The sequence below is a fragment of the Siphateles boraxobius genome, unplaced genomic scaffold (genome assembly GCF_051911475.1).
Source record: "Siphateles boraxobius isolate OS27281-9 unplaced genomic scaffold, OSU_SipBor_1 46, whole genome shotgun sequence".
In the NCBI taxonomy this organism is placed as follows: domain Eukaryota; kingdom Metazoa; phylum Chordata; class Actinopteri; order Cypriniformes; family Leuciscidae; genus Siphateles; species Siphateles boraxobius.
In genome coordinates, this window is record NW_027509097.1 from 9,565,970 (window position 1) to 9,627,500 (window position 61,531).

The 61,531-nt window shown below is 38.5% G+C and overlaps 3 protein-coding genes across 3 annotated transcripts; 1 reads left to right on the plus strand and 2 right to left on the minus strand.

Annotated features, from left to right (window-relative positions):
* Positions 1–517: 517 nt before the first annotated feature.
* mxtx2 (mix-type homeobox gene 2) lies at positions 518–1,831 on the minus strand. The gene is made up of 4 exons (XM_077201284.1): positions 1,826–1,831; positions 1,611–1,677; positions 1,341–1,513; positions 518–1,244 (listed from the first exon to the last, which is right to left on the minus strand). The coding sequence occupies exons 1-4, from the start codon at positions 1,829–1,831 to the stop codon at positions 561–563; spliced, it is 930 nt and encodes a 309-aa protein (XP_077057399.1). The 3' UTR covers positions 518–560.
* A 3,228-nt stretch (positions 1,832–5,059) lies between these two features.
* LOC143709897 (zinc finger protein 518A) lies at positions 5,060–14,831 on the plus strand. The gene is made up of 2 exons (XM_077200681.1): positions 5,060–5,196; positions 7,779–14,831. Exon 2 carries the CDS (start codon positions 7,797–7,799, stop codon positions 12,333–12,335), a length of 4,539 nt encoding a protein of 1,512 aa, XP_077056796.1. The 5' UTR covers positions 5,060–5,196; positions 7,779–7,796; the 3' UTR covers positions 12,336–14,831.
* Positions 14,832–20,760: 5,929 nt separating this feature from the next.
* adgra1a (adhesion G protein-coupled receptor A1a) lies at positions 20,761–37,081 on the minus strand. Its single transcript, XM_077200687.1, has 7 exons — positions 36,754–37,081; positions 36,058–36,228; positions 29,160–29,287; positions 26,668–26,791; positions 25,330–25,481; positions 23,674–23,769; positions 20,761–23,509 (listed from the first exon to the last, which is right to left on the minus strand). Exons 2-7 carry the CDS (start codon positions 36,058–36,060, stop codon positions 22,042–22,044), a joined length of 1,971 nt encoding a protein of 656 aa, XP_077056802.1. The 5' UTR covers positions 36,061–36,228; positions 36,754–37,081; the 3' UTR covers positions 20,761–22,041.
* Positions 37,082–61,531: the final 24,450 nt, after the last annotated feature.

The following is a 61,531-nucleotide window of genomic DNA, read 5'->3' on the forward strand; positions in this document are numbered from 1 at the left end:
TCACCCTGTATGCTGTCAATGTGATATGTGCGGACATGTCCAGAAGGCCCTTCCACTCATGGGAATCAACTCTAAACTTTTAAAGTTGACTTTCGATTCCCATGGCCTCGGAATCAAAGAATTCAACAACAAAAAAATCATACATTTTAACATTTTATTTCAAATAAGTTATTTTACAAAGTGACAGTATAGGTTGTGTGAGCTTCATTAAATGTAAATAAATATCCCAACTGCACTGTAATACCTTAAAAAGAGCATAATAAATAAATAAGTTAATTTTTGGTGCAACCATAGGCTACGGTTTACAATAAGTTACTTTTTGGTGCAACCGTGGGCTACTCTACTCCTTGGTAGAACATTTTAATAAATAAAGTCCATTAAATAACCAATGTAATTAAATGTCCAATGTGGATATATGATATTGCTCTGTAACCGGCACTTGCACAATACCATGCTTTCCAAAAATAGTAATACAGTTCAAAAAGAAGAGTCCTATCCCTCAAGTTAAACCCCATGTTAAAACAGTGTTTGTCTCCTTTAGGTTATGGATGTTTGCTAGATTATTTTAGATCCATCTGGCCATTGAAGTTCCACCAGGCTGGCTCCATTTTCCCAAGGACATCCTCCAGATACTGAGAGGACAGATCTGGAAGTGGGGCTACAGGCTGCTCTTCAGCGACGCAGTTCCATGGGCTTCCACAGTCGGAGTCTGGCACAGATGGAGAGCGATTTTCCAGTCCCATGTCCCAAAATGCAGAATCAGAAAAGGCAGGAGAAGTTGGAAGTGACTCGAGGCCAACTCTGGCACTTCCATGAGGATAAGGAGGTGGTGGGTAGAGGAAGAAATGACTCTCGTCCTCATAGGAATTCCCAAAACTCTGTACTGGGAGACTCCATGTAGACTCAGGCGAGCTCTGTGTGCTTCCTCCAGAGCTCCAGCTGTCTACCATGGCTTGCAGATCAGTGGGAGAACAAGAGCTGGTTCCCATCAACCTGTTCTGTCGAGGCTTAATGGCAGGTGTGCTGTAGTCACTTGGAGGAAAATTAAAGTGCTGAGGAGAGGTTTGAGACATCTGAATGTTGAAGGACGACTCTTGATGGCCTCTCTGTTGGCCACAGATCCCAACACTAGCCATGTGAGGGGGTAGGAAAGGGCTAGGCAGAGGAGAAGAACTGTCTAGCTGTGGTGAGGTCTGAGTGGTTCTGTTCTTTTGGGTTCTGGCTCTCTTGTTCTGGAACCACACCTGGAAAAAACAATTATTTTAGAATGTTGATATATGATATAAACATTTATATACTTTTTTTAAAACTGTTTGTTATCTGTATTGTTATTTACATACCTGAATCCGGGACTCTGGAAGGCCAGTGGCTTGAGAGAGACTTTCCCTGACACTAATACCAGGGTAGGGGTCCACTCTGAAAGCCATTTTAAGTAGTTCCAAGTGCTCTTTGGTGAAACTTGTTCTCTTCCTGCGGCCTGCAATCTTACTGGCCTGTGAGTTTCCATCTTGAGCTGTAAGAGTAAAAAATATATGTTTATATTAAGGCACAATAGAAATAAGTATTCCAGGAAATCTAAAAAATAAATTGATAAAAACAATAATACTTACCAATGCAGTCCATCCACATGTCTTTCAAGGATCTTTTGATTATCACTCGTAGAATGTAATCCTGTTGCTGGATGTTGTTTTACTGCTCCTTGTGCTGCTGACTAAGAACTGAGAGTAACCACTATTTATACCGGCCCACCTTGGTCCAGAGGGGGCCGTCCTAACACTTGTACACTTTAAAGGTTAAGTGGGCTCTATGATCTCTAGAGTCACACCTTCATACATGTCACACCTTAATTTACACTTCATTCATCCATCATCTTTTGTAGTTCATAACAAATACTTGATGAATTTGCAAGTATCTCAAGACATTTTGTAAGACTGTTGTAAGAAGTATTTAAGTATTACTGCTTACTACCTATTTGTTTACTACTTAAAAAAATATTATATTTGCAGGTACATTACCATATTTTTTATGATATTACAGACATTTAAATTTTCTTTTTTTGTAAATAAATAATGTAATTATACATTTTGCTTGCATTTACATTTTACTTTAAAATGTTAAAAATATGTAGGCCTATATGCTAATTTACATTCAAACAATATGTAAGTACACTCAAAAAAATGTTGAGCCTTTTTTAAGATTTACGAATATCAATTGTATAGTAAAATTCCCTCAAATTGAATTAAATATTCCTTAGATTATTCGCTTTATAGATTAAGAATTGTAAATGATTTAAAAACTAGAGCTTAATAAAACATTTTGTATAAATCTTAATGGAACAAGGGAATGGATCGTTTCAGCTTATGTGACTTTTATTCATAAATTAAAAAAAAATGAAAATATGTTTAAGTTTATGAATACGAATATTAATCACATAAATTAATGGTCAATTCCCTTGTTCCATTAAAATGTATTAAGATGTTTGTAATAGCAGACATTTTACTTTATGTATCCATTTTATTATTTTTATAACATGTACTATTATACATTAAAATACTATACAAGTAAATGCTCCTATGTGTTTCTTATTTTTTATAAGCATTATATAAGATAATATATATAAGATTTTACATTCAAATTGCTGTATATGATCATTAACTATTTTAGGAACTTTTGAAGTTTCATCTATAAACATAGTGATGTTTTTAATAAAACATTTTGAAAATGTAATATTGTAAAACAGCTATGCTTGTTACATTAATTTATCAATTCAATATTATGAACATTTATTCTATTTGATTCTTATTCATAAATAAAAATAATGAAAATACGTTTAAATTTAAGTTTATGAATTATACAAAATGTTTTTAGCAATAGTTTTTTCACTCATTTAAAATTATTTAATAATAATATGAATAATATGTAAAGATTATTTATTTCAATTTGATGGTATTTTACTATTAATTGAAATGCGTAAATCTTGTCTAAAAAGTCTAATCTTGTCTAAAAAAGTTCTCTCAATCATAAAGAAGTTTGTATATCAATCATATATATATATATATATATATATAAGGGTCCTTATAAATACTGTATTTATTTTTAATTAACAAATAAACATAAATAGTGGATTTTTGTATCACAAGAAATAGATTTTAATCTGCTCTCAAATGTCAACATTTTGTGATAATCAGATTTGAAAAGATTATGACCTCTGTCAGGTGTGAATAGGTTTGATGAATGTGTTTACACCTCTTTGATTGATATGTCCCAATCAATCTATACAATGGCTCCTAATTCATACCTTTTAACAGCTGTGAATATGTCTTTATTGATATGAAAAGATCCCAGTCATAGATGCCAATAGGTCTATATGATTCTTTTTCTGACAATAATAAAAGTGTGATTAATTACACTATATATCCCAAGCTACTTGGGCTATAAAATCACTTTAAAAAGCACTGGGATGTTCTTATTGAAACAATTAATACAATAACAAAACGTATGTAGCTCCTATAGTGTTCATTACAGAGTGTTTCAAAACCTTGATTTCAGGACAAAACTCTTCTTTTCCTTCTAGTTCCATCGAACAGCTATTAAATATTGCCCCAGGGCCTGGTAAATTTCTGACCTGGTCATCATAATTTCTCATTCTGGATCTTATAGCTTATGGCCCACAATGACAAACAATGACATGCAGTAATTCCAGAAATCTGAATTTTGAAGTAAGTGGGCTCAATGATCTCTAATGGGCAAGTCACACCTTCATATGCCACACCTTAATTTACACTTCATTCATCATCTTTTGTTTTAAACAACACTTGATCAATTTGCAAACATGTCAAGACAATTTGTAAGGCTGTTTATAGAAATATTACTATGTATTACTGCTTACTACTTTAAAATGACAATATTTGCAGGCACATTGCCATATTATTTCAGTATTACATACATTTTAATGTTCTTTTTAGTAAATGAAACACTGTTATTATACATACAGCTTTCAAATAGTTTATGATCCCTTTATTGAATTTAAAATATAAGTAGACATTTCATTTAATGCATATTTAATATGCCTAGAGCAGGATATTATCAAATATATCTTAAATATGTCAGACTAAGATTTCAAATATTTAGGTCATTTTTGTCCCTTTTGGTGGCCTTTCAGCCCAATGAATTTATGACCCTGCCATGGTTATCATTTACTGATGAATTTTATCCTACCTACATGGCTTCTAATAACAAACAGCATAGCCTACATTACATAGGCCTACAATTCTTCTTCTTTTTGGAGACTCAACTTGCAATATTTTTTCTGAAAAGAACCATGTCTGATTTGTAATTTCAACACAGCGGTAGTCATATATTGTAGAGCAAAATGTAAATGCCTTCTAAATGAAACCGCATTAATAATCATTATAAGTCATTTATTCAGTAAATAAATGTAAATGTATCTAATTCCTCAGATGTGAAGTGTAAAGCCGGAAGTTGCAATATGAGTACATGTTTGCCAGATTTTTCAATCAACATCACTGTTGTTTAAACAACTTGCAATACAATCACAATTTGAAAATTAATTTTTAGTGTAAACATTATATGTGTAAAAGCCTAATCAATTTAATTAAATTAACATTAATTGCAGTAATATGCCGTTTATTCTTTTATTTTTATTTGAAATTATGGTTACCCTAGGATCACTTACATGTTAGTTAACTACCCAGGAAAAGCATCATATCATTATTATCATCGCAGTAGCACAATGTGATTCTTACATCTATTTGCGCATTTCAATGCGCCAGTATTTATAACCTTATAAACACTATTTAACTATCTATCAGAGTAATGGTATTGTAGGTCAAGATGGCGCTCCATGATTTAGAGTGAGTCATGGCGTCCCTAGAGTCTACAAAACAGCAGTATGCACGGCCACTTTAATAGATGGACAGACCGAAAACTACGTGGATTTTAATTAAAACAACACCTTCTATTGATAAATTAACCAAAGGACATTTGTATTCCATTTAGATTATTAGCTTTTAGGTAAAATAAATATATGTTTGTAAAAACGACCTAATGAGTGTTTCAGGTAATCCATATTCATCCGCTCTGAGTTCCTGCCTCACGCGCATTGAATCCAGCGGAACCCGGATGGAACTGTCATGGCTGCCGTCACCGACCTGCCAGTCTAAAGAGAAAAGAGAGGTAAATTTCTCTAAACTGCGCCTATTTGAAACCGCGGTTTTAATTAAGACACAATGACATTCGATTTCAATATAACTGTGACTTTTTTGAGTAGTGCGGTCTTACGTTGAGTTCTTTGTGTTTTTAATCGTATGATTACATCCAGCGTGGGTGGGGGCGAGTTGCTTTATTTTTGTTGATGTGGGTAAATACCTTAGCTTATGAGTGAATGACTTTGACATTTGTAGATTTGTTCGCTAAGAGAGTAGCGGGATAGTCGGTGTGCATCCAGAAATGCACGGCCATAATTGTCGTGTTGAGTCGATTGACATGGCACTTCCTTTAGTTGGCTGTGCATTGTGCGTGTCCGCGTTGCACAAAGTTGGTGAATGTCAACTTAATTTAAATAACTTTATTTCTTCGCAGATGCAGGACTTGCAGGAAGGTGTTGCTGGTTTTGTATCATGTTTTTAAAAAGTTTGCTTGGGCATCTGTAGAAAGATTGTGAAGTAATGAAATTCTGATGAAAAGTTTGGCTAATAGCAATTGTGGAAAATGAGAAAAGATAAATCAACGCTGTCTGTTAAAAAGATTTGCACGGATATGGGTATGAGATACGATTATGCTGGTGAAGTTTACACTCAACAAGAGATTTTACACATGAAATGATGTTCCATGCATCACTTCACATCTTGGTTGTAAATTAGTTTGGAGGTTATCATACAAACATTAATCCATGTAATTCAAGTGTTTACTCAGCTCGTCAGATAGCCCAGTGAAATAAACATTTCCCTGCATTTCTTGCTTTTTCTAAAGTTTTGTACAAGTTAGCAATGTTGGTCACAAACAATTACAGCCATTGTGAGTCTGATTACTCAGTTGATTAATGACCCAATAGATGACACTTTTTTTATTTCTTTTTTTACTATCAAGCAATTGCGTGGAAAAGGGAAAAATCATCAAAGAATAAATACATTTTTACATTTCATTGTATGTAACAATTTAGAAATCTAAAATTCTATAACGTGTATCAATCAGTTGTTTTTAATTATTGAATGTTATTGAATTGTTTTAAAAATGAGTCTGAGGGTTTTCCCACTGTTCACAAATGTGACCACTGGCATGTTTAAATGTATTGCGATCCATGTGCCCGAACAATTTAAAAAAATAATTTAATAATAGATTGTTTAAATATGTGTCTCACATTTATCATGACGTGTTTTACATGCTTGCTTTTATGTTACTGACACAGACTCAGTTTTCAGAGGTATGAACTAGAATTAAACCGTTGTCTTAAAACATTTTCATTTACACCAGCCATGTAAAAAATAATCACATGAAATCAAGAAAGTCTGCATTTTAATATTTGACAACGATGTGTAAAATACATCAACAACTCTTTTTAGACAATTGACTCCAAAGTAAATTTTGACAAGATGTTACCAGTGGGATTAAATTGGTTAATGGCAAAGTTTGATTGCTGTATAATTGTTGAATCACAACATTTAATCTTAAAAAATATTATAGATTTGATTTCATAGTGGTATCAATTTATTATCTTGGAAATAAAAATTGATATTTTGAAAGTATAATGTAAATTTGTGTTCAATATCTTAACATTTGGCAGTTCAATCATAAGTCAAGACGAATGTTAAAATACTGCAGTTTGAATTTCTTATGCCAGCTCATTCTTCACAGGTGAACCACAAATTAATGGGAAGTGCTATATTTTGCACAGTAAACAGATTACTGCTCATTTTGGAAAATGTAGTGGATCATCCATGTATTTTATGCATGCAGAAAAGGGGCATGCATCCCATGCCCCTTATCTGTTTATTTATCAGATATTTTTTGGCATATTTGATGATATTGTGTTGATTATAAACTTCTAAGGGATGTATATCGTTTTTTTCTGGATATTATTCTGCAAAATTGGCACAGAAAATGAAAACTAACTCCATCTGGGCTCCTAATAATTACATTTTTGCAACATTCATGAATAAAAGTTGTTCATACTTCTTTCTCTGCGGTATATAACTTGGCTATAATGTAACAACCAGTTTTTCCAGATGCAAGGAATCACGGTGAATGTCATTGAAATGTTTTCTGTTCTGCTTTCTTGACACAACTAAGACAACAAGCATCAAAGACAATAAGATGTTGTCTGTCATTTTTAAACAAATACTAGTATTGTAGACTGCACTAGAGAGAATATGTGGTCTATAGTAAGTCGTTTTGTGAAGAAGAAAAAAAACCCTTTAGTATAAGTTAAATTAGTACTCAACATTTCGAACTGGATCAAAACATTTCATTAAAGTTTTACATGAATTTTGAACAATACCTGTTCTTGTCCTAGGTCAACTTTGATTAACTTTTTTGATCCACTTTAAATGTTGACTAGTACTGTATTTCTGTAATGCTTTTATACTCAACATATTGCATATATGTTTGATTAAAGTGTAAATTGAAGCATAGTAGCTCTTACAAGATGTATTTAATAGAGGTAATTTTTCTTACATGCTCTAAAACATTAACTGTACAGTAGTATTATTCACTTATTACATTATAATAATGTTTTGTTTTTTGTTTTCCAAATATTGCAGGAGCCTATATTCTAAAGCATGGAGGTTGACCTGACCGCATCAGATGATCCCCCTGAAAGCCATGACCAGAGCCAAGATGATGACACCTTACTGGACCACACTTTGCCACTCGAGTTGGCACATCAGCTTCCAGAGACAGCCTCTTGTAACGAGCAGTGTGACCAAGATGAAACGCACCCTGAGGAGTCAGCCACTGATAATCTTCACATAGATGGCAAAGCTTCTGGAAAGACTGCATGTAAGATGCAGCAGGGCGCAGTCTTCTCTGGAAAAATACTGAGTTTTTGTTGCTCTGAATGCAAAGACGAAACCACTTACAGCCCTAACGACTTGCTGAAGCATTTTCAAGGATCACACAAAGGAACCCTTCCAACTTATCCTTGTGATCTGTGCTCGTTTGTCACCAATGAATTCTCATCTCTTCAGCGACATCGCATTGGACATCGCAACACTTTGGTCACGTGCGAGATTTGCAACGATGGGGTGCAGTATTCACTTCTTTTGCTCACCAGGCACTTTACCAACTGCCACAGCCGTAATGGACAGTTTCGCTGTAAAAAGTGTGAGTTCTCCACCAGAGATGCAGGAACCTTTGTTCAGCACATCCATCGTCACAACGAACGTAATCACAAATGTGTGAAATGTCCGCATGGTAGCCCAACACAAGGAGAGATTCAGAAGCACAACTTGATGCATTCAGGGACTTTTCCTTACTCTTGTCAGATGTGTGGGTATAGTGCAGCTCGTAGAGAGTACCTGAACAAACATCTTACAGTGGCACACGGTGAGGAGATGAACAAGAGAAGAGGAGCAAATGAGGACAATTCTGGAGTTAATTCAACTGGACTAAAACTGTTGCTTAAGAAGTCTCCTCCAGGTGGAGGGTCCAGAGAATCGCAGTGGATGTCAAAACTTAACTCCCTCCCTGGTGTAGGTCTGCTCGATCATAATGGCAGGTTGTTTAATCCTGAAAAAACCTTGGAGGAAACCCAGCAGTTTCTTGAAAGAGCTGTTGGGGTTAAAAAAGAGAATAATAAATGGACAAAGTCTCCCGTACAAAGTGAGCTACAAACTTTGCACCTTATTCCATCAACAATGCCACAACCAAAGTTACAAGAGCATGAGATTAGTCCAGGACTTCTGAATTCAACCAACAACAATGGACTGACTGTTCTTATGGTGAAAAATAAAATATCTATTCCACCAAACTGTACCACTAAAGTCATGGGCTTTAAGATAGTAGATGGTAAAAAGCATTTAGTTCTAAAAGTCATACCGACAAAACCAGAGGACTCCACTGAAAATGAGGTTTCTGATTCACACACCGGTGATGTTGAAGAAAAAACAACCAGCAGCCCCTGCTCTTCATCCTCACCAAGCATCGGATCTCTCCTCAGTTTAGAGTCAGGAGAATCAAATGAGCCGTCTTCAGTAAAAGAAGAGTCACTGGAAGTTGAAAATCACATTGGCAACAATCTCCCCCTGACAGAGGAGCACAAAGTTAGCTTTAAGATTGCAAGTAAGGCATGGCAAGTTAATAATGAAGATACTGAAGTCTCACGTGGTGTTAAAGTACTGTCTGCTGCATCAAAAGATGTTGCACTTTCTCTGTGTCAATGCCGCCAATCAAGTGGGAGTTCATCCCCACATCTTCATGAGGTATCTTTCCTCTGTTCAAGTGAAAAAAGCTACATTGATGATATCCAGACAGCAAATCCAGCCGCAGCACCTCCTGTTTCAAAATCAGAGCTTTCCTCTGCTGGTTCTGAGACTACACTTTCTGATTTGCAAATTGCTCAAGTAAACCCATCTGAATATGAGGCTACAGCATTAGCTTCAGTTATGGATCAACCCTCAGGATCACAGTCACCTGCTGATGAAACCACACCTGTGTCACCTTCCTGTGACTCTTTAAATTCAAAATCTGATCCGGAAATGTCTGTAGATGACAAGTTCACACACATTAATATCCTGCAATCTAAACTTCCAAATATAAAAACAACAGATGCAACATTTTCTGTACTGTCGGAAGAATCCCTTATCCAGGACCCTAGATTGAGTTCAAAAGGTGGTAAACCATGTAAGAACAACATTGAACTGAGCTGCCCTGTTGAACGTTATGTGGAAAAAAACATCATTGATTCAGTGGCTGCAGATGGGCAGGATTCTAATTCTCACAAAGTTGTGACCACATTTTGTGAGATGACTGACATTAAGACTTTTAACGCAAAAGTTGGAGAGACCTCTCAGTTTTACCCAAATGCTCCTTCTGATTCAAGTGAGACCAAAGCTTCAGACAGTGTAGTTGGAAAGTTCTCTGAAGTAACTAAAAACAAAACCACTGAGGCAAACTCTCAAAATGAAACTAGTAAAGGTGCATCACCTGATGCCAAAGATTTTAACACAGAGGTTGAAAATAACTTACTCAATTCCCCAAGTCAAGAGGTCTTTAATTTCCACAATTATTCTAAAGATTCCTTCGGGAGCTCTCCCGATTCATTGCAGCCTGAGGAAGACTTACCGCTGGGGCTAGAGGAAGAAGAGTGCGAGGAGGATTTCGGTGACTGGAGCTTAACTCTGCCGGCATCGCCGCCTCTTCCAGTGGAAGAAGATAGCAAGAGTGTGGCTAATGAGAGTGATCCGCTCTCTGAAAGTGGAGAGAAAGCATTAGAGCGAGTGTCAGATAGTGATATTGAGGTTGATGAGTGCATAGCTACTGTTGATGATTCACTCATTCCTGTGCTTCCAGAAAAAGAAGTAGAAACGGTTTGTTCATCCTCATCAGAGAAGAAACCGGAAGGCATCACATTTGCAAGCGAGAACACGACAGCAAGCTTGACTAGCGCAGCTGTTTTGGGAAAGATACTTGAACAGCACTCGGACGCCATTATCAGCCAGCAACTTGAGAAAGAAAGAATGAGGTCTTCAGGTACAGGTCAAGAAACTGTTAGGCCAACCAAAACAACACTTCGGATTTTGCAAACACCTGAAGGAAAACAGCAGATGTTCCTTCAAACTACAGACACTCCATATGCTGTGCCAGTTCAGCTGAAAAGTGGAGCTGGGTTCAAGCTGATTACTAAGTCCAGTTCTCCCAAAATTAATGTGTCCTATGTGAAACCTGGGATTGAGACAGCCAGCAAGACTAAGGGAATAGCTCTGACTTTAAATGGAGGCAGAATTGGCATGTCTGCACAAAGTTCAAGTCTGGAAACTAAAGGTCAAGCGTCTATCCAAATGACACAGAGCGGCAGTGGAAACCGCTATTTCGTCAATGCTGCAGCTCTTAAAGCATCTCTTCTTTTTTCAGGTGCTGTCAAGTCCTCCTCTGGAGAACAGGCGACCAATGTGCCACAGACTTGTTATTTAGTTCAGAGATCACTCCCTGTTACCCCAGTTAGTAGTGAGTCAAAAGGTCCAAGTTGTAAGACTGTGCTTGCAACTCGTCCTGTATTGGCCATGCCTGTGAATTCAGCGGATAAAACCAGTCCCCTGCAGTCTGGGAGGCAAGCTTACTTAGTTAGATACATTTCTCCAGCTAAATCGGGTATACTTTTGAACAATTCAGATGGGAAAGCTTTGAACCAGGGCAACCAAGTAAATGAGGCGGGCAAAAACAGGGTATTCCTTAAGATAGTTAAAGGTCCCAACGGCACCAGATTTCTCTCCACTGCTCCATACACCTCAGCTAAAAATTCAGTATACCTTGCCACAAGCTCTTTACAGTCCCCTTGCTTGTTAATGTCCTCAAATAAATCTTTAAACAATGTGTCGGCAGGTCTGAAAACCTCTACTAATTCCCAAGGTCTCACTCATAAACTCATCCCAGCATCCCAGCTAAAACATATTTCACCCCAATCCAATGTTCAAAACAAAAGCAGGGCTGATCATGATGTAGCATTACAGAAGTTGCCACTTGGTCCCTGTCCCATCCGTCCACAAAGCCAAAGGAAACGGAGGCGAAGGGCTTTGTTTGAGGAAATGCTTGAGGGCTCCTCCAAAATGAGGAGAATCTCAAGCAAGTCGTCTGAGAAAGATGCTACCTCAATTTGGGAGCCTGTTGCAAAGGATGTCATGAGAATGCTAAGGCTCTGTCCCTTTAGTCCACTTCAAGAAATAAAATGTCCCCGTCGAAACCAGCCTGTGGTTGTTCTGAACCACCCAGATGCAGATATTCCTGAAGTTTCTAGCATCATGAGGTCAGTGAACAAATACAAAGGTGAAGTTCTCAAGGTGGCACTGTCCCAAAGTACAGTTAAGGCCCTCTCTGAGTCTCCAAATACACTTTCAAAGCAGAATGCTTCCAATGGCATTGGGAGTGAAAGATCAAGGCCAGTAGGAGGCACTGTTCAAGAGAGATTCATACTAAAACTAAAGTTAAAAAAGACTAGCAGAAATAAGTATGAGGTGGTGAGGTCCTCATCTGCTGGTTCAGAGCAGCAGTCAACATTTTGTTGCTGGTTTTGTGGCCGAGTTTTCAACAACCAAGAGGACTGGATTGGCCATGGTCAACGGCATCTAATGGAGGCAACAAGAGACTGGAATAAGCTGTTCTAATGCTACTGCAGAGCCCCTGGATTGGGCCAAATGCCATCCTTCGTTGTAGGAAACCGATTTTTTGTAATCATTACTTTTTTTTATAGTACAGTTAACCTGTCCATATTATTTTTCCATAGATTTTTTCTCCAGAAGCTTTTAAAGGGTATAGTGTAATAGAGAAGCGTTTGGTACCTGAAACAAGTTTGTATGTAAATAATTTTCACCCTTGTATATTTAAATCGAAACCCTTGAGTATGTATAGAATGGAACTGTGAAAACTGGACACACTGTAAGTTTATGGTGCAAGCAGGAAGATCACTGGTATAAGATGGTGCTGTCTCTTATATACCTTTTTTAATGCAGACAATTGAACCAATTTCTCAGGTAATTCCATAGTCTTTGAATAAGTGAATGGTCCACTTTATAAAGAAGTAATTATCTTTTATTGTGAAGCTGTGTACAATTGCAGATTTAAACATTATGTACCATTTTAAGTACAGAAGTTGGCTACAAATGTCCTACTTACAACGTCATTGAACCATATTGTTTTCCCATTTTTGTCCTTTGGGGTTTAGATATTGTGAAAGGTTCAAAATGTATCTGCAAATTTTAAAGGGATAGTTCCCCAGAAAATGAAAATTTGTCATTTAGTTCACCCTCATTTCGTTGTTCCAAACCTTTACGGCTTTGTTCTGTGAAACACAAAAGTTTTTTTTTGTTTGTTTGTTTTTTTGTTTGTTCACACAATGAAGTCCCCGTTTGTTTTGGACCCCGTTGATTTTCATTGCACGGGTAAAACCTGGAAAAAAAATTCTTCAGAAAGTTTTGTGTGTGTGTGTGTGTTCCACAGAAGAAAATGTCATACAGCTTTGCAATGATGTGAGAGTGAGTAAATGGTAATTTTCATTTTAGGATGAACTCTTCCATTAAGTATTATTTTAGAATATTGCCTAAAAACAAGCCCAACTGGTTCCTGTGGAAGCCATCCTTTTGAAATGATGTGTCCTGTGAGGTGGTTTGCCATTAATACGCTGTATTAGTTCTCATGTTGTTTCTTAGGGTCAGTTTTGTATCTACCTTCATTACATCAAATCAGACCCGGTGTCCCTTCAGTAGCAATAATGGACTTTATAATAGTTTGAACGTTTTTTCTGAAAATATATTCTGAACCTACATCTGTTAGTTATGGCTTTGGTGCTTTTTGTTGTCCTTTCACTTATTTGAATAGAAGAAATGCACCTGTAAATGTACTATTATGCTTTACTAAAAAAAGAGATAAAACATGATGTACTGAGATGCAAGCCGACAAACCTCAAATAGCCAAACTAAACACTAACTGCATTTTCATTTTCTGTGATACTTGAGTGCCTCATTCTGCCTCAAAGTTTTAATAAGGTCTGTTTCATTTCATGGTAAAGTCCACATTTGTAAGATTTTTGTGTGCTTAGCAGAGTTCAAAGATTAAGATTGACCATTCATTTGTGCTAGACTACATTGATTTTTTGCTTTTAACTGATTTGTTAACTATAAAAGCAGAAGTTAAGACTTCCTTTAAACTATTTTTGAGACACTATTTTCTCATTGATAGCTCCAATATCAAGCCTTTTTTAAATATGGGTTTCTGTCCCATATGAACAGTTGTTTTTGTTATAACATTCAGTATATCCTTTGCATTTAAAGCATGCTTTACTATACATTTGATGAAACTGTTTTATGTCAACCCAGTTAACACTGTCCAGATGTGATACAGTGGACTCAATGGTGCTTTTGAATTGATCTGTCAATCTGCTAATTTTTGAGTTTCTCTTATAGATTTTCTCTTTAAATGTAGATGAACGCCTCACCAGTGCTGTGATCTGCCACATTTAATCCTCACTGAGAGATCTCTGTAATTGTTAGGACATATGTTTTAATTTGTCTGTGTCCATTAATCATTCTTTGTCCTTTGTGCTTGAATGATGCTTTGATGGCAGAGAGGTAATAATCCATGATTTAAGTAGCGAGTGTTCAGTGTATTATAGTTGTCATAAATCAGTGATTTTTTTTAAGCTTTACCTTCCTTTTGTTTGGTCCGTTAACTGTTTCTAACACATGAGAACTATGTTGTTGGCATATAAAGTTTTATTTTCAATATTCACTCAGTATGTGTCACCCTCTTTGTGACATGACAATCACTGTTATACATGTGAAGTAGTGGAATTGTTTATGCAAACCATAAGTCAACTAATATTCAGCTCAAATCGCCCAGCTTGAAACGAGTAATATCGCGCCATGAATGAGCAAAAATATAGTCCTCACTCAGACATCTGTCAACCAAATAATGTTTTTTCTGAGGCAAAAATGTCCTTCCTTCTTGTTGTAATGCCCATGTCACACTGGTTTTTATTAGGATCTGAGAGACAAGTTTATTTTTTTATGCTAAGTGCCTAAAATGTGATGCACCAGGTTGACACTATATTGTACTGTATTTACCTCCTTGCAGTTCCTTCTTTAATAAATGTAAATACCTTTGAAGAATGTTTATTTTTTTTTGTATGACTGTAAAAATGTTGGACACTTTTATTGCCTCAGGGTTTGCCTATTTATGTGATTTAATCTTGAAGATGGAATGTTGCGAGGAAGGAATTACCTCTAGGTGGCAGTATTGTATTAGGTTAGTAATTTAGTACTGTCTTTATAATGTCATTAAGAGGATGTTTTACTAGAACATTGGCACAATATTGACTTCATTGGTATTCAACAGTATGATGCCAACACATGGGCTTCTTTAGGGATAACTTTATTCTTGCAAATACATTCTCCGCATTTTTATATGGAGTCAACAACATTTATTCTTTTGCCTTTACATTCATAATACAGAAAAATGTATGTTTAACAATGCATTATTTGCTATGAAGTCTAATAGTATTAATCTAATTTTATAAATTTTCATGCATTTACAACTTTGTTTAATATTTGAAAAAGAAACTAAGTAACCGCTTCAGAGAACCTTATGCTGATCTGGAAGCTACGGTAATACAATTCAATCAATTCACAGTAAACTTTTGTGTCATTTAGTGTTATAAATTCACTCATCATTTTTATATTCTCTTATCAACTACATATTAGTAACTTATCCCTAAACTAAAAAATTGTGTCAAATTTTGACTTCAATATATAGTTGTCACTTGCCTAAATGTATGCAGGTGTAGTTTTCTGTTCTCTTGAACAAAAAATAAATTGATATTCAAATTAGTTCTAAGATTTTTCTGAAACCAACATAAAACCACATAGAGAAAACATGTTTTTTCATTATTGGGCTTTTTACCAACTAGCCCCAGTCTCTCCTATAGACTTGCCTATTTTGTGCTATCTTTGTGAATCCTGTATATAAAGAGTCATGCTAGTGTATGTTATATATAAAATTAAACAAAAAAATCTATATAGGCTGTGTTCAACAGTACATGACACTCCAAATGAATGTATTATTTAAGTATGAGTAGAGCTGTCCAGTACACGCTCTAATTTACTAGGCCCTGGTTCGCCCTTCATTTTCATGAAGGCTCTGCCATCATAATGAGGGCAAAATCTCTACCCAGGCTACGATTTGCCGTGAGTCATTATCCTATGTCACGATGAGGATATTTGAAATGTATAAATGGGGCGTTGTATCAGGGGTGACTTAAGGCCTCATGAGCAGATCACAGATCTGAGACTGACTGTTTAACCTGGGATCGACTGATTGATTGTGTGTGCTGGTATTCAGTGCTGGGCTTCAGAAAACCTGTGGACCCTCACTGAGCAGGAAAGTGAGAGACATGTCCGCCTGCTTTGACAGGATTAAAATAGGTCAGGCTTGCACCAGAGCTGTCTCAGACTGCCTCTGACTTCCTGCCATTGAAGTGGTTCAGGCCATGGAGTGGCCTGGGGGAAGGAAGGATGGCAGCCCATTCTGTGAGAAATGAAGCATTAACACACAAAGATTAGAAAAGGAATGAAAAAGAGAATAGACTTCACTGATTAAACTATTGTTATACAGTCACCATTTTGTTGCACAGTTCAATAAGCAGATGAAGACAAATTATGCTGTTTTTAAACTACTACTTAAATGAACTAAGATCTTTAGTAACTGCAGAAGTAATACCTAATTTGTAATTTTTCAATGTTTTCAATATATTGCTACATTAATACACAATGTGATAAATAAAGAATGTTTGAAATGTAATTATCAAAAAAAAGCTTATTAAATTTATATCTAATTTGTTTACTAAATGTACATGTGTGTGTGTGTGTGTGTGTGTGTGTGTGTGTGTGTGTGTGTGTGTGTGTGTGTGTGTGTGTGTGTGTGTGTGTGTGTGTGTGTGTGTGTGTGTGTGTGTGTGTGTGTGTGTGTGTGTGTGTGTGTGTGTGTGTGTGTGTGTGTGTCTGTGTGTCTGTGTGTGTGTGTGTGTGTGCATACCATATACTGTATATGTACATATACCATACAAATCTAAATAAATTCACAGATGTTATCCAATAATAATTTGATCATTTAACCTCAAAATATTCAGATGGAAAAAATCCAACAAATATTGCAGTTCAGCTGAAGACAAGATTAATAAGAACCTAATTATTCAATAAATGTTCAGATAATGTTAACAGAAAATAATTACTTCTTTACTTCAGATCTTACCCTACATTTGACATTATATAATCAATAATTCCTAAACGTTTAAAAAAAAGAACCATCCTTACAGTTTAAACAAAGGAGGCTATTTATAAGATACCTGTCCAATTCTCCAGCTTGCCATACTTGTTCTATTCCTATCCTGTGCCATCCCCCGCCTATGGATCTATTTATCCTCCTTCCTCTTCAGTGCATCATTTTCACTGCCCCCCCCCCCCCTCTCTCTCTCTCTCTCTCTCTCTCTCTCTCTCTCTCTCTCTCTCTCTCTCTCTCTCTCATTACCATTCAAACCAAAACCAGAACATCAGAGAGTAACCACATGCCTGCATCTATATAAGGCACAAAATAAATAGGTCACACAGTCCCATGAAAATCTAAATAAGTAATGTCAAAGGGTGAAGTAATTGTCATTTTATTTTTTTAGTGATACTCAAATACTATCTGATTCTGAGGGCTGTGGACTGTCATAACCACTAAGCAGTGTTAAAGTCAGCTTGAGTTGGAAATTCCATTGAACATCCCATTGAGCAGTTTTAAACTGCTTCAACTGATTTGAAAGAATTGTTTTAATAACAGAACTTAATAAATGAGGACTAAAACATTGTTGCAACTGTGTCTTACATTAAAATGCTTATTTTGGACATCAAACAGAACTTACAGAAATATGGGCTGGTGGAGGAGCTTGATTGGTCATTCAGTGTTTCTGTGAAAAAAGACTAACAATAATAAGGTCCGGGATAAGGAATCCACTTAAAGTTACTTGTTAAATGTTTTTATCTATTTAACAACATTGACTTGTAATACTCAAAGACTACTTGCTCACAGATTGCATTATAGTCACCTGCTCAACGTGTGTGTTGCACTAATACTTTGAAACGGTGAATGGAGAGTACAATCCTGTGATTAGCATTTGTGTGTTAAGTTCCGTCTACTGCCAAAGCGAGCAGCCTTTGATTTAGCCTTTGTTCTTCATCAAAAAGTGGGGTTAAGTAATTTCTAAAAGTGAGGGTGCATGCCTACCCCCAATTAATGGTCGCTAGTCGGTATCCCCTGAGTACATTAACATTATAGGGAATTTTTTCATGGTTAAGTTGTTAATTTTCTACATTTTAGTCTGTTGTTATGGAATAATAATATTGTTAATATTAATATTGTATGGTGCATTTGGCAATTAACCTGTTAACAAAGTGGTTCAGTTTGCCGGGTCATTTTTTCTCATCGTCCCTGCTGAAAAAAATAAACAAACAAAAAATAGCTAAAACCAGTCTCTGCTGGTTGGCTGGTCTTAGCTGTTTTAAACTGGTCAAACTGGTCTCCCAGCCTGGTGTTCATCTGCTTTCAAAGCCTGAAAAGCTAAGGCCAGCCGGACCAACTAAAGAAGTCAAAACCCTTCTAAAACCAACCTTCTAAACCAGACATAACCATGCTAGAAGACCATCTTTAAGACCAGCCAACCAGTTTAGGATGGTTTTAACTTTTTTTTTTTCTTCTTCTTCAGTAGATATGTTTGTCAACAGAAGGTTTTAATTCAATTTGTTTAATTATTGTCACGGTACACATTTTTCGCCCTCGCTATCGTTTACAAAATCAAAAAAAAAATTAATAACAAACAATTTGTTAGTCATTTTGTTGAAGATATTAACAGTGCCACAGTCTTGGATGATTTGTCCGAGATTATAATTTGATGAGTCTGTATTTGGTCCTATGACACAAGCCCAAAGAAACTCCCTGACCTGAGCCTGTCAAGTGTGCATTCTGCTGGGCAGTGTTGAAGTCCACCAGCAGATGGAAGTGAGGAGCAGCTCCCCTGCAGTTCTGACGCGATTAGAAGTGAAGGCGCTCGTCTCCACAGAACATTTTTGACAACACCCAATGGGTTACTCAGTGAACTCCACATTGCTTGTTCTCATTTAGCCATGTGAATTAGTTGTGTGGCTTGAATGCATTTTGCTGTTTGTCTTCCACTTCTACAAATGACCTGTTCATCCCTGCATTCTTCTGCTTTTCTTCTTGATTTGGATTCTTACATATAAGGCCTCTTCAATTAAACAAAGGGTTTTTTGTGTCAAGAAGATACTAGTCAGGACCTCAAGAAGCCTTGTGGGCAACTAAGTGTGGGCAAATGTTCAGTATAAAATATTGAAAAGTTCCCAAGCATGTACCAGCGGTAACCTCTCACAGCCGTTGAGTTGAAGGCTAAAATTCCTATAGAGGTTCAGTAAGGACAAGCTGGCAGTTGTTCATCATCTCTTGGTTCCTACAGTTCCGAGCCGATGTCAGAGTCCTTGACAACAGAATGTGTGAGCAGAGATCAGCTGCAGAACGGGGAGGACTGATGAATAAACAATGGTCCAGGCCCTGCAGCTCTGAAGACTGTCAGCAAGAGCGGAGACACAATGATAAGCACGCGTCCGACTCAAGGCGACTGCGACGCCTTTTCTTCCTGCTGAGTTCAGGGATGATTTTGACAAAGCGCACTGGCCTTCACACAACACTGCGAATGGGCGGAATGAGAAATAGATCTAGCTAGGGAAGCACTCAGGCAACTTTGAGCATTATGCATTGCATTTTTGCACAATACTTTGAAGCCTAGAAAGAGAGAGAGAACAGGACCACAAGCATCAGGTGATAAAATACATTTATTGGAAATTGTGGCAAATGTAAAAAAACAAAACAATGGGCTTTGGGTCAGGTCAGAGAACAAATCACATGTACTCACCAAAAAAAAATTGTAATAATTAACTGTAGTTCTTTATGGAGGTGAAGATAAAACCCAACACATGGCAAATCAGGCAGCTAGACAAATTTCATTTCCTCCAGGGATTCAATGGTGGGCTTAATATTATCCATGTGTTACACACCTGCAGAAAGCATGAGTTGGGTGAGGGGCATTTCTTTTTAAAAAATAGCTTTTATTATTATTATTATTATTTGGTGACACTCTGGGGGCCAATAGCCAATATTAATTCCATGTAAATTTATATCTTGTGTGGTTGTACTTGTGAAAAATGCAACATGATCCCTGAGCTCACAAAGAAACAAGAATTTTCCAGATGTTCCACATGACCCTTCTGTTGGCATCAAATATTATTATTTTTATTATGATTAAATAATGGCACACAGTATTAAAAACCAAATGAGACAAATACGATCACATGGTATTGAAAAAAAAGTATATATATATATATATATATATATATATATATATATATATATATATATATATATATACATATATGTATATCTATATATATATATATATATGTATATCTATCTATCTATCTATCTATATATATATATATATATACATATATTACATATACATATATTACTCCTTAAATGTGCACAGAATCAAGTAGCTATTTGCGAATATCTGTGACCATGTGTTTGTCTTAATTTAAATCAAGAAAAAATAGAATATGCTCACAAAATCACATATTAAGTTTAATGAAAAGGCAAAGTTGCATCTGCACCAACTAATATTTTATAAATAAGGTGTGTTGATTCAAAATGAAAAAATCAAGAATAAATACTGTAACATTCAATAACCAAATCACATATCAAGTTCAATGAAACCAATGCCAAAACTAATATCAACAGTTTTACTGAAAAAAAATCTAAATTTACATAGTGACACTCTTTAGTGATTTACTTTTAGTGGCATTATGTAAATTCAAAACATTTCTTGAATCAAAATTCAGTAAAAAAAAAATATTAAATATTGCATGTCTAATGTTTCAATGAACTTACTATATGATTTACCAAATTATTACTTACAATATGAGTTGATGCAGATTTTTTTTTTTGGAAGCTCATTTGTCAAACGATCAGTGGGTACATTGTCAATAAAATCAGACAATTTTTATGAGCAAGGTGAGTTGGCACAGTGATATAAACTATTAATAATTATCCTTTCTTCTAATGTAGAAAGTGAAGCCCTCCATTTTTTGCCTCAGAATAAATACCATGAGTGTTTACAGTAAGCTTAGATGCTTTACTGTCAAACACATGAATGTATGTAGCCCATTAGACATGTAAATGATTGCTTCCTAGATTACAGTGAACATGCTTTAGTGCAAGATAAGACTTTTGATCAACGCAAAACTGATGGGTTCTGTAAGGCCATTGACTTGAACTGATCTGCACCTCATTGCCAGTAACTAAATACTGTATGTGCATACATCGCATGTGCAGTTCAAAATGCATTCTAACTGGGCACCTCTCTTCATGATTTGTCGCCATGGAAACACAGGGAGACTATTTGTTTGCTGTTTTTATGTCTGTAGAAGAAGAAAAAAATGACAGCTTTGTTTTGACAACCACACACACCATTATCAACATATCACAGACTACTTGGTTCTTTGGGCTAGATCTCAGTTTTAAAAATTTGCATTTTCATTATTGTACTATTTGGCACATATAACTCACATAAGTTAATTGAATCATCTTAATTTCCACAGTGATGATTTACAGTTTTCTTTCAAAGTGAACATCTAATTAAATGCTGGTATTTTCACACTTGGCGATCATTTAGAGTTTTGTGTTTTTACTAAAAGCAAAACGGAAATGTGGGAGATTTTGGCTCTAAAAGAGAGGACTCATCTTGCTATCTGGTATATACACACACAAGCATGTTGTCACATGCAAATAGACATATCCACATGCATTCACTTCTTTCTTACCTACTACACACACAACACACACACACACACACACAATTGCACATTATGTTACCATACCCAAAAACACATGTACGAAAATCAGTTTGATTATAAAAGACCATCCAAATTAAAATGTATGGCATGTGATCTTTACTGCCATATCAAAATGTCAAGAGAACAAACCAAATGGAGCTGGGATGAGACATGAAATGCAGTCTGAGAAGAGGTAAGCAGAGGTTCAAACCTCTTTAAAGGGGAAGAGAAGGTATATGGGGCGGGTGAGAGAGGGAAGTCACAGCAGAGGGACTACACAGTAGCTTAGCTCAGAGAAGAAAGGGCCTTTGGGAAACAGCCCTGGGACTACACAGTAGTTTAGCTCAGGCAAGAGAAACAGGTTAGCACGTAATTCACAAGCCTACACGGTTGTCTCGTTTTTCCAAGGTCCAGTCCTAATGTTACCCGTGGAATCCGAGGCAAGTAGGTAGTCCTCCTGTTGACTACTGTTCCGGCTAAGCGTCCCTTGCCGGCTGAGGGTGCCTTTCCTGCCAAGCGTGGCCTGGGAACATGACAGAGATGCCCGCGGAGGTGTTATATCCAAGTGCAGCATGGCGTCGTCCTGTTTATCTGCCATTTTTGCGCAACTGTACATAAGCGGTCTCATGTCAGGATCCTCAGCCTGGCAAGAGCTGACAAACGGTTCAGCTTTAGGGCAGCATATGCTCGAGAACGGGTCTGGTTTGGCACAGCACATGTGTCTGTGGCAGGAGAGCTGACTGTCCAAGTGCCCGCTATGGCAGGAGAGGCTATCGTGAAGGCCGTGTGTAGCCAGACTCTCGAGGTGAGGACTAGGACTGGGGCAGCGTAGCTGGTTGTCCGGATGGGGGCTGTGACAAGAGAGTTGAGTGTCCAAGTGTGACGTGTGGCAGGTTAGAGGGTTGTCCAGGTGCACACTGTGGGGGCTGTCCAAATGGGAGCTGTGCACACTGCTATCCATGCTGGTGGAGGTCATGTGGTAAGAATAGTCCCTGAGGCAGGGCCGAGGTCGGTTGAAGGATCGAGTCTTAGACCTGTCCTTTAGGCAGCTTTGCAGGGGAAGGGTTGGCCGGGGCAGTTCATCAGTGAGGGACTGTGGACGGGTCGCATTCCCGATCGAAGAGGGACTGTGAAGCGTGGCACAGCAGGTGCTCATATGGTTCAGGGTGGAAGGCAGAGTACCCAACTTACAGAGTGGCGATGGGGAGTGGAGGTGAGGGGAGAGTAGAGGTTTACCCAGGCAGGACGAGTCGACCTGGCAGTGGATTTGATTCTGCCCATGGGACGGGGTATGGCTGTGACTTTGGGAGGCGGGGACGGCGTTCCCTGCCGCTTCCCCATTGACCTCCACCTTTGGTTTGTTGGGGCAACAGGCCCACCACCGGTGCCACACGTCGTCACGTTTGGCACAGTGCTGAATCAGCAGAAAAAGCCCCAATGTGACTGAAAATGCTCCGTACAGGCAGCTGAAGATCATGTCTAGAAAATGCCCCTGTGATACAGCCAGTGCGCCAAAAGCCCAGGTGGCCAGGAAGAGGAAGAGCGTAAAGGCGGTGGCCCTCAGCTGAGCTTTGAAAGAGTGCTCGTTGGCCAACATAGACGCTGTGATGGCTGTGCAGCCTGTGTGCTCACCGTGCTCACCCGGCTCTCCACTGACGGCGTGGCAGTGTCCGATTTCAGCCACGGCTAGACGCTGCTGTTCTTCAGTCATGGCCTTGAGCTCGTACTTGCGCTCCGGGTGCCGCTTTAGCTGCACGAATGTGATCAGAAAGTAGATGCACATTACCAAGACCAAGAAGGCAGTGGGTCCGTAGAAGCCGCCAAGACTGGGCGTCCAGGCCATCCAACAGCTGCAGCACACATAGAGACAATAATTCAACTGACAGTGTTGGTACCACTCTACATCTAATTACAGACCTCATGCTAATTTATAGCATTAATTAAGACACATCTCCCAAAATCAGTGAAATTTGGTGACAGCTAATTAGGCACTGCCAGTAAATGTGATACTTACTAAGGGGCGTCATCTCTGCTACCATAGTTATCCAAGCTAACAGCACCCGTAACGCCCACTATGATTAGGGGTACCCCACCACTGACCAGATAAAACCTTACAAAGAGGTTAAAGAGGAGAAAATGGGGTTAAAAAAAAGACAGAAAAACAGATTTTCATTATCTGATCAAAATGATACTTGCCTAGGGATGGCAGTTGTAAAGAATCTATCTATCTATCTATCTATCTATCTATCTATCTATCTATCTATCTATCTATCTATCTATCTATCTATCTATCTATCTATCTATCTATCTATCTATCTATCAGATTCTAAATATGTAAAACTTTCAAACTTCAAGCTTTTAGAACTATACTACTAACTTTCTATTCAGGCTTCCTCAAGTCAACATCAAAGTTTTGTTCACAAAATTACTCTGGTTTAAGATCATTATTATGAAATTATTTTTATTTTTATTTTGACATATATAGTGCATTCAATTCTTAAAAGAAAAAAATATATACACTACTGTTCAAAATATTTGGGTCAGTTAGATTTTTTTTTTAAATAAATTAATACTTTTATGCAGAAAGGAATAAAATCAAAAGTGACAGTAAATACATTTTTAATGTGGCAAAATATTTCTAATTAGTTCAAATAAATGCTGTTCTTTTGAGTCATGAGGAATGAGTCTTTTGAGTTTGTTCGCCATCACAGGAATACATTACATCTTAAAGGGGAACTTGGAAACTCTAGCCCTTTCCTTCGCTGATTTTCACTTTTGTTGTCGCATACTGTCTCAATGAGCTCCCCCTACAGCTGTGGGGCGTATATTTCACAATAATGTCGTAAAAAACCTCACTTGTGGCCCCCTCCTCCCCCTTTCAACCGCTGCTCATGTGCATTTGTTATTATCGGAGCCGGCCAACTTTATCATGTGGAGCCATGTCAGTGTAATATGGCTTGTCCTAATATGTTGTGATCACTGTTACTGTCCTTGCTTCTCTGTATATAGCCTGTGCATAGTGTGTCTGTATGTATTTATGTGTAACATCTACCTGCTTAGGGGTCTGCAGATGGAAATTAGCCTCAGGCTATAATCTGGCATATTTACATTTGTGTAAAATGTTCATTAATATGTATTGTCCCTTTTGTCTTTTTTCTACAAAGAAAATAATATAAATAGATAAATGTCTACCGAGGTGGGTAATACATCATAGACAGTTTCATATGGCGTGTGTGTTAATGTCGAATTGCTGTAAAGCAGTTCGCGTTTCTCGCTCGTTTTCATTAATTCTTGCTTCTCACGAGACTTCCTGTTTCCAACTTACCGGGACGTTAGTCCCCATGTTGCAAGGTTGGTTTTCCACCTGGGAACGCTGGGGGGAGTGGGGAAAGTCACCATTCTCACAAGAACAGGTTATTTAACTACCCAAATGATTTCTAAACAGTTTTATTAAGTTGAAATAGTTGCCAAGTTCCCCTTTAAAATATATTACAATAGAAAACAGTTATTTTAAAGAGTAATAATATATCACAGTTTTTAAACGCACCCTTGGAAAACAAGAGAGATCCTGAAAAATTCTAAGTACTCCTAATTTTTTTTGAAAAATAAACCCAGTTCTGAATTAGAATTCTCAATCTTTAGTGAATTCATGGACATTCATGCTGGGTACCTGAAAATGGTGGCTTTTGGGCGTGCTTGTGTGGGAGGATCCCTGTCCTGAGGTATGGGCGGAGCCTTGGACACCTCCTTGCAAACATTTCTGGCAGTAAAGAGCAGCCATAGCATGCTAGAGAGGGAGGAGTAGTGCAAGATAATGCCAACCTGTCAACGAACAAGATGAAACATTAAACATTGAAAGCTCGCTCATAGAGGGCAGACTGGCACAGAAAACTGAAGCAGAAATGTGTGTGTAGCCGCTTTGGTGTGTGAGGAAGGATGCACTGAGGGGGAGTTTGAGGTAATCCATCTCAGACAGTGAGGTCATGCTGTTGTCCTCTTTGGTCCAATGCACTTACTGCATAAAAGAAATCTTCCTACCCATCCATTCATATATGATCCACATGGTACTGGATGTAAATTATTATGTGCTGTGAGTATCAGTCGTGTTTTTTCAATAAATTGTGTAAATGTATAAAAAAAGTAATGTGATATTCACTTTTTTGTTTACATCCAGGAAAATGTAAATAAATGTTAGAACAAATGTTAGTCACAAATACATGAAATACTATTTAATATTAAACTAAATATTTAGATTATGCAAATGAATCCTAAGCAATGTGAAAGGGATGATCCAGAAATCAGACAGGTGTAGGCCTACTCAATACGCAGAAGAACACTTCTTCCAAACTCTTAAACAGTTGTCTTTTTCATCATACAGCTTGAAATAGCGGGTAAGCAGCTAAACACTTCCCAGCAATTCATTCAATTTCTCTTCCTGTCATTCCAATTCAAATTCAATTCACAACCCTGATATTGTCATGTTTTTATTTGATATATTTTGCAAATTACATGTTTCTTTTAATTCTTGATTAATGTGAAAGAGGAAGAATTTGACAGTCATCCCTGCCGTGCTGTAGATATACTGTGTACGGACTGCATGTCTAATGCATGTTCATTATGTGTCCCGTCAAAAATCTGATGCTTTTAAACCTAGAGCTTTACTGACAGGAATCAACTGCTGTAAAATATGTTAATAAGCATTCAGCTATAAACATAATCAAATTAATCTAACTCACTGATCCAGGCTGGAAAATGTCTCTGATGAAGGAATAAGTGCTACAGTTTGAAAGGCTATGGCAATCCTAGAGCCCCAGTGCATTAGCCTCTCACCACTGAGCAGCCCTGCCAAACAAAGCCCTCTGTGCCTTAGTAAATGGCGACCATTCTAATTCAGGAGTCAAAGAGGCCATATGCTACAGTGACTTTGAGCTGAGAGCCACAGACACAGGGCATGAATAATGTGGTTCGCTCAGGCCAAAGAAACAGGGTAGAGAACTGGGAGACTTACCACTTGACAGATCACAGGGTACTTGATCTGGTTGATGCCTCCTGCAAACACCCCAAACGTCACGGCAGTGTGGAAGAGGAAGTTGAGGAGCATGTGCCATCCTTTCCTGCTGATTCGGATTATGCTGCAGACACACACACTAATGTCAGATGAAGAGGCAGTTGCGCCATGAGTAATACATCAACAGCTTACCACTGAAGGGAAGAAGTAACTGCCTTTAAAGCACAATGCTTTGACTAAAGAATCTTTTTGACCCCGTCTGCAAAGTGTCTCAAAGTAGAGTGGCTCACTAAATTTGGCACCGACCAAGAAGTGGCCCCCTCTCCACAGAGCAAGCATTACTCACTGGAAATAACTGTGACAGTCAAGGGTGATGATACTATAAATATTGGCGGTCTGACTCAGGATCACAGCACTATCGCGGCAGTCTGTCCCAAAAACAATCCCTACTGTGACCTTCCAATGTTAGTACTGGTGCTCCAAATGGCTGCTGTATGTTTTCAGTGGAGGAAAGACAATACAAAAAGGCACCATTTAAAATGTAACATTTGACTAGTGAACATCACTGAATTCTGGCTGCAGAAAGACACTAGACCAAAAAATATATAATTAAAGTATTGGCCTTTGGCTAATACTAGTCATCTTTATTTATCAGTACCAGTAGTCCTGTAGATATTTAATGGCCAGCGTTTATTTAAATGTGGATTCATTTCAAACTGATTTATCAATCAAAATCAATCATTTAATTTATTAATAAAAAATTATATTTCTTTAACATATCAAATGTTTCTCCTAAACAGAACATTAAATGGACATTAAAAACGTTTTGCTTGAGTCTCCTGCTTCTCACAAAAAACTCTAACACTCTCACAATGGTCTCCTTTAAAGTTTTAGAAGAGACCCAAAAAATATCACAAATTGTGCTCGATTTTCTGTTAAGGTAGAGACTCTGGATCTCTCACGTTTGTCTCCTCTAATGTCTCAGAAGAGACTTCTACAACATTACACACTGTGCTCAGAATTTTCTCCTAAAGACTCTGGTGGTCTTACATTTGTCTCCTCTAAAGTTTCAGCAGAGAGCTCAACAACATCACACACTGTGCTAATATTTGCCTTCTTAGCTAGAGACTCTGGAACTCTAAAATTTGACTCCTTTAAAAATGTAATATAGACCTCAAAAACATTCGACATTGTGCTCAGATTTCCCCCTAAACTAAAGACTCCGGTGGTCTCACATTTGTCTACTCCTAAGTTTCGGAAGAGATCTCAAAAACATCACACACTATGCTAAGATTTTTCTACTAAACTACAGACTCTGGAGGTATCACATGTGTCTCCTCTTAAGAAGAGATCTCTACAAAATCACACACTGTGCTCAGATTCTGCTCCTTAACTAGAGACTCGGAAGCCCTCACATTTGTCTCTAAAGTTTAGAAGAGATCTCAATATGAACTCAATATGATTTCTACCATTATGTATTAATAATCATATTAGTTAAGGATTGAGTCATAAGGGATTCAATGTACCTTTCAGCAAAGAAAGCTCCAGGGGGACTGTTCCTGTAAGAAAGACTTCTGAAAATCAGTTCTGATAAAAGCACCGGGTACATTCCTGTTTCCAAGAACAAATTATGTGCCGTATTGCACATAAACTGTACTGGTCTATTGTATGCGATCAATTAAGAGTAATTCTAATCTAAACCATTTTACTCTTAATAAAGGCTCTGCATTTATGATTTTTTTAACTTCATTTAGTGCCTTTGTACTTGTCGTGGTGCACACTTTGGAAAGTTGTTGAGATCTCTCTAAACTTCAGAGGAGACTAAAGTATGAGAGCTACAGAAAATCTGTAAAAAATCTGAGCACAGTGTGTGATGTTGAGATCTCTTCTAAAACTTTAATGGAGACCATTGTGAGAGTGATGAAAAACAATTGTTTCAGGAGACAATTTTGAGAAGCAGGAGAGGAGACTCAATCAAAAGTCGCCATTTGATGTTAATGTAACCAAATTTCTGTCTAGGAGAAACATTTGGGATGTAAGAGATCTCATTTTTGATTTTTTTTTCCTTCTGGGTAGTCTCAAACTTAATCCACACCATTTAAATCAAACACGATATACATGCATTGTCATTGAAGTTAAATTTTAACTAGCAACCCTTGATATTCTGAAATGTATAATGCTATTTAAATTATAGTTTCAGTATTTACAATACTGAAAAAATATATACATTCAACATGTTTCTCCTAAAATAAAATTGAAGACATCTGAAGACAAAGCTGATACCTAAATGAGACATGATAGAATAATCAGCCCTTAGTATTCTGAGCTTAGAGACACCTCTGTCAGAGCCATAGCCTTGTGTCAACACATCGACATAGAGACACAACTGCACATCAGACTCTAATGAACTAACCATTATTTTATTTATTTTTTCAGATCTATGCTGTATTTAATAATTTATGTCACTGGTGCAGTTTAATTATAGCACATACCTGTGGTGTACAATGTATGTCATGATAGAAATCAGCAGGCAGAGCAACATCACAGCAGTGCAGGCGTACACCACTGGGTGCAGATAATCCCCTGGATATGGAGGAAAGGACAGCACCCTCTTTAAATCCTGTCAATAAAATCAGAATAAGAGATGACTTTTTTAAAAGAACATGTCAAATGATAAAAATGCAATAGTCTTGATATTGTACATGCACATTTCCAAAATTTGTTTCTATATATTTATGAATGCATTGTTCATGTCCATCTTTGGTAGCAGACTTTTAACCGAATCTTCATACCACTTTGTTCATGTAGTGCTTGAAAAAGTCAGTCTCTAGGTGATGAATTATGTTTGATGGTACAGATGCACAGCATGAATAAAGTTGTTGGATTTAAGAAACTGACCAGTAAAAGAGTTATATCTATTTTAATGTGAAATAAGAGGAAGAACAAAAAAGGGGTGAGTGGGAGGGGGAGACCAGAAGAAAGAAAAACAATAGGAGAGGAGAGCGTAGTCCCTGTGAGTCAAAGACTACACCCCCATACGCATCAATCTCTTTCAGCATGTCTATTTTATCTCCCAGCCCGAAGATCTCCTTTGTTGTGTGCCTGAAGGGCTCCATCCCCTCTGGAAAGCAGCACCACAGATGTACATGCAATCCTTTACACTCCAACAGACAAAATACACTCTTAAAAATAAAGGTTCTTTATGGTATCAATGGTTTCATGAAGAACCTTTAACATCCATGGAACCTTTCTATTGCACTAAAGGTTTTTAGTGGAAAAAGGTTCTTTGGATTATTAAAATATTATTCACTTTAAGAATAAAAATGGTTATTTTAAGAACAGTTCACTGAAAGGCTCTTTGTGGAACCAAAAAATGGTTATTTTGTAGACATTTAAATCTTTGATTTTTAACGGGAATGAAAGCGAGGCTGTGAGGGATAGACTTACATCTCTTCTGTGGGTTGAACTGTTATTTAATGTTTTTTGGATTGTTCTGAAAAACAGCAAAAATATCTTTCCAAGAAATTTCAGTAGACAAAAAACTCCAGACTGCATGAGCTGTGGAAAATGATAGGTGATCTAGGAGCTTTATACTGCTTTTTACAGTGGATGCCATAGAAAACATGGTAATAATATCCCTCACAGCCTCACTTGCATACCTGTCACGACGCTGCTCTGCATAAGGTCTATTGCATGGATGTGATAACTACATTTGGAACGTTTATTTTTAAGAGTGTATGGCTCCACATTAACACTTTCCTTTAGTCTCCATCTTTAAACGAGAGTATAACATGCAGACGTCTTTCAACACTTCCTTCAATCTTCAGCGAGTTATATTTAGGTAAAAAGAAATAATCAGAATGTTATTAACTACAAGATTGCCCATTTCAAAAATAAAAGACAGCCTTTAAGTAGGACATATAAATTTGGTCAATGAAGGTATTAGCTATGAAAAGAGCAACATGCATATTGAAATCATAATACAAAAAATAAATAAAATCAACCCTAAAATATGTCCTGCATTGTATATGATTTAGCTTAATTGTATTTTTTGCACTTGTGTCCCTGTCTCCCAGAGTGCATGTCTGCTTTAATCCAAGGTGAGATCAGCACAATTGCTGCCCATTAATCAGTTTCCCATAAAGCATCACTCAGCGTCACATTATTGATCCTTTGACCTCAGTTCTTCAGCAAAGATACCGTACCTTTAATGCCCCAAGACATCAAACCACTGTTGCACAGAAAGTTAATGCTGATTAATATCAACTCCTTTAGTGCCCCAAAGCATTTGCGAGAAAGTCATTTCAAACAGTTTGCCCATAAAACGTTTATCAAAGTTTTGGGGTATGCTATAGTCAGAGTTTGCTCTAAATAAAGATCTAATCAGGGTCACCTCACTACAGGAAAATCAAGAATTTCACTGAACACTCATTTTAGGGTATTTATTTGACATCGGTAAAGCCAGCCAAAGTTCTTGTAGGTAAACCAAAGATTTGCTTGTAAGAATCCTCAAATTATCAAGTCAAAATACAATCTGCCAATGGGATTGGGTAAAAATAAACTCCAGCTCATGTCAGTGGTGATTAGACACTAGCATAGGTGACACTGCAGATGCTATGCATAGACACACACTCCATTGCTCATCCACCCTTTTCACTGTCAAAAAACTGTGTTCTAGTAAGTTTCCAAGGCAAAAGTTGCTTCCGAACTATATACATTACCATTCAAAAGGTTCTTTATTGGCATTTATGCTCTCTCTCTCTCTCTCTCTCTCTCTCTCTCTCTCTCTCTCTCTCTCTCTCTCTCTCTCAATTCAACACAAGAGAGATTTTCTTCACAGTGAGTTGCAGTCTTACGCTTTTTTCCGCACCTTTTTGATTGACAGTGTGAAATTGGCCCTGATCATCGTCTGTTTTTAAACAATCCAATGGTATAATATAATAGGCCAATAGTAAAAATAATAGCTTATAATAATAATAAAATTAATACATCGTATATTTGATTATAATTTAATCAAATGATTAAATTTGCTATATTCACTTCTCGATCAGGGGCCAGTTGCATAAACACAGCCTTTAGTCTTTTTTGTAAAGACTAAAGACTGTGACTTAAGGACTAGTCTGACCAACAAGCAGTTAATTAGTGACGTGTAGTATGGTGTCCCATAGCCTACTCGGAATTTGCGCTATGAATTACACCTATCCAAATGTGCGTACACAGCAGTGAGTATTGAACACACACACAAACACACCGTGAACACACGTTCAGAGCAGTGGGCAGCCATTTCGCTGTAGCGCCCAAGGGGCTTGGGGGTTTGGTGCCTTGCTCCCTTGCTCAAGGGTAATGAGAGTGGAAGAGACCGCTGTTCATTCACTACATTTCCTGCCGGTACTGAGACTCAAACCTGTGACTTTCGGGTTACAAGTCCAAACTCTCTAACTATTAGGCCACAACTGCCCCCATTAGGGCTAATCACTATAACTTTTTGGATTCAAATTAGACCAATCTAACTGTTTATGTGACTGACTTAAAGTTATGACCAGGCTTGAAGAAAAAAAAATGGATGACTTGCTTGTAAGATTAGTCTATGCAACTGGCCACTGGCCTCTGCGAACTCCAGCCTGGTCTAATCCAATCAGCAAGCAAGTAGAAAAAAGGTCAGTGAATAAAGAGTGAGTGAGATGCCACTTCAGGTCTCAGATACCGCTGTATCCTTATTTGCGTAAGATGATATGTGTGCATGCATGGTGCTGGTTCATGTTTGGAACAGGAGAGAATGAGAATTATGAACGCAAAAACTTGAAACACACTTGCTCTGGTTCGGTAACTTGTTGTTACAAATTTAAATATTGTTACAGACATATATCTGTGTTTTGGTAGTCAAACTCCAGGTCTGACCTCATAACGGAGAAAATGCAAATAACACTTTTGAGCTACTGTACTTAGGAAATATACAATTATAAAATTTGTGAACGAACGCAACACTGAACAGGCAGAGGTGAATGAACAGCGCCGAGCCAGTCTAGTCATATTTGAATTCTCCGCTGTAATGCGATCTCATGCGTAATACAGTGCAATGATGCCCTGCGTTTTGAACGAAATGGCTCAGAAAAATGAAAAAATAACCATCTTTCTCTTAATAATAAACATAATGAGTGCTATTGTTTTCAGTGTCATGCAACCTGTACATATCTGTTAACAGCTCAAAAAATGTGTTTTCTGGTTTTATGACCCTTTAAAAGAGGACTCAGGAGAACTGCTATTATTCTGTGAACTGACCCTCTTTCTTCAAGCAGTAACATTCCAGACCAGTCGATAGCACATTTGGTGGCAAAAGTGAAAATGCAATCAGAATATCACAGACCTGGAAAAAGAAAACTAAATGTACTATGTGGATGCAAGAACTGATAAAACATGACATCTAAAATCAGTTTTAAAATATGTGCCATTTAGAGACAAATTGTTGGGAATTTTGAGAGGGTGATCATATGAAAACTGACAGATCCAATTCTAATGCAAATAGAGGCAGTCAAACAATGGGAAAGGACCGGCTGCTGTCACTAAGACACCATGCTTTCTCACTCAGACAGACTGTGCTTGGATTCAATATGATTAGCGAAATAGCTTCAGCCTATAGCTCTTAAATTGATTAGGGTATATTGTACGTTCAGGGGCCAAAGTGATTGACACTTTTCTCACAGATGTATGAGTAAAGTGATATTTAATGAGGCACTGAAATTGATTGATCAATACAGTGTCTTTACAGCATGCTACAAAGCTGAAACTGTTCAATCTCATAAAACTTGTTCATATTAATATGATGTTATAAAAATTTGTGTGACTCCTCCATATTTAGGTCTCTGATGCATCTTGAGCATTAAGAATGTTCTTGGCCTCTCCTTCTGTGTGCCTCAGTGAGCATGCTTATCTTAGAGACAAAACTTGGTCAATCAGTCTGCTCCAGTGCACAGACCCATCTTTCCAACAGAATATGACGGTTTGGCCTTGTTGCAGGCGTTTACAGATATATTCATAAACATATACCAACTATCCCTAAACATATACCAACTGTGCACACTCACATTTACACATGTGTACAAATGTTGCAAACATACATGGCTTAATATATAAAACTCACATGCAGATGCATCCACAAGGCCCATAGGCTTGCATGCACGCACACACGCATGCCCTCTCTCCTTCTCTCTCTCGCTCTCACACAGCACAAAACAAAAAGCAGTAAAACACCCATTATATAACAACTGTCTTTGTATTTTTTCTACAAATACTGTCTAATATTCAAGATTTCCCTACCGTATAAATAACTAAAATGAATTACCATATAATCTATAATTAAACTAACTTTAGTATGCAATTCAATTTTCATCTGCAATGTTGGTGGTAGGGAGCTATGATCCTCACTGTAATCCTTGTGGAAAGTATGCACTTGTGTGCTGTTTAAGAGAGCTCCTCTGCACATCCCTTGCACTTTCATTTCCTCTGTAATATGAAAAAGCTCTTTTGCAAGGTCTAATAGATAATGTGGTACTCTGGAGAACATACTTCATATTTTTACACAGCTCTCTGAAAACTTGTTTCTGATAGGTCAAATCACAGCATTCAGCAATCAGATATTTTTGGATACGGACAGTACAACTGACCGCTCATCCAGGATATTGGTTTCCTATTTAACCTGTGTTCTGTCTCAACACTGCCTCTACAAGAATGCTAATGACATAATCAATATTTAATGTTCATTTATTTATTTATATCTATTAATATTTAACTATCTTCAGGGTGAACATGATAACCTAATATCTAGAAAACAGTAGAAGCTGGGATATTAAATACAATAAAAATGTCATACTCATAAGGCACTACATAGCACACTGAACACTACAAGAATGAATAAATAAAAGCAGCGGTGGGGAACCTGCTGCTGACTACATTTAAAATGTATTTTGAGATCTATAGACATACATTTAGATGGGGATAGTAGGAAAATGCCCTGATATTTGGGCCCAAACAACTTTGTTTCAAAAAATCTAACAATAATAATAATAATAATGACATCTGTTGGTCAGTATACTGTGTGCCAAACATGCACCCTATATTGCTTAAGATCAGGTTCACCACTGACCAGACAGAAGGATAATGCTTAATGTAATGAACTGGTTCATTAAAAAAAAAAAAAAACTCTGAATGAATTTACTGAACGTGTCAGCTGTAAATAAAATTGTGGAGCTTGAGAAAAGTATACAAATGAGCCTTGTGATATGATAGAATAAATATTATTTCTAACATGAAGTACACCCACGCAGTGGCATTTCTCAACATCAACACTCTAATCAGGTTCATGTGTGACTCGCTGTTTTAAACTGTGGTTTGTTTAAAAAGATTATAATCTAATTTTAATATTTTCCTCTGCCTCCCTGCAATATGTCCCTATTTTCAAAGTAAACCTACGCCCTTGCTGAGATCGAGGTTGTTAAATTATTAGATTAGGCCATTTTTAACACTTGTCATTGACTGTAGGCCTAGTTGGTTCGGGTCTCTGTCCTTGGGGCTTAAAAGAGATAAAGCGCTAAAGGCACTCTCCGTGGTGCTGCTGTGATCTGCCGTGCTTTCTGTACGGTGAAAAAAAAACGTTGGCTGATACCAGTGACCTGATTGGCTAGATATCTGAAAAGACATTCGACGTCAAACAGCCAATTTAGACGTCATAACGCACACAATTAAAACCTATTCACGTCACACAACCGCAAGTAGCCTAGATACTGGCACAGATGAAAACATTATAATCGGAAAACAAAGTAAAATCGCCTTTGTCTCAGGGATTACCTATGCCACGGACACGCCACAGCCCCTTGTGATGATTAGCTGACAATGACAATTGATATTCATCACACGCGCACTCCAGCATCCAGAGCCACTGCGGTTACCCTCTGACTAAATCCCTTCAACACAATCTCTACCATTTTCAGAGATTCAAAGACAGTCCATCGACTATACGTAATTGAATAAAGTTAATTTAACAGTGCGGCGATATTGAGGAAGCGTCTGGCACTACAACAACAAATGGATCCTCTTTCTCTGCCCCTGAGAAAATGCAACGTTGATCTATGATGCGATGCCATTGTGAGGCATAGCTTTAATTTCGTACATCACATCGGAGATCAAGCTACTGCCCACCGAAAACGCCCATTTGTTTGTTGAAAAAAAACCTCTTAATTCACTGCAATTAGTAACTAAAAAGAGAAACAGTTGCTCACCATCTAAAGTTTTTTTGGTGTGTGGATAAGAGATGAAGAGACAGCAAAGTTTTATCTCGTAACATGAACAGCCTTAAACTAAACTAAAAATATAAATTAAGTGCTTGGAATCACTCACCATCAGATCCGCAAAGTTAAGGTCCAGCTTTAGCGCAATAGTATCAAGTAGTATCACAGTCGGTTATGATGTGGCCATCTGGCGCTTGGCCCTTGTGCACGCGGAGAGAAACGGCATTCCGACAGGCGCTGGGGGTGGGTGGTTCGGGGGGTCATTCTCCGACAGGAGAGGCTGCAGAACATACGATAAAAAAACAAAGCGAACATCAATACGAACCATTCCTTGTTAAAAGTCGGCTCAAAATTATTGAACAAGTCATTTGCGGCGATTTCCGTTGGGCACGTGCGCATTCGCCGTGACGTAAGTCTTTGTAAATATCACTCGTGCAAAATGTTAAAGCACAAGCATCCAGGAAAAAGAGCAAGACAACCACTTCACAGCGTAGACAGTGTAATAAGGGTTTTAAAATAGCCTTGCTGCTATTTCACAGCCATAGGAACGGTACACTCTCTGTCTCCAAAATCGTAACGTTATCCTTATGATGAGCAAACATATAGCCAACACCCCATACCTTACCTTACCAAAATGGCACATTAAAGACTTTCATCTCAAAAATTGTTGGTTTTTTTACATGAACGTAGGTGCGTGAATTCATGAGCTACCCTATTTTGTGAATATCACTTGCAGTGTCAGAACGAGATTGCCAAGGCTATCCAGGCTAAAACGTAACGTTTCGCCTACTGCAAATATCCTTACCTATTTTAAAGAGAGCAACTGGTGTCGTACCCCATCTTTGTGTCCCGTTATCTGAAAGGCTTGACGAGCGTGAGCGCATGCAACATAAGCTAGCTACTCCGTGCATCTCTAAGGAAGACACATATCAGGTCTTGGGTTGTGAACCGAGAACCGATCAACCGGTTCCATTTTTCAAACAAAATAACAGAACCAAATGGTTTTCATGACGTTCGGTTCCGGTAAAAATTCTCGAATCTGTATTGTTCCGCCGATGCAGAAGGAACACCGTGGTGAAATACTCTGACAGTGTTTCCCGTTCTACCATGCACTGCAACACCGCCACTGAATCAGCAGGAGACATGATACAGCTCGACCAATGTTTAACCAGACTCTTATGAGCCGGTTCTTTTAGTGATTCAAAAATATATACCACAAGAAGCTAGACAGATTCTCAAACAAATAACTCTTATGAGCCGGTTCTTTATATTTAATCAATACACTTTCGCTCATTGGGAGCTGTTACTGAAATTTGTGACTCACTTACTGAACCCCAACGTAATACTTTCCTCATGTCCGACTCGAAATTAACCAAGAAATGTTAGGCTATAAGACTCGTGGAAATTAAACCAGTGGTGACTCAGGAGCCTATATTTACACAAACATGAACAAAAAATTAATACATGATTGACAATATTACCTACAACATATTTAGTATTAATTTGTCACCTCTAAGCCTGTGAAATGTAAACATTTTGAAGAAGGCGTTTGAAGTCGTAAACAGACCTTTTGGATTAATACTGATTTGTTAGGCTATCTGTTCTGTTGAAATCTGAAATGATCCCATTAGCAACAGGCCCAACCTCAACTTTACTGAACTCCTCAAACCTCAACTCCTCAAAAGTGGTGGTCAGTAAGTGGTCAGAGTTCTCCTCTCACCACCGTTAACGGAAACAGATGATTGACTTTAAAGCAATGAGGGGGAGAAAAATAAAACAGTTTCTCAGAAATATCATGGGGTGAATTCGAGCCTATAGGTACATTTATTCTTCCCACCCCCCGAAGGGCGTCTGATAAGTTTTCACTTTAGCGTGGGATCTACCAATCTGAAGATGAGCGAGAATGCTTGTGGAAACAATGCAATGTCGTCGGTCGCGTGAGCGGCGCTGTTGAGCGCGCGCGATTAAAGTTACCTACTGCAGAGGTGGAAATGGTTGTAACCATCTGAGCTCGCGGGTACATCAGAGCTGCAGCGCTGATTTAAAGAGACAAACTACCAGGTTTTACCATTCGCATGTAGTGCGTTTTGGAGAATCGCATCGGGAGGTTTCACCCTGTTATTTCTTAAAAACGTTGTACTCATCCTTAAGATTTCTATTTGTGTTTGTCTGCGTAGCCAAGCCTATATGGGCCATTCTACAGAATTGGTTGAAAGTCAGAGTAGGAAACGTCTTGAAAAAAATGTTCACAAATGTTGTATGCAAATTGTATAATATCCATGGTACACATTTCTAGTAATTGTGCAGTTAATCATCATATTGTATTTTCAGAAAGTTTTGGAATATTTCTCCTCTGCCCAAATTTGTCACTACCGAAACACAATAATAAATAATTTAATAAGAAGGCTTATATTGGCCTATTTATTTTGTTTACAAATATATTGTAAATATATTTTTGCTATTTAAAAAAAAAGGAAAAAAGTTTTGGTAGTGACCACATCACACTGCAGAATTTTAACTCGCATACTAAAACATTAGGCTACTAAAACATAAAATCGGTCTCAGCCAATCGGCGAAAACACCCACTGTTTTCATAGTGACATGAAAATGCGGGACACATTTTTTTACATAAAGTTTCATGATTTAAAAATAAAATATAAGATAAATGTTTTTTTAACTTCACTTTTTAAAAGAAATCAAAAAGATATTTTTAAAAACAACAATGGAAATTTTTTTTTATATCATTTTCATATTTCATTTACATTTTTGTAGTCAGTTGAAATTTAGGGGTTAGGGTTTGGGACAGCCCCCTCTCAATTGAAAGTACCCAATAAATATAAATAAATAAATATATATATATATATATATATATATATATATATATATATATATATATATATATATATAAATAAATAAATATATATATATATATATATATATATATATATATATATATTAAGCTTACTGATATTTTAAATATTACTTAAATTCTTTTTAAAAGTTTGTTTTTGTTTGTGGGACAGCAGTTTGCACCAATTCTGTGGAATGGCCCATATATAGCCTAATGTGTGTGTCTGTGTGGCCAATGTCCCCATAAAGAGGGCAAATTATCCTTGTGGGGAAATTTTTGGGCCCACATGAGGAAAACAGCTTATAAATCATACTAAGTTATGTTTTTTGAAAATGTAAAAAATGCATTAAATTCTATGTGATGGGTAGGTTTAGGGGTAGGGTTAGTGTAAGAGGATAGAATCTACAGTTTTTACAGTATAAAATCATTATTTCTATGGAAAGACCCAATAAAACGTGTGAGAGAGAGGTTTCCAGTAAAAATTGTGTTAAAGGTGTACTCAAAGGTGTTAAAGATGTACTCATAGTAATTTTTGGATAATTAAAAAAAGTTTAGCCTACATAAATAAATTAACAACACTTTATGGTATTTCTCAAAACAACTGAGATTAAAATCTCACTCACTTGAGGTAAATAATTATGATACAAAAGTCACAAAAAAACTTTTTTTTTCTACAAGGAGCGGGTGCTACCATGTTGACATCACCAGTCGAGTTAATGTCACCATGAAATCAATTTATTTTTTACGGATTATTGCAGTATTTATAAGTTATTACGTTATCTATCCGTGCCCATGGTTATTTAAAGAATAACTTCCACTCCTCCTTGCAGCGACCAGTGGCGCCACCAGGGGGCCACGGCCACCCCTGGCCGACTCCTGGCCACCCCACTGGCCACCCCAATGACCAGTATAAATTTTAGTAGCATCAGTTATGCATTTCATAAATAAGTCAAAAATATTCTTTAGTAAAAGAAGACGGGGAATTATGTGTCGTGACGTGCTTTTTAAGTGCCAAATGGTTACAGTATATTGTTACAGCAGCTTTTCGATGTGACTTTGCCACGTTTTGACAAGCAGGGATGCAAACAGCGCGCTTTTCGGCGCCTCCCGCTTTTTTCACGTCAGTTTGGGTGACAAAGTCATCTGAAGTCATTCCACGGATTAATGTGAGGGACAGAAGTCTACTTACATCATTAAAGTAGGAAACTCGTTTTCCCTCCTCTGCGGCTGTCAGTCATTCTCCATTCATATTCAAACAGCGCGCGCGCCTCTTGGATGCACGTTAAAACTCTCTCCAATATGATATATTCACATTATAATGCATGATCTGTAGATAAAAGGCTGTAGATTTGCATAAAATTACTTTATTTTGGTGGAGTTTGTTGCTGCTGTTTTTAAACGACTCACTACCGTGTGCTTGTTGGACTATGAATTGGCATCAAACGCACAATAACTGGAATTTAAAACTTTGAAACAAAGGAACAAATCGCACTAGGATTTGTGCGCTCGACATTTCTTCGCTTTCTGACGTGAACTTTTAAATGCGCACTTATGCAGCGCAGCGCTGAAGTAATGTAGCCTACTATTATTGTAAAGTGTTACCCATCATTTCTGCCCCCGCGAATCCCGCGTTGCGCATACACGCTGTGTGCGCTCTGTTTTTTCATGTTATCATGGGTTTGCACACTGGAATATTATTAAAAGCCAATATATTTCGTTATACCTAGCCTGCTCAATACATTTAAAATAAGCATAATTTAATTGTATATTATTTCTTTGTAGTGTAGGGTATATATGCAATTCTGAATTCTTGACATTAATAACCTATATAAATATAAAATTGCGAAATGTATGATTGCCTGATTGAATTTTATAAGATAACTAATAGTAATTTGTTTTTATTAACATATTTAGATTTTATAAAATCACTGTGCAGATTTTTTCAAGAATTACTTTTTGATGCTAATTTATACACTCATTAAGTTTATTAAATATTCATAATACATTTATGTAATATTTAAAGGTGTTAACTGTAATCTTACACTGCAAAATAATAACTTAAAAAGGATTAAATTCATCACAATTATGTAAGTATCTGGAAATTTGCCATGGGGCGAGGGCCCTTATATATATCATATCTATATAATATATTTCATTATATATAATATAATATATATTAGTAGGGCCCTACTGATATCATTAGTAACATTAAATATAACACAATAAACCAAAGTATATCAGGAGGAGTTTCCTTAAGTCTTAAGTTAAGTTTTAAGTTTCCTTAAGTTTTCTACAGGCCGGTTTACTACAACAGTAGAATAAAATTCTGAAATTATGGTTTATAGTTTTGGTGTGCCACCCCAAGATTTTAAGTGGCCCCATCTGGCCACCCCTATGAAAAATTTCTGGAGGCGCCTCTGGCAGCGACATAGCGACATGAAGACATGTTTTATAAACGTATGTTGATTCTCCTGCCGGGGCAAAAAAATATGCTATCAATGGCTGCAACCAGATTTCTGAGAAGGCAGGTTCAGAAAAACCCTTGAGTAGGGCTGGGTATCGTAACAAAATTTTCGATACCGATGCCGATACCGATACCTTGACTTCGATACCGGTTCCTGAACGATACTTTTTTCGATACCAATTTTATCAATATAACATTACCTAAAAAATGTTTTATTTTTTCATTTTTTTGACTTTTTTACACTCATATTTTGAGTCTGTAAAAAAGCACCAATGCTAACGTTTTCAATGTTTCCTAATCATTTAACAACATGTATTCTTTACTTCAATGAGCTCATTGTTTCTGCCTTAACTTAATGCAGTTTAACAATGAAACTGAATGAATATTAATTGAAATGCATTACACACAGTCACCCCTGATAACAGATCACTCTAAATTGTAATGTAGACACATGCATTTTCTGTAAAGCTCCTTTGAAACGATATGTATTGTGAAAAATGCTATACAAATAAATGTGAATTGAATTAAATATAGGCTACTGGGGTGCGATATATGCCTTGCGCTCATCACACAAGAAGCTTGCGCTAAGCACTGGAAAAAGTAGCCTAATGATTATGGATGTGTCGGGAAACGATAGCAAGGAGATATTTTAATTGTTTATTAATGAACAAGTGTTTACTAAATGTGTTGGCTGCAAAGATGATTATTGCGAATTTGCGATGCTGACTCGTCATCCCTGTAGTGATAGCGCGCGCCCGCAACTATATGGATTAGGTAAAACTATTTATTTCTAATTGTTTCGTTTAAAAGTAGACATATTTTGAACATATATATAACTATTTCTCATGTCTGTGAGGCAAGTATCCTATACGCTGAGTTTTGGTTTATATGTGACGTGCTCCAGTTCGTGTAGTCGAAGGCGGAACTTGTACTCTCGAGTGTATTCTGTGCGCATTTAAGTGCAGATTTACCGTGTTACCGGTCTTGGCAGCAATTATCTTGTCGAAAATATTGCATCGTGTGCTTATGGCATCGAGTCGGGTACATAGGTACACTTTTGATCATTTCCACATATTTTCTATCTATCTGGGTTGGACGCTTACACACACACACACACACACACTACAGCCTCACGTGCGACGAGGCACGTCTCTGGGCAGCCGCGTAAACTAGTGTTTTTCCGCCACAGCCAATCATGCTGCATGTTTATTGTTTCACTGACGTTGACGAGATTAACCACTTAGGTACCGAAACTTGGTACCGAAAAACAAGACATTTTTCGATACTCGGTAGTATCGAGGCAATTCGGTCGGTACCTAAAAAGTACCGAACTCGGTACCCAGCCCCTACCCTTGAGTGACTGCAAAAAACCTGCAGCAAAGACTTGGTGGCAACAGGCACTGAGGTTTCAGCTTGCACAGTAAGGCGTGTACTAAACGCATGCAGTTTTCGTGCCAGAACTCACTGAGGTTTCTGCTTGTACAGTACAGCGCATTCTAAACGCATGCAGTTTTCATGCCAGAACTCCAAGACGTACACTACTACTGACCCCAAAACACACAAAAAAAACCCTGTTCTATGAAGCAAAACAGAACTTTTTGGCCCTATGGATCAGCGGTATGTCTAATGGAAGAAGAATAAGCATATGCTGAAAAGAACACTCTGCCTACAGTTAAGCATGGTGGTGGCTCGGTGATGCTGTGGGGCCGCTTTGCATCGTCTGGCACTGGAAACCTGCAGCGTGTGGAAGGCAAGATGGATTCATTGAAGTATCAGGAAATCATGCCGTCAATGAGGAAGCTGAAGCTTGTGTTTCATTGGACCTTCCAACAGGACAATGATCCCAAGCATACCTCAAATTCCATCAAGGCTTGGTTGCAGAAGAAGTCCTGGAAGATTCTCCATTGGCCATCAGTCACCTGACTTGACCCCATAGAAAATCTCTGGTGGGATTTGAAGAAGGCGATTGCAGCACGTAAACCCAGGAATATTACTGAACTGGAGGCCAATGTTCATGAGGAATGGGCTAAGAGGAATGGGCTGCCAGAAGCTGTTGTCTGGTCATACATCTTGTTTCCAGAAAGTTATACCAGCAAAAGGGTGTTCTATTAAGTACTAAAGATGCTTGCCATGAAGGGGTGGAATAATTTTGAGACTGCAGAAGTCATTAAAAGTTGCACTTTCAGTTGAATTTGGGGAAACCACTTGAAACATTTGTTGTGTTGAGCTATTTCATTTACTTTTGTTTGATTTGAACAGCTGTCTGTATATTTTGCCAATAAACCTGCAATGGGGGTTGAATAATTTTGATTACAACTGTAATATCCAATTTTCGATGGCTACCCACAGTTCCCATGTCACCAATCCACCAATAACATGAAAAAACACAATATTAAATATCTAATGTACCTTTATGTAAAATAACACCTAAAGTCATAGAAAATCAGCAATAAAAATAAGCTCATATGCTTGGGGGAAAAGTTATCAAAGAATTGCAATTCAGAGTTGTGGCCTTTTCTAGTCCATAGTTTCATTCAAGTGAGTAAACACATCTACCAATTATCTATAAGCTACTTGGTTTTTAAAAAAAATTATGAAGTTGAACAGAGATGCCAAAAGATATAGGCTATGTCATTCCATAGTGAAATGTTATATCTGGTTTAAGGTTAGAAGCAGAATACAGATTGGCCTACTACAAAGATATACATCTATATATACACACACCACAGATGTGTTTTTCCTCCCTGAAGTGGCAAGTCTGTCACATTTTTTAAATTTTTCTTAAAACTATGACCATCCACTTGTCTGCACCATGTTAGGTCTCAGTATTGCATTGCCGCAGGGCACACTTTCACCCTGTCACCCACATTGCTAAATGAAAACAGTCCCCAACTAAAGACTTACCTGTTTTATCAGCAGTGGAACAGCTGCTAGCTTTCATGCAATGCCCTCATGTTTTTTTCACAAGTGCTCCAAGTATTTTGTTGTTGTTGTTATTGTTTTCTCTGGGACTCATTATATGCAGTTACACTACAATGCTATTCAATAAGGTTATATTATCATGCTAATTGAAATTTCTAAAGCAATTGCCCTAGAGAATGCTAAAAGGTCCCTGATCCAGTTGTTGTTGCGTTAAAAGCATAACTAGCCAAAGCGTAATTAACTGTCAGTTGGTTTCTATGCCAACAAGACTACATACCCCTTGACTGTTTTCAATTTAAGACTAGATGAAATAATTGGTTCTCGGAAACTTCTTGGAAATTCCAATGTATTGGATTGTGCGAGTAGATATTAAATACACTGACTATACTATCTTTTTGCCAGACACTTAAAACAAAATGTTTCACCTTGGGGTCTTGATGCATGCATGTCAGTAAAACTGAAATACCAATGTCTGAGTGAAAGTTCATCGTGTAACCTTGGTTCAAGTACAAATTCAGATTGGTTAGATAAATGGTGATATTTATCAGGTTGGTCAATCTTGATGAATCCAATCTGATTTCTTATTCTGAAAATGTTGTTTATATGAACCCTAAACTTTGTAAATATCTCCTATTCATTCGTTTGCATGTGCATTATGTATTACGAACAAAACTTCAGTGCATGAGCAGAGCCCAGATGCCACGTACAGAACAGGAGAAAGCCATTGCAATAATGTCACCGGAACTACAGTGAGTATGATTGTAACTTTTGCCAGTCTGTAAACATAAAGATAATGGTACTACGCGCATGCACAAGGTATTTTTGAATCCAATTGAGAAAATAGTCAGATTCAAGCATTTATATGCAGTATTTAAGGTCTACACCACCCCTATCAATCTAATAGAAATAGAAATTAGAAACATTTTTAAATTTGTCAACCTCAATCAGGGGTGCGTTTCTCAAAGGCATGGTGAGCTATAGATCGTACAGACCATTTGTGCCAGTGGTTCTACGATCTTCTTAGGCCTACAGTGCGTTTGAGAAATGCAGCCCAGTTCGATATAGGCATTTACATGAAGGCTTTTCTCTCCTATCGAGCCAACAATGCTAATGGATTATTTGGTTGCATGTAAACATAGCTATTGATGCATACCAAGCACATTTTATAAATAATTTGTTGACTTTGTTGATGAATGTTTCAAGAACTAATTTCCTTGGCTTAACTTGGCTCATACTGATGGTCTTGACTGTAGGAAATGCATGAAGGAAATGCAAGTCAGAACATATAAATTTGATATTCTGTGGCCCGGCTCCTCCAGATGAGACTATGAATCAGTGACAGCATTGTCTCGGACAGGAAGTGCCTGTCAACTGTCACATGTGATTTACAGGCAGGTTAAATATTTCGGAGTCTGCCTGAACCAATCCCTATTGTCTAGAAACATGCATTGTGCTACTGGTAAAATACAATAAGCTGGTGACTGCTGAGATGACAGGCTGGATGGGGCATCAACCACCACTCAGCATAGCTCTGTGGGTGTCGCATCCCAGAATGAAATCATTCTGTGGAAATGGATCACTGTGCAAGCTTCAACCGAGGGTTGCAAGTTGAAAGTTAGAGTAAACACACTAACAAAACTCAAATGCAAACTGACTTGCCTATTAACAATGAAAATGCCATTAGGCCTATATTTTAGGCATGAGAGATAGTTGGTGTTTTGTTCACCATTATAAGTATCATAGCAGTATTGTGGATGCATTGTTATTTTAGGATTTTGGCTGGAGAAAGTGCTAAATGTTGGGCAGTAAGCCAAAGTTATGAATGTACAATAACTACCTGGTGGCAGCACTATGAGTGTATGGGAGAGAATTACCTATTCATCAAATAATCCTGAAAAAAATGTTTCACAGTTTCCACAAAAAATATTAAGCAGCACAACAGTTTTCATGTAATGTAATATAATATAATATAATATAATAATACAAATGTGTTTTTGAGCACAAAATCAGCATATTAGGATGATATCTTAAAGATCATTTGACACTGAAGACTTCACAGGACTTTTCCATCACAGGACTAAATTTCATGCGTAAAATATATTAAAATAGCAAACAGTTATTATAAATTGTAATAATATTATATCACAGTATTGCTGTTTTGTTGTATTTTTGATCAAATAATGCAATCTTCAAAAAGAAAATACCCCAAATCTTTTGAAACGTAGTATATTTAAATTTATGTGTTTTTTTAAACTTCTATAGGTGCCATTTCAAACATAGATTCTTAATATCATTGGAACGTCTTCAGCAAGGATGAGCAGAAGAAGGGATTTGCTATAGTGCTTTAATCAAATGAAACACAATTATCCAGGAATCAAAGGAGTAAACAAAGGCAGCATAACAGCTTGTATAAATAAACAGGACAATAGCAGACTAAGAACAGAACCAAACTCATGACTTAAAGGGTAAGTTTACCCAAAAATGAAAATTCTATCATCATTTACTCACCCTCAGGTTGTTCCAAACCTTCCAAAAGTTTATTTCTTCTGTTGAACACAAAAGATGATATTTTAAAGAATGTTGGTAACCAAACAGTTGTGGAGCACCATTGATTTCAATAGTATATTTTTTTTCTACTAAAGCATGTCCTGTCACAGTAAAACAGCAAGGCAACAGGATGACTGAGAGGTGATGATATGGCTAAGCGACAGGCAATGTCACCTGGGAGAGTGAATCACAGCTCATTTTCTACATGGATCAGCACACATCTCTGTTACTATGGAAACAAGGTCAAGTGAGGTCAGGGGTCAACCAAGTTCAAAAGTGATACGTTAAGGTTTCGTGTCAGATCAGATGGTGAAAACAACTGCCATGACAACACTTCCCAAACAGTCAAAGAGACACAAAGAGACAGCATGTGATGAAGGGTCTTTACTGTACAGCAGCCCATCTCAGCGATTTAAAATGTCATTAATAGTGTATGAGTATATGTCTGTTGAAAGATGCAATGACACACAATCACGAGAAGAGCTAACACATACACTCTGACACATAAGCAAACAAACCCCTGAAAATGGACGTTACTTTAATGTTTTAAGACATGTATGAAATTTGAATGAGGATTGCTGCTGCACTGTCAGTAGTAAGATGAGTCAAAGAGATGGCTTGAAATGGTTTTTAAAGGTGTAATCAGATGCCCATTTTCCACAAGTTGGTATGATTCTTTAGGGTCTTCGTGTAAAGTTTGTAACATACTTTGGTTAAAATTACTCAATGGTGTGTAAAACAACGCCCTTTTTACCTCCTCAAAAACAGCTCTGTTCACAGCGACCCGTTTCGGTGCATGTCTCTTTAAATGATAAAAAGGAACTGCTCACCCCACCCCACTCTTCAGTGGGGCTTATCAACACAAGACACATAAAGTGCTGCCTTGGCAGACCGTATACAAATGGCTGGAAATATGCTAATACGGGACAGTCCGTCATCGGTCGTGGGTGGAGCATGAGCAATATGACATCATATTGCCCAGAAAATCCAAACGGCTTGATTATTGAGAGTGTTTAGGCTTTTTGAAGACAAAAAAAGGAGTGAAAGAATTTTTTTCATTTCATCGTGGTTGTGTCCACACACTGCAAAGACACATTTAAATGCAAATACCATATAAAAGTGAATTTATCATCCGATGACCCCTTTAAAGCTCAGGTGAAATGCATCTAAAGATTTCAGATGGCTAAATCACATACCTCTGATAGAAATAAGGAACAATGCATATAATTAAACTCAAACCAACTCAGTAGGGCTTCTTAAAACGCAAAATCGGGGACCGGAAAATCTGTTCAGTGCAATTTTCTTTGTCAACAGAGTTAACCCACTTTCTACATGTTATTTGTCACAATCAGATTTCACAATGTTTCACAATGATTACAATGAAGAGTGCAGAGGGCTCTTTAAACATATGTGTAATGCTTACTGTGATATTATTCCCATTTAGAAAGCTCTTTGTAGCTGAATTGGGTGAACTTTTAGAGAAAAATAATAAAACAATGATTTTGAGTGTGGCTCATTCAATCAAAATTTAGAGGCTCTTTTATAATGTAACTAAAGAGTGATGACTCACTCACCACTAAACATCATTCAAATGATGGCAACCTAGTGTATAATAGCAATATACTGCTAACATTAATACTTGTACAATTTTCCCTTTTTTATAATCTGGTCAAAATGATGTATATCCTACATTATCAATCAATCAATCATCAATCAATTGCTGTCCATCGTGTCCGATGACGACTTCCTTCTAATTAGATTTCTCCAAAGAGTCCTGTTTTTTGCTTGGCGATCCCAGCTGCCTAGTGGGATCTGTTTAAGCTTGAGATTCCTTTTAACTGTGTCTTTGAAGCGCAGCTTTGGCCTGCCTATACCACGGTGCCCGTCCTTGAGCTGGGAGTAGATAATCTGTTTTGGCAGTCGACTATTGTCCATTCTGCTCAGATGCCCAGCCCATCTCAGATTGCGCTGGATTAGTGTTTCGTACATATTTGGTGTGTTGGTTTTGTCTAGTAACTCTTTATTTGATATATGGTGCCACCATTTAATGCCTTGAATTTGTCTCAGGTGTCTCATCATGTAGGCATTAAGGTTGTGTGCTTGGGTCATGTAAACTGTCCAAGATTCTGCTCCATATAGAAGAACTGGGAGCACAATTGCACGATATACTGCACATTTAGTCTTTATGGTGAGGTCTTTGTTGGACCAGACTCTTTCTTTTAGTCGGCCGAATGCCTGCGAAGCTTTAGACTTACGTAGGTATAATTCGGCATCTAGTTTGTTGTTGTAGGTGACTATTGCCCCGAGATATTTGAACTCTTTGACCGAGGTTAGCTTTTCGCCTCCGATCTGGATGTTGTTTTGGCTACTTTCGTCCGTGCCTGGGGGTGGCTGGAACATTATTTCTGTCTTCTTTATATTTACCATGAGTCCATAGGCCATTGCTGCTGTGGCAGCGATAACCCTATAATGCAGCGGATACCCTGCATTTTGGCATGGAAACAAGAAAGTACTCTTATTCTTCATAGAGAGAGAGAGAGAAAGAGAGTAAGCAAAAGAGTGCTGGAGAGCAGAATGTACATCACCATGCAAGTGTCAGTGCTGATGGCAGCTATGTGCACTGATAGCTATGCACAGTTTTACTTAATCGTGTAATCCATGAGAATGGTGAAAGGGGGCAAATTTCTGAGAGAAGCTGCAGCAAAAAAAATTAACACGAATGAAGAGCTTTTTCATATATAGCTACAGCATGCAGACAAATATAGCCACTGACATGTGCCCACCAATACAATTATAATAAGAGTTTCTTTAAAAAGTGTTGTGCCTTCAGTGGTCATTATACTTTTAGGTATCTTTCAGATAAGCAATTTTTTTTTAAAGGAAACGGTCGGCTGGTCATTACAGTTATTATATATACTATTTCTTCAAATCAAATTTAAACATATTTGGTGAATTTTTAACACGTATAGTTCACCTAAAAATGAAAATTCAATTTCTCACCGACATTTTGTTCCAAACCTAATGATCTAGAAAATAGAAGATATTTGAAGAATATTTCAATTATATTTATGTCTAATGAAGTTCAGGGGGGTGCCTAAGAGTTAATCATACAGTTTAGCAGTCATCATTAAAAAAAATTTGACCTCAGAATGCCACACCCGACCAATCAGAATCAAGTATTTCAGTGAGAAATGTAATAATATGTTTTTTATTTACTTTTTATATGCTGCATAAGAATTACAGCTTAAAGCTTAGTGAACTGCCCAATATTTTTCATGAGTCATTAGCATCTCTGAAACACTTGCTTCTGCAGTGGTCAACCGCTGATAATATGATAATCTATTGATTTGCAACAAGCTTGTTAAACACTGTAATTAAATCGTATTACAGCCCAGAGCTGGGGCTTCTGGATTTCTCTCATAGGTGCAGGAGAAGCATTATAGATTAGATATTTGCATTTCATAATGATTACAGCATGTGAAAGCATTGTCATTCGCAGCACTCAGTTCACTAAGGGGGCTTTTACACTGGGCCCGTTTGCTGCGGTCCGAGCCCAGGCGCGATTGTTCCCGGCGCCCCCCGCAGCGTTGGTCTGGTTTCATACTCAACTTGATTCTATCCAACTCTGGTGCGTTTGCGTGCATCTTACGTCATTCCAAACGTGCACGGCGCATGATAGAAAACACGACGCAGGTCAATATATTGTGTTTTTTTATTAATTTGGTGCTATTATGCATAGCTGAGTAACAACGCAGGTTAAGTGTGTGTGTGTGTGTGTGTGTGTGTGTGTGTGTGTGTGTCGCATAAGCTGTCTTTCTGCTGCTTGCAAATGGACTCTTTTGAGGAGACAGTGGATTTCTATTAATTTGTTGCCCTGATTGCACGCACTATACGCGAATACACTGCAGACTCACTCTTGCTCGTATCCAGGGTAAATCTTCATCTCTTACGTGTGTTTTATTTAACAAGATACATCATAATCGGCTAAAACGCATGCGCAGGACACTTTACTTCCTGAACAAGTGCGCACCCGAGTCTGTGTTGCTTTCACATGCACGCGAACCGCAGCACGGTTCGGGAGCAACCGAACTGAGACCACCTCCTCCAGGTTGTCTCGGGTTCGGGACCCAGTGCGCACCCGGGTTCACATGACAGCGTTCACATTAGCGATTTTTCATGCGAACCGTGCCCCGTTCCGAACTAAACTGCCAGTGTGAAAGCCCCCTTAACTATCAAGTGATGTTACTTGTTTTCTTTCACAAATGCAGTTGGCAGAAGCTTGGTAATTAAGGAACAACATCTGTTCCTGTTGTTATGAGGTCAACATCCCGTACAATCTGTGGGATTAGTTAAACCTCAAAAGAGCACAGAGGTGCTAAAAGGTTGTGACATAATGCCAGAGGGTCAGGTTTTGTCTTATAAGAATCAGTTGGTTGCAGAAAAAGAGAGAGTAGTGGTGAATATTCAAGTGCATTTTTAAAACTAATGTTCAAATATGCAAATTACATCACATGACTCTTAATTGAATGATTTGGATGACAGAGGCCTTTGACGCAAAGCTAAATAAAAACATTACAGTGGTAAAATGCTACAGAAAAAAGTCAAGTTAGCTATATTGTTACATGTATGTCCTGTGTTTCCCCCTTTCATTGTGTATTTGGTTCAGCCCAGTATTCCCGCTCATCGTTAGTGTTCAGTTCTATCACCTGTCTACCTGTCATTATCAGTTCCTTTGCCCCAGCTGTGTCTTGTTTCCCTATTCTGTTCCCTGTGTATTTAAGTCCTGTGTTTCAGTCTGTTCCTTGTCTGTTGTTGTCGCTATTTACCTGGTTGTTCTGTATCTGTTCTTTTGATCCTGTTCGTGTGCATCTAGTTTGAGTAAATAAAGACTGCTGCATTTTGATCCTGCTTTCCGTGCCTGCTTCAACCAGCCCGTGCCATACATATGGCGCTTTATACAAGAGCTTGTTTCAACGCAGCTTCACAGTGATAAACAAAATTCAATGATGCAAACAGAATCCAATTCTGCAGCTATAAAAAGTCAATAGTAAATAGTCATTATTCAGTTCACTGAATTATTCACTGAACAATCAGTTCAGTGTTGATTCAGGTTGGTTCAATAACTATGTCAAGTTCATCAATTATGAAATATGTTCAATTAATCTATAAAGCAGCTCTGGAGAAAACAGCGATGTCATCATTTCGTTCAGTTCAGTTCCCATCCAATAGTGTCAGTGGACAATATTTACTGTCCTCAACTTAGCAAGCCAAAAGGTGACATAAGAAACCCAAACTCCAACAGTGGAGAACAAAACCTTGGGAGAAACCACAGAAACCTGTCTTCGATGAGGATCTGGGGGCCTTATTTTTCAAAGGCCAAATATTCCGAAACATCTCATATTAGTTATTTTTTTTATAGATTCACTAGCAATAGATAGTACTTGGCATTTATGTACAATTTTACATAAGCATTGGATAGATTTCCTGATTTTCTCATGATCTGGGTCATTACAGTCATTCCAACACAAAATCTAATGCCCTAAGTTCAGGGACTGTGAAAAAAAGCCTTCGGCTCAGCTCTGCTAATTAAATTAGTCTCAACCTCGAAGCATGCAGAGAGGCAATGAGGGAACATTAGTTATTTTGTCTTGATACCTCCTCTTTCCGTCTCTCCATGGTGTTTTAATTGGAGGATGGGGAGAGTGAACAAAACTGTTGTTTTTAACACTGTATCTGGCAGATTCTACAGGAGGGTCAGCTGACATTTAAAATGATCTCATCAGCTAGCATTTTTATCAGCCCTAGATGCAAGGAGTCATCCTTAGATCAACCAGGAAACTCATTGCTAAACGAGATGAGTTCATTAACAACAAGTCTACCCTTGCTTACAGACCGCCCACAGTCCTTCACTGACCATCTGATGCATATTGTACTTGAAAATGGAAAATTATTTAACCTAATAAACAATCACATGCAGAATATTCTGCATGTGATTATTTATTAGGTTAAATAATTTTCCATATATATATATATATACAAGGATAAATAAAATAATAGAAATATTAAAATATATTGAAATGCACAACAGTTATTTAAAATTGTAATAAAAATATTATTCTGCAGCTTCAGAAAGCATAAGAGACTCAAAGTTTTGAAATCTAAAAAAAAAATCGTACAGTCCCAAACTTTCGAAAAGTATGTAAGCAATTGTGTACTCTCTCTCTCTCACACATGCACACACACACTTTTCTGCTTTATTCCCCATGTTATCTGTACAACTGTGTGTGACTTAAATTCATTTTTTTCCCATGCCAATTATTGTGCTAATCTATTTTAGAGAATCTAACACTAAAGCAAAACAAACTGCAGCTGGTGTAAGCTGCAATAAGGAATGGAATTTATCAATTCGGGCTACCTGAGACTACGCTGAGTGGAATAGTTGTGAAAATATGAGGTGAATCCTCAGAGAGGTTTACAGTAAGCGTAACTACATTACTTCCTGCACTCCGGTGGTACCCACAGTGTTCTGCATGTTCCCATCAGTTCTGTTCAATTCATCCAATGCAAGAAACATGTCTCAGCTAGTTACCTTTGCAAGTCCAGCAAGTAGTTTAAGGGGATCTGCTGTCATCATCTATCATTAGACACGTCATACACGATCAGTCATATAAATCTCTCCATCGCTCCCTATCTGCATTCGCTTGCTACTGTCTGCATGCTGTTTGCAAATACAAACACATTTCTGGGTCAAAACAAAGAGTCAGCATGAGGGCAAGTGCTCAGACATTAGCATGATCCAAATCTGTTCTGTGCTCTTCCAAAAATAACAACACACCCACCCTGACTGTGTGTGTGTATGTGTGTGTGTGTGTGCGCGCTGTATGTAATGTTATGCATGAAATAACATCAACTCTTTCTCTATCTTTGGACTCGATCCTGTCTCTTTGCCTTTCTCCATACAAAGGTCAAACTCTTCCTTTGGAAATAAGAGGTCTAAAAATCAACATAAAATGCTGTTTGCAGTCCGTTTTACTTACGTAATATGATGTATTTCCAACTGAACTAGCATATTAAATGAGAATATATATAAAACATGAAATACTTTTTCCATTTTCCATTGAATGGTGAAAATGGGGGTTACCTGAATTGAGCCCAAAACACTGCCTAAATAGCTATTCAACTGTTGCTCTGGCCGCATTGGGGGCTAAAAAGCAAACAAAAGTTTTGTGCTACTGTACTGAGGAAACACTTATGACACATGTGTCTGAAGGCAAGGCAGAAGAGGCAGAAGTGAATGAACAGCACTGAAACGGTCTTTTGTGACATTTGATTTCTACGCTGTAATCGGATCTCATGCGTAATACAGCAGTGCAGTGATTGGATTAAAAGAGTTCATTCTCATGAAAACTGCTCAGAAACTGATGACGCAGATACGTACTCTCCAGCCACGGCAGACAATCACCACTTCAAATGAACGCATATTCCTCACTTTCTGCGACGTTGGTCAACTTAGCCTTTTAAACTGGAAGAACAAAATAGCTCAGAAAAATGAAAAAATAACCACTTTTCCCTTAATAGTAAACATAATGAGTGCTATTGTTGTTGTTGTTTTTTGATGTGCATATCTTTTAACATTTCAAAAATGTGTTTAAGGGTTTCACGGCAGAATTTGAGGCATAATATTGATTGTCATCAAAAATCCAATTGTTCTACCTTTTCTTTAAAAAAAAAAAAATCTAGGTTACAGTGAGGCACTTGCAATGGAAGTGAATGGGGCCGTTTAGCAAACATTAATATGCTTACTGTTTCAAAAGTATACCCTTAAAATGCAATGAGAGTTGACATGACTTAAGTATGGAAAAAATGTGCTTACTAACATTTTCTATGATCCAATTTTACAACACTGTCGCCATGACGATAAAATGCTGTAAACCCTTAAACAACTACAAAAATGACAGCCTTAAAGTTCAAATGATGCACAAGGTTTAACAGAAGAATTAATGTAAGTGTTTTTTTATTTTTTATTATTATTATAGGCTTATTATTTCACATTCACAAAAAAAAATAGTTCCAGTCCTTGATTCTAATTGGTTAAGAAACGTTCGAAGCCGTTGTAAATGACTCAACAAACATACACCGGTGACCATTACATTATTATTACTGCGCAACTGCTTCTTTGTTGCTGCATGTGTTGCTTGGCAACCTCTTTGGAACTACATTGCTTGGCGGAGGAATAAATGTGTTGTAACGTTATATTTTTTGTTGCTGGTGTTTATTTTATGAATAAAATAAGTATTCAAATGAATATTTTCTGCTCCAAATTCACTGTAAATCTCGGCTTCGCGGGGCAAATTGCTTTATTTTACCACCCAGGCAGATATACATCCTCGTATGAATCAACATTTGCGGGATTGAACCACAATGACTTTCTAATTAGTAATGTCCTGCTCAACAGTGCTCGCCCCCTCCCCCCTCCACACAATGTTTGCATCGAGAATGACGAGATATATCCATGGAAACAGGGGCCTCCATGTTTGGGCCCTCTGGCTCTTCATATATGCACTGTTGCCCATGGACTTGCTGAGTGTGTTTAAATGTGCTAGCGCATGTATGTGAGCGATTGTCGGACAGCCGATGGCCTAGATTTACAGCGTGCCAAAGAACGCACCACTCCCTGTGTGTGTGGGAGCAGTGTGCTCTGAAGCGTACTCACCCTGAAAACCGCACCATCCTTTTCATCATTCACACACATTCCTCTCTATCCATTGCTGCTCCTCTTCCTTTTTTTCCTTCATGTTCCTTCTCTTAAGTGCCTTATTTTGCATTTATGAACACGTGATCAATTGAAAATAGGCCAATGTGTTAATAGTACCAGATAGTGTTGCAAGAATATAATGCTACTTACAGCTCTAACCTAAGATTTATTATTTTCCATCATGCATTGTTGTAATGCAGGGCTATTTTTAAGGCGTTTATTGTATGCAAATCTGCATGCTGTCACAAACACGAGTATGCATTTACAGTCCCTGTATGCCAAGTCTAAAACAGACATTTATGGTGCACTGCAGTTACGTGTCTAAAAGCTTCTGAGAATGTAAATGTATTATAGTTATTCTTGCATTGGTGAATCTCTTCTCATAAAAACTGAGAGATGAATATTCATGAAGACCCTTAGGGATAGATCGCTGCGTGTCTGAAAACTAAAAATAAAATGAAAAAAGATACAAATGTGCTGGGATCAAGTCCTACGCCTTATGTGAACCCTGCATGCTATGGCAGTGTTTGAACGTACAATCATATTATACACTCCTTCAAATCTACTACACCTTAGAATCCAGCTTTATCTGATGATATGTACCAGTAAGCATGTACTGGGGGAGGAAATTCTTGCACTGTTTAAACAAAAATCTGCCTCTAATGACCTTATATCACAGCTTAAAGTTTTTGTATCTGCCTAACATACCAAATCGTAGGAGTTACGGGTGACTGGGACTAGTCACATTTTACTCCCGAAGGTAGGCCTACTGATTTGTAGGTATATTTTTTGAAAGCCAATTCCTATAGGCACATGCCTTGGCTTCAACAAGAAAAAAGAAGGGAGAAAAAAACTTATTAAACATTTCCACCAGTGTAGCCCTGGAAAAGAAACAGTATAGTTCACCCAACACTTGTTCTCACAATGGGAATCTGACATGTAACATAGCCTACATATATATATATATATACACTGTAGCCTATATGTGAAACACAAAACAGTTAATGGAAAATGGAAAAGGTAACATAAAATGTTTTTACAAACAAATGTAATGTCCTTCATTTTATGAAGTACAGTTTACCCTAATAAGAATGTGACAACCTGCCCCGATATACCTTTATCATTAGTGAGCATTGGAAGGATACTAGTGTGTTTGTTATGAGTTCTCTTACGAGAGTATCTCTCGTACTGCGTAATATCTTACGCTATGGGGAAAACCTCTTTTCCACGAGATATTGAAGCCAAAAATTATCCTTACTTTTGAATTAATGTAAAACGCTGTGTGGCAGCGTGCAGACATAGGCAAGACAGCTCGCGCGCCTATTGGCTGCCCTGCGGCAACGGCAGCAGCCTATCGAGGGAGGCCCTGCGTGACGTGATACCCAATGGGGGCGCTTCGTGCCCATTTTATCGCGTCCCGCCAGAATAGGCGTGGCATTGGCCTATAAATATGCTCGACAGGATGATACAAAGTGATTTTCATCTCTTCAGCGAAGCACTACTGCATCGCTGGATCCGGAGTGAGAAGCCGCGCCATTGACAGAAAGCCTTCTGCGGGACGAGCCTTCGAGCCTGAAGCCGCTGGCCTTCAACTCGCCGCCTTCAGCCGCCGTACCTGCTACACTTTCCGGCGTGTATATCCTTTATTGCTAGAGTGTGTGTTCGCCGCTGCGACTCACACTCTCACTGTTTATCTCTCTCTACTAAAAGAGCTGCGTCTTTTAAAGATGCAAAGATCCTGCAGCTCGTGCCGAGCCACACTCAGCGACGGGGACCGTCACGTCATCTGCCTGGGTGAGGATCATGCGGCTCTCGCTCTCGTCGACGGCGGATGCCCTCATTGTGAGCTATTGCCTATGGTGACTCTGAGGACTCGCCTGGCATCATTCTCAGAGCCTGCACTTCAGCCCGCTGTAGCGCCGCGCCGTAAAAAGCGCTGTGCTTAGCGCGGTCCCGAGCCTTCTCCTGCCCGCCAAAGCTCGCCGGTTCGCCCGCCAGCTTCGCCGGCATCGCTCGAGTCGCTCACCGACGGACAACGCAGCCAGCGCGCAACCGTCTGGACGGATGCTTCCTCATAAAGGACCACGCGCCCAGAGGCGCCTCCAGAAATTTTTCATAGGGGTGGCCAGATGGGGCCACTTAAAATCTTGGGGTGGCACACCAAAACTATAAACCATAATTTCAGAATTTTATTCTACTGTTGTAGTAAACCGGCCTGTAGAAAACTTAAGGAAACTTAAAACTTAACTTAAGACTTAAGGAAACTCCTCCTGATATACTTTGGTTTATTGTGTTATATTTAATGTTACTAATGATATCAGTAGGGCCCTACTAATATATATTATATTATATATAATGAAATATATTATATAGATATGATATATATAAGGGCCCTCGCCCCATGGCAAATTTCCAGATACTTACATAATTGTGATGAATTTAATCCTTTTTAAGTTATTATTTTGCAGTGTAAGATTACAGTTAACACCTTTAAATATTACATAAATGTATTATGAATATTTAATAAACTTAATGAGTGTATAAATTAGCATCAAAAAGTAATTCTTGAAAAAATCTGCACAGTGATTTTATAAAATCTAAATATGTTAATAAAAACAAATTACTATTAGTTATCTTATAAAATTCAATCAGGCAATCATACATTTCGCAATTTTATATTTATATAGGTTATTAATGTCAAGAATTCAGAATTGCATATATACCCTACACTACAAAGAAATAATATACAATTAAATTATGCTTATTTTAAATGTATTGAGCAGGCTAGGTATAACGAAATATATTGGCTTTTAATAATATTCCAGTGTGCAAACCCATGATAACATGAAAAAACAGAGCGCACACAGCGTGTATGCGCAACGCGGGATTCGCGGGGGCAGAAATGATGGGTAACACTTTACAATAATAGTAGGCTACATTACTTCAGCGCTGCGCTGCATAAGTGCGCATTTAAAAGTTCACGTCAGAAAGCGAAGAAATGTCGAGCGCACAAATCCTAGTGCGATTTGTTCCTTTGTTTCAAAGTTTTAAATTCCAGTTATTGTGCGTTTGATGCCAATTCATAGTCCAACAAGCACACGGTAGTGAGTCGTTTAAAAACAGCAGCAACAAACTCCACCAAAATAAAGTAATTTTATGCAAATCTACAGCCTTTTATCTACAGATCATGCATTATAATGTGAATATATCATATTGGAGAGAGTTTTAACGTGCATCCAAGAGGCGCGCGCGCTGTTTGAATATGAATGGAGAATGACTGACAGCCGCAGAGGAGGGAAAACGAGTTTCCTACTTTAATGATGTAAGTAGACTTCTGTCCCTCACATTAATCCGTGGAATGACTTCAGATGACTTTGTCACCCAAACTGACGTGAAAAAAGCGGGAGGCGCCGAAAAGCGCGCTGTTTGCATCCCTGCTTGTCAAAACGTGGCAAAGTCACATCGAAAAGCTGCTGTAACAATATACTGTAACCATTTGGCACTTAAAAAGCACGTCACGACACATAATTCCCCGTCTTCTTTTACTAAAGAATATTTTTGACTTATTTATGAAATGCATAACTGATGCTACTAAAATTTATACTGGTCATTGGGGTGGCCAGGAGTCGGCCAGGGGTGGCCACGGCCACCCCTGGCCACCCCCTGGTGGCGCCACTGCACGCGCCGTCACACTCTAGACCTGCGCCTTTTCTTCCTGAGCTTCACGAAGAAGTCGCGAGGTCTTGGAACGCCCCCTTCTCGGCACCTCCCGAAGAGCTCTAGTTCCGCACCAGGTCGCTCGAAAGAGCAGTCTGCCCGGAGCTCCCAGCCGCAGCCTACACCACCCGCCACCGCCGCTTCTCAGCGCCGTCAGGCCCGAGAATAGAGACCGTGCTCTAGCTCTGCCGCACGCCACCACCCTCAGCACGGGCCCCGGCCGAGGATTGAGATCAAGTCCGAGGTCCCAAAGCCTTCCTAGCCATCCTAGGAAAGCGACGGTGTTCAGATCCTGCTGCGACCGGATTTTCACCGAACAATTTGCTCGTCCAGTTCCATGCAATGTGACTGTTCCAGTGTATTTAGCAGTCAACAAGACGGTTGTTGTCCGCTTGCCTGCACACAAAAGCCGTTTTTACGGCTACCCAGATAAATCCAATAAAGAGTGTATTTTCTGGTGTTGTGCCCACAAACACTACACGATGCGTGTCCCACGGTTTCTGTAAAAACGAAACCAGCACACATTGTCAGCACAAGCCGACGGTGTTCTCAGTGCAGTGAGTGTGCCCGCTGTCCCGCGCCCACATTCCCTCACAAACACGCTCAACCCTACGGGGTTTGTCCCGCTCGCTCTCTCTCCAAACCGAGCGCGACCAGGCTGCCCGCCGTGATCGGCGCGCCCCCCGCCTCGCACGCTGTAAACACAGTGTTTATGTCTCAGCACACAGAAGCTCTGCGGCCACCGCAATGCCGCAGCCAGAGCCCCGATTTCATTCTACCTCTAGCTATTCACGCAGATGCGTGGGCAAATCTTCCCGGGGTATCAGAATGGGTGTTGAACACAATAAAAAGAGGCTATTCGCTACAGTTCGCTCGACGTCCCCGCCGTTACACGGCGCGTGTCGAAACCACGGTAAACAACGAAGTATCTCATTTACTTCGAGCCGAAATTGCGAAACTACTGAGCAAAGGGGTCATAGAACCTTTATCTCAGGCTCAGAGCGAAGGGGGGCTATACAGCAGATATTTTCTGGTACCGAAAAAAGACGGGGGTCTCAGACCCATTCTAGATCTGCGACAGCTGAACAGAGTGCTTGTGAAGCGCCAGTTCAGGATGCTGACGGCCAGGAAAATCCTCCCGCAAGTTCGCCAGGGAGACTGGTTTATGTCAATAGATCTGAAAGACGCCTATTTCCAAATACAAATTGTGTCACGTCACAGGCGATTTTCGAGTTTCGCCTTCAAGGTATTTCAATACACAGTCCTACCGTTCGGCCTGTCCCTAGCGCCCCGTATATTTACGAAGTGCATGGACGCGGCTCTTGCACCCCTGAAACTTCAGGGCATGCGAGTTTTAAACTACTTGGAAGATTGGCTGATTTTAGCTCGATCGCACTCAGAGCTCATAGAACACAGAACCACATTACTCGAGCATCTCGAGAATCTGGGTCTCACAGTCAATTGGGTGAAGAGTTCGCTGTTTCCCAGCCAGAAAATGTATTTTCTGGGAACAGTGCTGGACTCGATGTCTATGACAGCACGTCTGTCACCGGAGCGCGGACTGGACATTCAACGCGCCGCGAAATCCTTCCGCCGCGGCTCTATAGTCCCGCTTAAAAGGTTTCAGAAAATGCTGGGCCTGATGGCATCAGCATCTTAAGTACTTCAGCTGGGCCTGCTTCGCATGCGCCCACTGCAGTTGTAGCTGAAAGCTCGAGTCCCGCCCCGGGCATGGACCTCTGGTCTGTTTCGCCTCAAGGTCGACATGGAATGTGTTTCGGCTCTGGAACCTTGGAAAATGGCCGACTGGTATCAGTCAGGCGTGAGTCTGGGAACTCCCTCGAGTGTGAAGGTGGTGCCCACGGACGCCTCCACCTCGGGATGGGGAGCGCTGCTCGAGGGCAGACCGTTCTTTGGCCAGTGGTCAGAACGGGAAAGGCTTCTACACATAAACTGTCTAGAAATGCTGGCAGTTGACAACGCGCTACGGCGCTTTTGTCCCCAGATAAAAGGCCACCATGTTTTGGTCCAGTCGGACAACATGTCAGTGGTGGCATACATAAATCACCAGGGTGGCATCAGGTCCCCAAACCTTTACAGGCTGACGGAACGCCTCCTGGTCTGGGCTCTGCACAACCTGCTTTCACTGAGGGCAACGCATGTCCCTGGTCACCTGAATCTGGGACCAGACAGACTGTCCAGAAACAATGTCCCAGCAGGAGAATGGTCGCTGCACCCGCAGACGATCCAACTGCTGTGGGAGACATTCGGCAGAGCGCAGATGGACCTGTTTGCGTCCCAAGAAAACGCTCACTGTCCAAACTTTT

What these genes read in the sequence shown, in the direction of transcription:
- adgra1a (XM_077200687.1), bottom strand. An exon ending in ACATACATTGTACACCACAG is followed by an intron (nt 26,792 to 29,159) that starts GTATGTGCTATA and finishes GTGTGTCTGCAG; the next exon opens with CATAATCCGAATCAGCAGGA. An exon ending in ACCCTGTGATCTGTCAAGTG is followed by an intron (nt 25,482 to 26,667) that starts GTAAGTCTCCCA and finishes GTTCGTTGACAG; the next exon opens with GTTGGCATTATCTTGCACTA.
- mxtx2 (XM_077201284.1), bottom strand. An exon ending in CATGTGGATGGACTGCATTG is followed by an intron (nt 1,514 to 1,610) that starts GTAAGTATTATT and finishes TTACTCTTACAG; the next exon opens with CTCAAGATGGAAACTCACAG. An exon ending in TTCCAGAGTCCCGGATTCAG is followed by an intron (nt 1,245 to 1,340) that starts GTATGTAAATAA and finishes TGTTTTTTCCAG; the next exon opens with GTGTGGTTCCAGAACAAGAG.
- LOC143709897 (XM_077200681.1), top strand. Translation starts at nt 7,797, where the DNA reads ATGGAGGTTGACCTGACCGCATCAGATGATCCCCCTGAAAGCCATGAC.